The 71,098-nt window shown below is 36.0% G+C and overlaps 6 protein-coding genes across 9 annotated transcripts in view; 3 read left to right on the forward strand and 3 right to left on the reverse strand.

Moving 5' to 3' along the window:
- Positions 1-9,802: 9,802 nt before the first annotated feature.
- LOC108994793 (pathogenesis-related protein STH-2-like) lies at positions 9,803-11,117 on the forward strand. 2 transcript variants are annotated; one of them, XM_035683254.1, is made up of 3 exons: positions 9,803-10,117; positions 10,206-10,509; positions 10,892-11,117. In XM_035683254.1, the coding sequence occupies exons 1-2, from the start codon at positions 9,934-9,936 to the stop codon at positions 10,502-10,504; spliced, it is 483 nt and encodes a 160-aa protein (XP_035539147.1). In that variant the 5' UTR covers positions 9,803-9,933; the 3' UTR covers positions 10,505-10,509; positions 10,892-11,117. The 2 variants fall into 2 exon arrangements, with proteins under 2 accessions (XP_035539147.1, XP_018825697.1); XM_018970152.2 differs by having other exon boundaries at positions 10,206-11,117.
- Positions 11,118-17,393: 6,276 nt separating this feature from the next.
- LOC108994792 (lysine-rich arabinogalactan protein 19-like) lies at positions 17,394-18,758 on the forward strand. Its single transcript, XM_018970151.2, has 3 exons — positions 17,394-17,467; positions 17,576-17,660; positions 17,788-18,758. Exons 1-3 carry the CDS (start codon positions 17,450-17,452, stop codon positions 18,492-18,494), a joined length of 810 nt encoding a protein of 269 aa, XP_018825696.2. The 5' UTR covers positions 17,394-17,449; the 3' UTR covers positions 18,495-18,758.
- Positions 18,759-21,369: 2,611 nt separating this feature from the next.
- Positions 21,370-25,297, reverse strand: LOC108994790 (probable polygalacturonase). 2 transcript variants are annotated; one of them, XM_018970149.2, is made up of 7 exons: positions 25,016-25,297; positions 24,856-24,897; positions 23,761-24,078; positions 23,516-23,636; positions 23,248-23,422; positions 23,070-23,140; positions 21,370-22,498 (listed from the first exon to the last, which is right to left on the reverse strand). In XM_018970149.2, exons 2-7 carry the CDS (start codon positions 24,865-24,867, stop codon positions 21,825-21,827), a joined length of 1,371 nt encoding a protein of 456 aa, XP_018825694.1. In that variant the 5' UTR covers positions 24,868-24,897; positions 25,016-25,297; the 3' UTR covers positions 21,370-21,824. The 2 variants fall into 2 exon arrangements, with proteins under 2 accessions (XP_018825694.1, XP_018825693.1); XM_018970148.2 differs by having other exon boundaries at positions 24,856-25,297.
- Positions 25,298-30,429: 5,132 nt separating this feature from the next.
- Positions 30,430-39,351, reverse strand: LOC108994795 (topless-related protein 2). Its single transcript, XM_018970154.2, has 25 exons — positions 38,952-39,351; positions 38,679-38,858; positions 38,453-38,566; positions 38,143-38,301; positions 37,755-37,935; positions 37,522-37,651; positions 37,121-37,236; positions 36,859-36,994; positions 36,656-36,765; positions 36,421-36,490; positions 36,270-36,343; positions 36,056-36,151; positions 35,872-35,964; positions 35,300-35,427; positions 34,920-35,154; positions 34,060-34,218; positions 33,869-33,964; positions 33,355-33,507; positions 33,136-33,246; positions 32,748-32,924; positions 32,456-32,584; positions 32,273-32,368; positions 31,359-31,541; positions 31,105-31,280; positions 30,430-30,859 (listed from the first exon to the last, which is right to left on the reverse strand). The coding sequence occupies exons 1-25, from the start codon at positions 39,029-39,031 to the stop codon at positions 30,646-30,648; spliced, it is 3,396 nt and encodes a 1,131-aa protein (XP_018825699.1). The 5' UTR covers positions 39,032-39,351; the 3' UTR covers positions 30,430-30,645.
- Positions 39,352-45,683: 6,332 nt separating this feature from the next.
- LOC108994776 (pumilio homolog 24) lies at positions 45,684-53,264 on the forward strand. The gene is made up of 17 exons (XM_018970106.2): positions 45,684-46,028; positions 46,283-46,336; positions 46,688-46,749; positions 46,864-46,945; positions 47,038-47,161; positions 47,323-47,406; positions 47,862-47,976; positions 49,268-49,418; positions 49,541-49,654; positions 49,816-49,887; positions 50,918-50,968; positions 51,061-51,111; positions 51,398-51,505; positions 51,595-51,795; positions 52,031-52,105; positions 52,434-52,678; positions 52,784-53,264. Exons 1-17 carry the CDS (start codon positions 45,783-45,785, stop codon positions 52,914-52,916), a joined length of 1,968 nt encoding a protein of 655 aa, XP_018825651.1. The 5' UTR covers positions 45,684-45,782; the 3' UTR covers positions 52,917-53,264.
- Positions 53,265-53,600: 336 nt separating this feature from the next.
- The window catches only part of LOC108994775 (phospholipase D zeta 1), a 17,598-nt gene continuing 100 nt past the window's right edge, over positions 53,601-71,098 (reverse strand). Inside the window, exons 1-20 of one of the 2 annotated variants that reach the window (XM_018970104.2) lie at positions 70,749-71,098; positions 70,125-70,226; positions 69,879-69,994; positions 69,636-69,777; positions 68,816-68,986; positions 67,659-67,832; positions 66,365-66,607; positions 66,144-66,260; positions 65,874-66,013; positions 65,611-65,760; positions 63,702-63,858; positions 63,081-63,608; positions 62,185-62,295; positions 60,549-60,695; positions 60,270-60,467; positions 60,023-60,124; positions 54,893-55,024; positions 54,713-54,778; positions 54,025-54,086; positions 53,601-53,944 (exon numbers count right to left, since the gene is read on the reverse strand). The exon at positions 70,749-71,098 is cut by the window's right edge and continues 100 nt beyond it. In XM_018970104.2, coding sequence (XP_018825649.1) covers positions 53,695-53,944; positions 54,025-54,086; positions 54,713-54,778; positions 54,893-55,024; positions 60,023-60,124; positions 60,270-60,467; positions 60,549-60,695; positions 62,185-62,295; positions 63,081-63,608; positions 63,702-63,858; positions 65,611-65,760; positions 65,874-66,013; positions 66,144-66,260; positions 66,365-66,607; positions 67,659-67,832; positions 68,816-68,986; positions 69,636-69,777; positions 69,879-69,994; positions 70,125-70,226; positions 70,749-70,979 — 3,339 coding nt within the window. In that variant the 5' untranslated portion in view covers positions 70,980-71,098 and the 3' untranslated portion in view covers positions 53,601-53,694. Of the gene's footprint in view, positions 53,945-54,024; positions 54,087-54,712; positions 54,779-54,892; positions 55,025-60,022; positions 60,125-60,269; positions 60,468-60,548; positions 60,696-62,184; positions 62,296-63,080; positions 63,609-63,701; positions 63,859-65,610; positions 65,761-65,873; positions 66,014-66,143; positions 66,261-66,364; positions 66,608-67,658; positions 67,833-68,815; positions 68,987-69,635; positions 69,778-69,878; positions 69,995-70,124; positions 70,227-70,748 lie in introns of those variants that run through there. The other variant, XM_018970105.2, reaches the window with a different exon arrangement.

The following is a 71,098-nucleotide window of genomic DNA, read 5'->3' on the forward strand; positions in this document are numbered from 1 at the left end:
TTGTAAGAAAATCCGTTGCTTGGTTATCTTCGCGAAATTGATGCCCAACCATGACATTAACACCTTGAAGCTCCTTGACTAAGTCATCCCAAAAGTACCACAAAGAACATCTTCCCCCAGTAAGCCAATCCACCACTAATCTGGAATCACTCTCAATGACCAAATTAAAAATATTAAGCTTTTTACACAATACAAGCCCCTCCCTAATAGTCCTTAACTCTGCCTCATTATTAGTACCATGACCAAAGTGAGCTGAAAAATCCCCTTAGACCCTGCCGAAATTGTCCCTGATGACACCTCCTCCCCCATAACTTCTCGGATTTCCACGGCAACTCCCATCACAATTTAATTTCATCCAACCAGTAGTTGGTCTCTTCCAAGCAACCAGACGGAGACGACGGACGCGTTAGATGATTGAGCTGAATTATTGCATATTTTATATATTTAGAATCAATATATTTTATTTCTTTCATTACATTATTATTGGTTTTAGATGAATAAATAGTTAAGATGAATAAATTCGAGTTGTGATTTAAATTGGTTAATAGCATGATTTATGTTTAATTTTATAACTTGTGATTTAATTGGACAATGTTCATTCATATGCACAACATATTTTTGATATTCTATTATTCTTATTTTATTTTATTTCTAATTTCTATTATTTTATTTCTAATTTCAAATTCAAAGGACTTTCAAGTGGGCAAGACGTTGGAACAACCTAAGAACTTTCAACCAGTGTAGGACTCTTCAAATAAGGATAATGATGGGGTTTGAGAGTAATTTGGATTAGAGTCCAAAATGCATTAGGAGACAAAATGGACATATTTTAGTACTTTAATCATAACTTTCTGTTCAAATATCAGATTGATACGATTCTTGATGTATTGGAAAGCGATCTTAAAGGGCTACAAAGTTATCTCTAATAAGGATTTTCAAATTCAAACTCCTGAAATTATTACGTGGCTGTCAAGTTGAGTCCTAAAATTTAAGTGATTTTGTGTGCGGGAATATGAAGACATTAGGGTTTCTTTCCTACCCTATTTAAGCATATCATTAGCACGAAATTAGAGACTTTTGCAGAGTAAGGCCGCGCATTTGAAGAACTCTTCCAGGGTCCAATTGCCACTCCAGCCGCCTCCTCCATTGCCTACCACTTACATCTCCATTCATTTGACTTGCTCTTTTCATTCCCTACTTTTTATTTAATTTCAGTTTAAAATTTATGGAATATTTTTGAGATATTTGGCTTAGACTTTTGGGCATTTTATTTGTTGTTTATTTACTTCGTGTTATTTATTTTTCTCGCTTCTTTAAGCTTTCATTGAACAATAATTACAATTGCTATGGATTAATTTTGAGAATTTGTGATTTGAATATAAAGATGAACCCTAGAATCTTGATTTTGGGGCTTTTCAATTTCCATTTCGTATTTTATCAATTACTTTCTAATCTAGTTTAATTCTTAGCTTAGTTTTATTAATCTCTTAGTTCCATTGCATATTAGATTGATTAAAGTTTAATTAGGATTTAAATAATTTCAGTTTTATTGTTTAATTTTCAGATTAATTAAGATTGTTCAGTTTAGTTGATTCTTTGATTGTTAATTTCAATGTGTTAGTCTTTTACATTTCAATTCGACACTTAAAAATCCAAAAATATGAATCTAGTCCATGACTAGTGCCCTTTTCATTCTTGTTGCACTTTTTCATCCATTATACATACCATCATTTTTATTTTCTCTTTGTGAATATTTTTACAATTTTAAACGAGTTTGATTTTAAGTAACTTTTCCTGAGGAGACGATCTAGGAATTTATTCCTAATTATTACACGATATCCTCCTGCACTTGGGATAGCCTTTGTGCTATTCATTTTTGAGTGAGTCATTGGACTGGCTGAGGCAAATCAAGACTGCTAAGAAGCTGCATGTCATGCGAAGAGAGAGGCCTAGTTGCCGTGATTTCCCCAGCCAACACTCGAAGCCAATATTTCACCGACGACCATACATTTTCGACTGAGTCTTTCACTCCTTCCATCCTAGCCTTACACCTCCTCATCCACAATTTCCAATTGATCAAAAATGGCAATAAATTGAGCATAAGACCTTTGACAGTTGACCATCTTCCACAGTGAAATCAAGCCGACATTCTTGCCCACCAAGATTGCAAACGCAAATGTGGGATCCCCAGCTCGTTACTAGCTTTTTCCCATACCTGATTAGCAAACTCCCCCACGCACAAGACGTGACCTAAAAATTCTAGAGCTTTTCTTGTGCAACAGTCACTGCATGAAGCCAACGACATGCCCCTACTTTGCACTCTATCATCCACCACTATAGCTCGAAACCTTACTTTCCACACACACACGGACGCCCTTTTAGGAAGCAATCGGTGCCAAATCCATTCCTACCAGCATAATGGTTCCCCTTTAAGCCAGACCACTTCCCAAGCACTTGCCAAGAAAACTTCAATCATTAGATGGCTTCCAGATAAAAACATCTGAACCTTCTCTACCCACTGGAATTTTCGGAACAATCTCAGCTGTGATCTCTTCACCAACCAGATCCACTAGCCTATCATAATCCCAGGAACTAGCAGACCAACAATCTTTTATTTGCAGTGAATTGTTTTGAATGTCATCCGCACGCATGGAAAGAGGTCCTTAAGCAAGTCATCTTTCATGCCAAAAAGACGCATTTCCACCTCGCACTAAAACCGGGATGTTATCAGTGGCCTCAGGTAAAACCAAAACAATGGATTTCCAGAGCCGAGATCCTAATGAGTTCGCAGGGGCGAGAACAACATGCCCAGACTTTAAGAATTTTGCACGAAAAAAAATCAATCCACAAGTTCTTCATCGACATAATCCTCCATGCAAACTTCATGTGCACCAAACGTTGGACTTCTTTAAAGTCTCACAAGCCCAAACCTCCCTCCTTTGTAGGCATACACAGCTTTGACTAAGCTCTCAATTTCATCCGTTGAACACCATTGACATCCCCCCAAAAGAAACTAGCTAAAATAGAATTAATCTACTTGATGGTAACCAAAGGCACACTTGTAACCGAGGAGATGTATAGCCATACTCGAAAGTACATGTCTCAACAAAATCAACCTTCCCCCTTTGTGAAAGACTTTTTAACTTCCACCCTGCCACCTTGTTACAAATTTTAGCCACAAGAGGTTCAAAATTCTAGTCATTAGTCTCCCCACAACCAACGGCACACCCAAATATGTCATAGGAAAATTTCCTTCCTTAAAACCTGTCATTCTCATCAAAGCACACTTACATGAAAGATTAATAAACTTTGAAGGGTAAAAAGCAGATTTTTCTTTACTAATCTTCTAGCCTGACCATCCTTCATAAAGATCTAGCATCTCAATGAGCCTTTAATAGACCTTCTCCCGCCATTAATAAAAACTAAATGATCATCGCATACAATAAATGGGAATCAAAGGAGCTCCTACCGGATGGTAAATCTACCAATCCAACCCTCTTCAAAATTATTCCTTAACAAACGCGACAAAAATTCCTCCATCACAATAAATAGTAAGGAGATAAAGGATCTCCTTGCTATAAGCCCCAAACAGGTTAGAAAAAACCTTTGAAAGTTTCATTCATCATGACTGAGAACCAAACGGACTTAACACACTCCCCAATCAACCTACAAAAATTGTTAGAGAAGCCAAAACCTTTTAGCACCACCAGAAGAAAGCCCTAGTTCACCCGATCATACGCCTTAGCCATGTCAAGTTTCACCATCACATTGCCACCCACGAATTTCTTATTCAAAGAATGCACCATTTCTTGAGCAAGCGTAACATTTTCAAAAATACTACGCCCAGGCACCTTGCTTAGGAGTAACCAACTTATTTAACATCAATGTCATCCTCTTAATAATAATTTTCGAAAAAATCTTGTAGGATACAGAGCAAAGACTAATAGGTCGGAATTTATTAAAACTTTTTGTCTCCTAAACTTTAGGAATAAGAACAATGAAAGATGATGAGTAAAACCTAGGCAATGGCTTACCATGGTAAAATTCACCAGTCGCCTCCACCACATCTTTTTTAACAATATCCCAACAAGCAATACAAAACGCAAACCGAAACTATCTGGCCCTAGGCTACTATATTTAGGAATGGAAAAAAGTGCTTCTTTTACCTCTTCCTCCGACGGATCCATGCAAAGCATATGATTATCTCCTGTCGTGATACTGACTTCCAGTAACGACGACAGATCCGCAGGTTCCACACTTGAAGCTTTCGTGAGAAAGTCTTTAAAATAATTCATTGCACCGATGTGAAATCACGACTAAAGATAAGAGCTTACCCAGGAGATGCATGCAACACTCCTTAGCAAAAGGCTCAAAAATCGCCACTAAAGATACACTTTTCTTGGTAACTAAACTTTTCAACCGCTTTCTAGATTAGCCTAACCCCCTCACATTCCAGAACAATATTGTATCATTCATAAATTAAGTTTTTGGGGACGGGAGTGCACCCTTTGAGATTTCTTTACTGTTGTCTTAGCAAGACCTGTCAACTAATCAGAGAACCTTCGGGAATCAACATCAGAATCATAAGTCTAATTCTTACCCAACCTCAAAATCCGGTGATCCTCCTCCCAATCCGAAGAGTAGTCAGGCACAACAGCACTTTGTGGTGCATTATCCCCATCCAAGACCCCTTCTGAAGATGTTGTTTTATCCAAAGGCTCACAAACCTCCATCATCTCATCTATGGGTACAACCAGCACTATTTCCCCCTGAACATCATTTTCATTAAAAAAATTTCCATGCTCTTCATCACACCAAACTTCCACACACAACATCACTAGCATCGACCTGCACCCCTCCACCACTCAAACATCGCCATGCACCTGTACTTTTTCTGCCCCAACCGTAACCATATCACCCTGATGGTCAATGTCAGGCCCACTAATTAGATAACTCGACAACATCCCCCTGTGATCACTCTGTAAAGAATCATGCCTATCCCTCTCGACACCCACTGCTTTTTCCCCTTCAAAAATTTGCACAGCCTTGTTCTTATTCTCATTCATGTTACCCAACACCCCTTTATCAAATTTCGGTTGCCAAATCTTTTTCGACTTATGTTTTACCTCCTCTTGTCTCCTCTCCCCAGCCCTATAGACCACCGACATGTGCCCTTGAAGGAAACATTTCTGACAATAAAAACCAAGTTTTTCATACTTGGCTTCCTGCCATATTCTTTTCAACGGTGAAAAAATAATTGGGAAAACCTGTACCAGCTCCACAATCAGGTCCACTTCCACACAAATATGTGCCCCCAAAGCCCTAGTTCGATTGAGTGTCGCTTTATCCATCCCTAGGTATCGACCAAATCTTGATGCTAATATCTATAAGCAATCCTGCCTATACAAATGCATCGGCAACCCTAGTAGATAAATCCATTGAGGAGCCAATGGAGATTCCTTATACAAATCAAACTCTTTCGTCCGTTTGAAAAGCCAAAAAGTATAACCCCCCACCGTTCGACCTTCACGTCCTCATCCATGCACAAAATCACGTTCATTTTTCATCAAGATCAAAACATGATATTCATCCATAAAACTTATCGTTGGGATCTCTAGCAACCCCCACGTCTTAACAAATGCAAGTCGAATATCATCAACAGAAGGCCGAGATCGCATGAACTTCATAACTAATGCAAACCGAAAGTCTTCTGCTGCCTTTGCCATTTCTGGTTTCGAACAAATAATCCCTATACGGGACATCGCCTAAGCGTAAGAAACCGCCCCCGATCCACCCTGTTCAACAGGCCCTACCAACGACAAAACCATCGGAGAGGCTACGATCGCTGACATGGGCAAACCGAAGCAAACTAAACCAAAAATTTTCCAAAATTGGAAATCCCAGAAATCCTAGAATCGCCCATTAATTAGGCCTTCACTTTGATTGTATCAAGTACAACCAAATAAATATGCAAAGACACCAATACACACGAAGTAGTGCTAGTGAACGTCACATGTCTGCTTCTTGCTTTCAAAGCTGGATTTGATCATTGTGGAGTCTCAACTCCCTCTTCCCAATTTCATCCTCCATCTTTTGAAGCTCTTCTTCCTTTCTTAACAATTCAGTTTCGCTCTTTACAAGTTCTTTCTCTCTACATTCACTACTATCTGCCCATTTGAAATAGTTGTAGTATATTAATCCCTAATTATACACAAACAAAACAAGTATGCTTGATGTCAAAACTTTGAAAAAAACATTAATACATCAAATCGAAGATTGTGTCTACCTCTATATTATATTTTGTACACCCAAAGAAAGGTCACCCCAAATTTCTTTGAGTATTTGATGTTCTAAGTGGAGCTTTAAAACCGCAAATGCACACTTGTTCCTCAAAGTAAGATTAACCAGAGATGATGAGGAAACTAATGATGACATTCTAAATCTGTCACAAGGAATTACAAAGATTGCATCTAAGGACATTGAGTGAGTATGGTCAGGAAAAAATAATAATGTCACCAGAAAATACAAAATCTATAATTCAAGTATTTCACATACTCACCCTACAAGTATTTCTAGTTTAGTGATCTAATCTTGATATTATCTAGAGTTCAAGTATTTCTAGTTCACAATACAACAATTCACAAAGTCACTAGAGAATTAAAAGGGCAGAGCAGTCCGCACAAGATCCACAAAGTTAGTTTAAGTATATCAGAGTCACCATACACAACCGACACGCCTGGTTTTGATACAAAAGTCCCTTCAACTCATCTCAATTCATCTCACCTAATTATTACAACTTTCTCAAATTTCCACACAAAATAAAATAAACAAATTTTCAAAATTTTCAAATCCAAAAAATAAAATAAAATAATAATATTAAAAAAATATATTCTAATAATATTTTATTCAACTTTCAACTTTTATCTCAACTCATCTCATCTGCGAAAACAAACGAGGCTAATTGCTTGACCATTATGCAAAACAATGGGAAGAACTTTTATGCATCCTAACACACATTACCAATAATTTGTGGTATTAAATAGAGTATGGAAAGGGGAGGAAAAAAGAGTTGCAGTCTCATGTGATTTTCGAAAAGGAGTTTATTGTTATTTTCTTTCATCTCCGTATCAGTTTATTGTTATCATATCTTATAAAGATTTCCTTATTTAATGCTTTTGTGATTGTGAGCATTGTTGGGCATTTGTGCCAAAATTTAGTGCAAGAAGAAAATGCCATATATGCCATCATCATGCTCTTCCTTATCCATCAGTCTTTAAATTTGTTATTTTCGAAAAGGAGTTTATTTAAGGATTGATAGACAATGTCACATTAGTATTAGTATAAAGTGATAGAAGTTGAGAGTGTTGTTAATTGAAGGTGCAAGATCTCGCATTCCATCAACACATTCCTTTAACGGTAAAGGTCTGCGATCTGATTGGGGGGTCGACATTTTGCAGCCTAGCAAGGTTGCACCGGCTCTGGCGACAGGGTGCGGCAACTTGCCACCCACATTGGTTAACCCCTACCATGGCATTACGATGATTATCACAATTTTCTGTCATTTTTTTTTTTATTGGTACCGGGTGTTCGACAATAGTGTCCCGACTAATCTCGGGGGTGCACAGGCTTTTAGCAATGAGTTTTTAGCAAGTGCACTTCAGGTAATTTAAGGAGAAAGTTCGATACCCCCTAAAGATTGAATATATCCAAGGAGATTTGAACGTTAGCCGATCAAGTCTAAGGCTTTTATCACTTGAGCCAACCCTTAGGGGATACATTTTTCTATCATTTTAGAATTGAAATTGTATTGTTCATAAGATAGCATTCCCGAGTCTTTCATTTCTGCTTCAAAACTTACAGGATGGATGGATGTATGCCACCTAAAAGATAAAGGAAGTTAAGTGAAATGCTGAGACAAAAACTCTGGATAATATTTATATGTATATGCATATACATAACAGTACATGACATATTCTCGTATATGCATGATATCCCACGGATTAAGCAGAAACTGCCAACATCTTGATGGGGCATTTACAGTGAAGATGTCAATTGAGAAAGAACAACATGCCTTTTACGGTTTAGCTCAATTAGCAGCGATGCCACTGTCAATTCTCCTTGTTTTTATTCTCATGCTGCCGGCATTTATCCTTTCATCGTACTTACATGCTTCATTGCTTTGGATTATTGTGATCCACATTTTTGTACATTTGCGTACCTGTCCCCAAGCCGAAAGGGTGTCATACATGATATGCCATCGAGATCCATAATTTTGAACTTTTGTGTTCGCATTTTTCTAGGGTAAGGTGGCCAAGGAGGCTAGTTTCGTTTGTTTTTACAACTTCTTTTAACTTATCTCATCTCATTTAATCATTACAACTTTTTCAAATTTCTATATAAAATAAAATAAATAATTCAATTTTTTCAAATCTCAAAATAAAAATAATATTAAAAAAATATATTCTAACAATATTTTATTTAACTTTTAACTTTAATTTTAACTCATCTCATATCATCTCTTCTAATCTGTAAAAACAAATGAGTAAGGATCTTTGAATTTAAAAAATATTCTTTGTCCAAATTTGAAGGTTTTAAATGAGAAAAAAAATAGACATATTAAGTGAATTTTACAATATTTATTGATGTTCATGAATGTTATGAAATTCGCTTCATATATCTTTTAAATTCTGCTTAAGCACAAAAATTTGGATAAACAGTTGAGAAAATCTTGATTAGAGTTAACCTCGAGAATGGCAATACCTTTAAATAGTCTGTAATCGCCATGGATTGGCGTTGTAATAATTCTCAGTCACCAATGATTGTGGGTGTTAATTATTGAAATCATGCACTGTTTCTTCCAATAAAGCAATACTCTCTTGAGAAAGTTAAAGCCTGGTTTGGATGAGAGCTAGACAACATAAACATGGTTCCTGTGGTTGTTTCATTTTGCATTGATTTAAAGTTTCGAATCAACTAATAATATTAATTAACTTCTTTTTTTTCATTCTCTCCACAGAAATTGAAAATAAGATATCGAAGTTGCGTTAAACTGTTCAAATTCACTCGATAAATTAAGAGGCCAGGAACCATTTCATGTGCTGCTTGTACTTGAATGAAATTTTATTTTTTAAAAAATGGGTTTTTTGTTTTTAGTTTTTTTTTTTTTTTTTTTTTGGACTGATCAAATAAAGAGATTAATAAAAGTGGATGTCTAAAAGAGATTCCCAGATTACAAAAAAAAAAAAGAAACCCATTTATCCAAGACCATGTGATGTTTCCTTTACAATTTATTACTCCCAATCCTAGAACATGAGAGAGAAGAACAATACCAGTCTTCCCGCTGGGATTTTTTTTTTTTTTTACTTTATTTTGTGATGAAAGAAGTGTTTTTTAATGATGTTGTGAATTTTTTTTATTTTTTAAAAATATTTAAAAGTATTAAAAAAATGTATGTAAAAAAAGAGCAAAAGAAAAAAAACACATAAATACAATAGCGAGAGCTCCGTGTTACTCGAGAGATATATCTTATTAGTGTTAATATATTTTTCTTCTAATTTGGTCCAAATTCCCCAACAGACTTTTTTTTTTATTTTTCCTGCTGAAACCGGCCTACCTAATCTGAAACCATGGACACTCCGTGTCACTACTCGTGGCCCTGGATATTTTTCTTTCTTAAAGAGAACTTCTTCCATCCCGGGTTGAGGATCTGGTCAACTTCACAAAGGGTTTAGGTTCATATTAGAACACCACAATGGACTTTGAACATAGACCAATATATTAAATCAAGCTAAAGCCACCTACCCTCTCCCCAATTTCTGCATAGCTACAAAAATAAGGTCTTCCCATTCCCCTCTTAATACTATTCCCTCACTGATCCCCTTCATTTCATCTCCTTTTTCGTAACATTGCCCTTGGTTCGTAGTTTCAGCAGTTATGGGTGTCATCAAAATCAGCCATTCTTTTGCAACTCAGATTACTCCGGACAGGATGTTCAAGGCCTTGATCATGGACTCCCACAACATCTGCCCCAAGCTCATGTTCTCATCCATAAAGAGTATTGAATTTGTTGAAGGCCAAGGAGAGGCTGGGAGCATCAAACAGATCAATTTCACTGAAGGTAACTAGCAATATCTGTACTTTGAAAACAAATATGTAGATATGTTAGTTGTAACATAATAAAAATGGTGTTTTGTTACAATGTGCAGCAAGTCCTTTCAAATATGTGAGGCACAGGATTGATGCAATTGATGAGGAGAAGTTCACATGCAAGCACACTTTGATCGAAGGCGATGCATTAATGGACAAGCTTGAATATGTTACCTATGAGGTGAAGTTTGAGGGATATGGCAGAGGTGGATGTATCTGTAAGTTGAGCAGTGAATATAAAGCAAAAGAAGGTGTAGAGATCAAAGAAGAGGATATTGAGCTTGGAAAGGACAGAGCCATAGGGATGTACGAAGTTGTGGAGGCCTACCTCTTGGCGCACCCTCGTGCCTATACTTAAAACAAGTTATGTAATGATTTTCGGCATCTGGTTTTAATGGATGATTGATTCTATCTGAGTGTATGTATGTCTTGCTTTCTTTCAAGAAATTTTCTTTTTTGTTCTTTAAGATTGTGCAAAAGATAATTAATATGTGAATTTCCATCGCCTTATTGTTTGTGATTACAAATTTACAACTCAATCTGTTATAGAGTGATTAAAAGTGTGTTCTAGCAGTCTCAACAACTTCATTAATCAACATGAGCTGCGAGCTCATTGACATTTGTTTCAGTGGCAGTCTGTATACTTGGACAAATGGCAGATCAGGCAAAGTCAACATGAAAGAGTGACTAGAAAGAGTCATTGCCTCAATCCCATCTGACTCAATTTAATTCCTAAATTCTGCAGTATCTCATTTCCTAGCCACCCCTTCAGACTCCCAAATACTGCTGGTGTTGATCACTATCTTCCCCTGGCCAATTTATTTGAGGAATCTTCCTTTAAGGTGATGTCGACAGCTTGGAATCAACCTTTTGGTGGGTCCTCCTGTATATGCCATAACAAAACAAGGATGGGGAATTCAAGCGATGCATAGCCAGCCTGTATTTGCCCCACAATCCAGGTCCAGCTAAACTCAAAGCACCAGCTCATTTTCTTTTATACTCTATTTGAGTATGGTACTTATTTTATAAAGCACACTCGTACCGCCTAAAATGGATTTGCTCCTTCAATATTCTGTAACACGCCCATCGAGCCAAACTCCAGAGATGGCGATGAAGAAGGCGAGAAGGATGGCATCTTCTGGGAGTCTAGAGTCAAGTACGAAGGAAGGGAAGGGAGTTCAGTTGAGTTGGTTCAATTAGTACTTTAGTTGGGTATGGGCCATGTGGTCCATGTTGTTAAGTGGACTGAAGTAGTATTTATTTGGGTTGTAGTAGTGTTATTTTCTCAAATGTGTTTTGTAAGTGTCGGCCTTGAGAATCTCAGGCCTTACGTGGTGTTTCGAGTCTGGGCTGGACCCGTATCTGTATCAAGTAAACTTAGTTGTCTTAATTTCCATCAAGGACCCTAGGTCCATCTGAGAGTCACCTGCTTTGTAATGAACCAGAGGCTCTGTTGTTTGGTTATCTTGAAAGTAATTTGAATCTCTTTCTCTCAGTCTCTCTAAATCTGAAGGTTTTCTCACCCTCGAAGTGGGATCTTTCTTTAATATCCTTGATTCATTACAAAACTGTTACATTTGGTATTAGAGAGACACCCGTTTCTATGAGAAAAATCTGATTTTTATGGCTGAAGGAACCCGCCTGACACAACTGCAAGATGGTCTGGCAACCTTGAAAAAGTCTATCGATGCAAATCTGGCAACCCTAAAAAGACAAATGGAAGCAATGATACAACAAATAACAGCTGAAATGTAAAAAAGAAACAGAAGCAACAGCCCAGGTGGCTCTTCATTAAGGGTGTTGAATTGGGAAAAATGTGGGAAAGTGCAAACTAGATCTATCAGACTGGATTTCCCAATGTTTCATAGGGAAGACACTCAGGTTGGTTATATAAAGTAAACTAGTTTTTCTCTTTTCACAACACTTTACCCCAACACCGAATACGGTTGGCCTCATTTCACATGGAAGGGCAGGCCCTTGTGTGGTTTCAAAACCTTGAAAAATCTGGCCAACTAACTGACTGGGATTCCCTAGTTAGATCCTTACTCCTACGGTTTGGTCATAATGCCTATGACAATCCCATAGAAGCCCTAACTAGGCTAAGGCAAGGAGGATCTGTGGAAGAATATAGTGTGAATCCTTAGCCAATAGATTGAGGGGGTTATCCAACCCCTACAAACTAAGTTGTTTCTTAAGTAGCCTAAATGATGAGATTAGACTTCCGGTGAGAACGTTTAGTTCCTCAACCCTAGCTACAGCTTATAGCCTCGCCAAAATCCAAGAAGATAACCTAAATCTAGCCAAGAAATAGACCAAACCCACTCACTACCCTTCAACAGAACCAAGTTTATTTAAAAACCTCACCCCACAAAAACACAACTAGTTGAACCCACAAAAAAATAACCTGGTAGTTCACAAGATTAACCAAGCTCAAATGAAAGATCAGAGGGATAAGGGGCTGAGTAATTATTATGACACCAAATGGAACCTAGGTCATAAATGCCAAAACCCAAGATTCTATTTACTGGAGAAAGTCTTGACTGAAAATAATGAAGAAGGAACTCTTGAAGAAAACCAAGTTGGAGTGGAATATACAATGATAGTGGGGGAAGTTAATGTTATCCAGGTAAATTCCAAGATATCCTTGCATGCGTTGATAGTCTCCCTCGAAACCAAGACAATGAAAGTAAATGGTACCATAGGAAATACTTGGGTTATCCTCCTTATTGATACAGGGTCAACCCATAACTTCCTAGACCTAGCAATATTAAACAAAGCTACCCTGCCCTAAATAATTCTTGAAAAAGTCAATATAAACATGGCTAATGGTAACTTGCTCCCTACTGAAGGGAAAAGTAAAGGTGTGAGGGTGAAAATACAGAAGGTGGTCTTTACTTTGGATGTTCATGTGTTAGTACTTGCAGAGTGTGACATGGTTTTATGGGTGCAATGGCTCACACAGCTTGGACCCATTTTGTGGAATCTTGGAAAGTTGACCATGCAATTCCATTACCAAGGAAACGCTCCGGCACACTTAATTGAAGAGGGGTCTCTACACCAAGGAAATAAGTTAGAAAAGATGGGAGTGTTTTTGCTTATATAAATTAATGTGTATTATGTAACTAACTGATTAAAAAATATTTTATATGGTCAATAATAATAAATTAGATAAAAGTTACATCATTAACTTATATAATTACTTTATACAAAATAATATATTAAATTATTACAAATATTTTTAAAATATATATAGGAGTTCGGTCTGGTCCTGTCCGGTTCAAAATTTATAGACTCCGGGATCGAACCGAATTTTGTCAATCCATAATTTATGGGATCGAAACCGACCGGTTTGGAGTTCGGTGTGATCCAAACTGAACTGTTCGGTCCAGACTAACCAGCTTACAGCCCTACACCTTCCACTTTTCAAGGGTTGATGAACGAGATATTTAGACCCTACCTTCGTAGATTTGTGTTGGTGTTTTTTAACAACATTTTAGTTTACAGCAGGAGTGAAAATGAGCACGAAACACTTGAAACTGACCCTAAACACGTTGAGACAACACCAACTTTATGCTAAACGCGGTAAAAGCAGGTTTGGTTGTCGAGAAGTAGCATACTTTGGCCACTTGATTTCAGCAAAAGGGGTTAGGGCGGATCCCGAAAAATTGGCAACCATGAAGGATTGGCCACTCTTGAGCTCTTCAAAGGGTCTAAGGGGATTTTTGGGCCTCACCGGTTATTACCGGAGATTTATAAAGGGATATGGGGGGATAGCTTTCCCACTTACCGAAATGCTAAAAAAGAATAATTTTGAATGAACAGAAAAATCTAAGGATGTTTTTATCAACTTAAGGAGGCTGTGGTGAAACAGTCAGTGTTAGTACTGCCTGATTTCTCTTTTCCCTTTTTAATTGAATGTGATGCATCAAGTTCAGCAATGGGGGCTGTTATAATGCAAAAACGAAGACAATTGGATTTCTTTAGCCAAGCTTTGAAGGGAAGAACTAAGGATATGTTGACCTACGAGAAGATATTGTACGCAATTATAGTAGAGGTACAAAAATGGAAGCCCTACTTATTAGAACGGCCCTTTGTGATAAGGACTGACCAACAAAGCTTGAAATACTTGTTGGATCAAAAGGTAGGCACCCCTGTCCAGCAAAAATGGGTCACCAAACTGTTGGGGTATGACTTTTTGTTAGAGTATAAAAAGAGAAAAGAGAATGTGGTGGCTGATGCATTGTCCCGAAAGGAAACTGAAGGAAAATTCTCTCTTTCCGTAATTTCATTCCCTACCATGGGATGGATGGAAGAGTTAAAGATGGCATATGAATAGGATGAAGATCTTCAGCAGTTGGTGAGATAGTGTAAGGAGAATAAACTAGGCCCAGCTTACTCGTTGAGGGGGGAGCTGCTTTTGTATAAAAATAGGCTCTATATTCCGTCTCAATGATCATTTAAGGCTAAATTATTGGAGCTTATGCACAACAATTCATGGAGAGGCCACTCAGGGTATAATAAGACCGTTCACATAGTTAGAAAGAAGTTCTACTGGCCAGGATTGAAAAAAGATGTCAAGCAATTCATAAGAGATTGTGATTTGTGCCAGCAATCTTCATCTCCCACTATCGTGACCTCAAGCTGTCCTTGAGGCACTACGGTCCCTTCCAGGTCCTTCAAAAGGGTGGGATCTGTGGCCTATAAACTAGATCTACCCTCAACTGCAAGGATTCACCTGACATTTCATATATCTTAACTTAAAAAGAAAATCGGGACAAGGATTACAGTGGACTCCATGGGGTTCTGAAGCCAGAGCCTAAAGAAGTCCTTGGGCACCGTTTGACCAGAGTTCGCAACCAGCCACAACCAGAACTCCTCATCCCCTGGTAAGGGCAGAATGCTAAAGAGGCGATATGGGAGACCCATCGATAGCTCAAGGAAGACTACCCCTACCTTATGGGCAAGGTCTTCTAAAGGGAAGGATCTGTAACACGCCCATCAAGCCAAACTCTAGAGATAGAGACAAAGAAGGCGAGAAGGATGGCATCTTTTGTAAGTCTAGAGTCAAGTAAGAAGGAAGGGAATGGAGTTCAGTTGAGTTAGTTCAGTTAGTACTTTAGTTGGGTATGGCCATGTGGGCCATGTTGTTAAGTGGACTGAAGTGGTATTTGGGCTGTAGTAGTCTTATTTTCTTAAGTGTGTTTTGCAAGTGTCGTCCTTGAGAATCTCAATCCTTACGTAGTGTTTCGAGTCTGGGCTGGACCCGTATCTGGATCAAGAAAACTTAGTTTTCTTAATTTCCTTCAAGGACCCTAGGCCCATATGAGGGTCACCTACTTTGTAATGTTTACGCACCACTTTCTCTTTGTAAATCTAGAGGTTTTCTCACCCTCCAAGTGGGATATTTTTTTAATATCCTTAATCTATTATAAAACTATTACATATTGGTATAACTCTCCTTTCACTCCTCTAATTGGGAAAATTGAACATACGATACCATGGCTATGAACTCTTTTTTACTCTTTGAGATTGTCTATATAATATATATATATATATATATAGAGAGAGAGAGAGAGAGAGAGAGAGAGAGAGAGAGAGATGACTATTTGGAAGCCTATATATTGAGACATTAAACACACCATTAATGTCCAAATGTGTCACATTAATTAATTAGCATAAAAAATATTGAACTTTTGAATTTGTATAATTGCTCTTTTCTCACAATAAGTAGCATGTTTACGCACTCATTTATAAGTAGCAGAATTCTACTGTCATATTGATGAGCTATTTGATTTTTCCAGATTTTCATTTTAAGACCTTATTGATGAGTAGACAAAGTTTCATAGACCAAAAAAAAAAAAAAAAGCCTAAACCTTGGGAAAATGATAAAGATATAACCCTTTTTACAATTATTTCTCAACTTTATTTTAAAATGAGGATATTTTTATAAAATAAGTATTAAAATAATTATGCGATTATACGAAAATGCACCTCATTTTTAACAATAACTTCCGGTCTTCCACAGTCCAAATCCCTTTGTATGAAATTTCTAGTATAAAATGTTGCATATGCTCCTGTCTGTCCAGAAATAGCTTTTAATCAATGAGCCCTTGAAAAAGCAACAAATGCCCAGTAAATGGGATGTAGAACAGATTATTTAGTATTCCATTAATGTCGAGGGGGCATTTGGCAGGCAATATATTGGAGTCACCAACCTTTAGGTGCCTGAAAAATCATCTGCATTGAACCTCGCACCATGTTTCAAAATCAAGAAAGACTGGCTAAATTGAAGCCAGTAGGCATCAAGTAAGTAACTATACGAAGGAATCTCCAAGTTTAAGCAGAAGTACTCCCTCTCTAACAAGCAGCAATACTAGGCATAATTAAAAGTGGATTCACCAAGTTGCTATCAAGTAAAATGTAAGCAATGGATCTCAAATAGCTACTTAAAAACTTACAACTACAAAAAAACTGAGCAGTTCTTCATGGATTATGCAGCAAATTCGACCGTTCAACAAGTTCGAAGTCAAAACTGCCAATTCATGGTACCACTTAAAGGTACAGCAACTTATTTAGCATAAGAACAGAATCAGTTGGCTCGAATGAATTATCAAAGAAAAACAAGCATTAGTAGAGTTTGGGTAATGAAGTAAATCTAAAACTAAGCAATCCCCAATGTACTAATAAAACTAACAGCAAAATAATTAATTTCCTGAGTCAATTTCAGTAGGGGAATCTTATTTTCAATCTCTATCAACCTCTACAACAAAAATGAAAGAAGGTTTGTGCCTTCCAACTCCAAAATATCGTTAAAAAGATAAACTACATCTCTATGATTGCATTGACAATTGGATAGCGGTTTCTTGTGACAAAAGAATTCCTTGATAGTGGATATCCTTCAGCCTCTAAAGCTGCTTTTGATTGTTTGACCCAGAAAGCATGCATGCAAGGTTTTTTGTCATCTGCTCTAACTTTAACTATTTTGCATGGACGGTTTTGGATATCCTAATCTGTCTCTCTGACGTCCCCTGATTATAGATGGCCATCCGTCATAAAGTAAATTCCCTTCGAAACCCCTTTCTTGATGACTCCTGGAAGATAATCAAGCTATCAATGCCCTTCTTTCTTTCCATTCCTATAAAGAGATTCCTTGCATGTCCCACACCTTTTGCTTTTAAAGTATTCCAACCCCGTGTACAAATAAATGCCACCTATTGGATTCTTCATTCTCACTTCATCATCTCCAATACGCCATACATACCAAGCAAACATCTCTTTGTTCCTCTATCTTCCTTGTTACCTCATGATTCCCGAGTTAGAGGTAAGCCTCCAAACCCACATAACCTATATCATTTTTATGCAGAATATTTAATTTCCATGTTGTACATTGCAAGGCATTTTCCAACCGAGTAGTCTTTTTCAAATGCAGAAACCTCGAGTCACTGAGATACAGGTCCGAATGGACTGCAATGGGTGTGTACAAAAGATAAAGAAAGCACTACATGGCATTAATGGTAAGCAACTGATATCCAGAAAGTTCCTGAATTATTGTCTTCAGAATTTTCCTTCATGGTAACAGAGAATCCATCTACAAAATTGGGTGTGCCTGCTAATTCTTGAGTTGGTTTTGATTTTCCACAGGTATATATGATTTCTACATCGACTTCTCTCAACAGAAATTAACAATAATAGGGTGGGCAGATCCAGAAAAAATTGTCAAAGCCCTTAAGAAGACAAGGAAAATTGCTAGCATTTGTTCATACATGGTACCAACAGAGCCCCCTGCTCCACCAACAGAACAAGCACCTCAGGAAGGTGGTGATCCAGCCCCTGATGCACCGAACCCTCCCCCACCAGATGCACCGCCAGCCGAAGCAGCCCCACCACCAGCACCAGATCCACCAAAAGACCCCCGAGCACCGCCTGAGAATCCACCAGCAGATACTGCACCACCACCTAGGACTCCAGACAATAACACAAGCCAACCAACAGACAAACCCACTGGACCAAAAGACGTAGGAAAGGTCCATGTAATATACCGCCATCCACCTGACTACGGCTACAGATACAGTTACAGTCACGGTTATAGTGGAGATCAGCATAAGTACCATACAGGCCAAGGATTGCCACAAGAGCCAACTCAACCCATGTATGTTACACACAGCTACAACACATACAGGCCATCACCTTATGTCACCGAATATGAGTATATCCGGTCACCACCACAACGCATACATTACAGTAGGATGGACCACTACAGTGATGACAACCACAATAACAACAGTAGCAATGGAAATATCATATCAATATTTAGTGAAGAAAATCCAAATGCTTGTAGGATAATGTAGAAAAAAAATAAAGGCCTGTAAGGGAGCTCCCATGCCTCCCAAAGAGACTTGGAAGAAAGTTAATGAGGGTTTATCAGCAAAAGAATAGAATATAATGGAACGGTAATATTTTCTCATAAGCATGTGAAAAGATTTAGAAAAGAATTGGATTCCAGGCTTGTGTGTGCTGGAAGCTTTTCTTATTTTTATTTTTATTTTTATTTTCTGGGTTCTGACTTCTGACTTCTGAGGGCCAGCAGGTACTACGTAGTAGAAGACGTGTAATTAAATTAGCATACATTGAGTCATTATGAAATAAATAAAACTTTTAAAAGAGTCTCAATATTAGCATCTTGATCTCTAAAATCTGGTTAAGCATCTTAGTCTTCTCTCCCCTTACTATCCTTATGTTTGTATTTTTCCTTTTTCTTTTTTGGGTAAGTTCAGCTTCATATAAGAAAAATACCCAAGTACAATACCAATGGGGCCTACCTTGGTGCGGTGCATACATGCGCCATAAAATGGCAAAAGGAAATGCCTAAGAACAACCCTAAACCCACAGGACCCGGCTTTGCACCACTTGCATGGCCTTCATGCAAGTTAACAGCACAACCAAGAAAAAGCAGAAAATTCTCAACTTTGTAGCCTAATGCTCAACCCAACAACCAGAATGCAGAAGCCAACAATGGCAAAATAAAGTGCACATAACAGAGAGGAAAATCAACAAGCACAATGCAAAGGGATGGAAGGCAACCAACCAGGCTGCAGCAAGGGATAGAAACTGCATGCCAAAGTACGATCAAAAGTGCACATAGCTCAAACTGCATGTCCAGCCTGCACAAGCGCAACTGCAATTAGGCCACACAATTTTCACAGTTACACGAAAATAATCCACAAAAAAGCATGTTAACTGGCTGCAAAGGATGAGGTACTGGCATGAAGAAAGTTGCTATCATGAAGGCCCCAGCTAGATGCCAGCTTCCAACTGGATTGGGAGCCATGAAATCTAGTCATCAATTTTATCCTCTCTCTAACAAAGTAGAGAATACCAAAGTATAGATGAAGCTGTTTTCTAAATTTAACCCCTTAGAGTCTAGTATTTAGAGTTTGAGTGGAGAGAGAGAGAGAGACCAAGAGCCCTTTTCATGAGCCCTTTTCATGGTGTGTCAAAGTAACTCTAATTCAAGTAACAAAATGCCCATTCCAGCATTGGATCAACACTTGTGCAGATTAACCCAAGTCTAATATTTGGTCTTTAACTCTTTATTAAGTGCCCGTACTGCAATCATAATCTAATTGGCATCCTAAGTATGCATGATACATTTTGAAAAATGGAAGAAGCAGAATAAAGGATCAAAACAGGCAAGCGCATGTTTTTAACAAAATTGCTTGGCCTTTCAGAAATGATACCGAATATATGCTTACAAAACTGTGCCCCGGTAAAAATTACAGGCAAAAATTAATAAAGAACAAAAAGAATAACACTTGACTGGAAATTCTAAACTTAACCCAAATCCCCTCCCCATGAGCAAGGAGGAAAACTAGACCGACAAAATTGTAGGCAATAAGGACAGGGAGAGAGCCTGGCCATTGAAAGGTTGAAGCCGCAGTTAATAAAGGCACCTTCAGTATACCACGTGCAAATTGATGTACATCCTGCAACATGTTAAGCCTCTGTCTTGATTCCTCGTTAAACTGCTAGAAATGCACAACCCATACGACATAATAAAATAGTTTCTCATCCACAAATTTGAGCAGCTCTACCAACATAAGGGTGTATTGAAGAAACCTTAATGTCGAGCTCCAAGTGCCTCAACAAACCTTGACCAAAAAAATGTCAATCAATCATGTTTGCCTACTAAATTTATGAACTTCTAGAACAAGTAATATATAAAGCAAAAGAATATTGTTCTTATAAAAGTATTTTCCTCTTATGATACAATGCACCTAGCTATTGTCATCGCTGCTTTATTCAGATTCCTCATCTTCTTCTCCAAAAAGAAATTTAGTTCACTTTCATTGATTTGGCTATCATACGCCAAAATGTGAGTTTCGTTTTGTGAATCCCTGTCGGTCTGTTAAAAGAGCATGAAGAGTTCATTTAAGCATCAACAAATTCATTAGATAATACTGCATTGATGAAAGGATGTAAAGTTAAAAACTGTGTTATCACAAGTTGCAAAAGACCAGATATTGCAAAAAACTGTGTTTGGATGGCAACCCTTCTGGGTTTGGTAATCTGGATGAAGAACACATGATTTAAGCATGTCACAGATGGTGGAATATTAAGGCAAAAGAAAACCCAAACCCATTTCCATGCCCATGTTTTTGTTGGAGTATTTTACCTATGTTGAAAAAACGAATCCTCCTTTTCAACACACAGCTTACCGTCTTCTGGTTAGAACTGTTCATCAGGGCCAAGCCGGTAACCAAATTGAGATGAGATCAAAAAGTTGAATAAAATATTATTATAATATTATTTTTTAATATTATTATTATTTTAAGATTTGAAAATGTTAAATTATTTATTATATTTTGTGTAAGAATTTAATAAAATTGTAATGATTAGATAAGATTAAATAAATCAAAAGGTTTTTTAATCCAAATCTTCCCAAGAGTCAAGATATGAAGGATGCATTTTTAGACCGACTTGCAAATAGAATTTTTCTTTAAAAAAAAAAAGTTTTCGACTTTTTCACCCTTTTGTAAAGGCGAAATGTCTCCTTGACATAAAAGTCGCCGTTACATGTTCCTTTAAAACGCCTAGATTTTGTAAAGCTTTTTCAGGACTTGCGGTTCTATTTTCCAGTCTGAGTCACAACTGGGAACAATATCACATTGGACATTCTATCGAGGGGGGTGGGGGGAAGACAATGGCCAATAAAACAAAATAATATTAACGGAATACAGAAGTAAAAAGTGAAAAAACTCATACATTCTATCTTAACCATGATAACCCAAAACCCTTTATTCCAATCTCACATGGATCCTCTAGAATTTTCCTTTCATATTTTCCATCTCACTTGATATGTCACTCCACATTAAAATAAACATTTTACAATGAAATTAAACTGCACTACTAACAGCATCGGATTACCTCTGCACCGCTACTATCAAAAATTTCCTTACACATGAATGAAGAAATGAAGCTGTACAAAAAAGATGCACATCGCATCATGCATGAATGCAAATATAGGGGATGAAGAAACAAAATAGTGTAGACATGTGACTTATTGGAAAGAATGTGGCCTAACTTGAAATGGTAAATGGTAGACGAACTTTCAGTTTTTTCCTCATGGTAAGGTAGGGCTGAAAAATATGATTGTAGTATGGACTAATGGAGGGATGGTATCATAAGAAAGCGGCTTTTCCATTTACATGCAGGAGGGAAAGGCAAGCTGAGGAAGGCTTTGGATTTGAGCTCTGAAGGTCAGGGCAAGCTTCGGGGAGCACAGACTCCGAAAACCCACAAACATTGGAACATACCCAGGAAGTAGGAGATCCAGAACTAATCGATAAGGAGACATTGAATAGACAAATGGAAGTAAAAGGAGATTCTTCTATCCCTGTAAAGCTTCCAGCAATTGTGATATTTGTTCCAATCACATCCTTCAAGGTCATCTGATCTAAAACAGGGAGAGCATTAGGATCATAGTTGTTGTCTGGATGGGATCCGCACTGACCAGTGGCAGCAAATCCCAGGTAGATGTTTTCCATTTCAACATCTGATATAATTATTCTCTTGATGTATCCACCTCTGCCCTTGGTGGTTCTAAACACAATGCCGCTAAACGAGTTGTACAGGTGGACCTGCTCAACATGCACGTCAGAAATGCCACCAGACATCTCACTACCAAAAGCAAGGGAAGAGCCTGAATATGATTTTAGGTGGACCTTTCTGATGTGAACATTAGTGGTGGGTCTCCCATAAGCAATGCCATACTCATCCCAACCACTCTTGAGGGCAATGGCATCATAGCCCATGTCAATGATACAATCCTCTATGCACACATTATCAGAAGAATCTGAAAGCACAACAGAATATAAATGTGTCTGAGCAAATATCTTCTCATGTATTCATTCATTTTGAAACAAAAAAGAGGAACCCCAAATGCATGCTAGAGAGAGAGAAAGGGGGATTGTAAATCAACTAAAGGAGCAAACAGATAGTGACTGACATGTAATTTCAGATTATGGACTGTGAGACCTTAATACGACCTTAACATCACAACAAATTTACAATGCTTCTTCAAATGGTTAGATGATATCATCCCAAACAGAGCTCGGAGTTACAAGATACGGTTCAAATAAAGAGGAAACATATTCAAATGTTTCAATCTACTTATATTTTCCCAGTTCTCACCTAAGAATCGGGATAAGATAACATCACAACCGCTCTGGGTTTTCTGGCGCAACAAAATTTTATAAAATTCTGTAAGTTATAGCTTTCTATAATTAACACAGTAGAAAAGGCCAGGTGGACCAGATATAGACTTATGAAGAAAAGGCAGTTGATGTGAGAGTAAGCAGCATTTACATCTGAATTCATTTTTCTCACAAGAAACCAAAAGTGGCGAGTCAAATATCATTACTGACCTGGGACTACGCCAAGAGTGTAGGGGGAACCAGGAGGAGAAGAGATGGAGACATTTAGAACATGCACATTACTGCATTGAATCCAACAAATATAAACTCAAATCCCTCCAATTGTTAGGAAATAAACTTATATTTTAGAGAAAGGACTTGTACGAGTAGCTAGGGCTTTTATAAATACCTGCAATAGACTGGATGGATGTTATATGCAGGGGCATTCAAGAAAGTAAGATTTGAAACTACAACATATTCAGACGCTATAAACTCCACAAGATGAGGACGGCTGTAATTCAAAGAATGACCACTATACCAATCCCACCAAACCGAGCCCTGCCCATTAATGGTTCCATTATCACCTAATGCAGCAAACAAAGGATGTCTAAATGAGGCACAGCTTACATAGAAAACATATTCAAAAATGGCAAAAAGAAACTTTAAGTTAGATATACCTGTAATCACCACGTCGTGTAACATGTATCCATTTATCAAGCTTCGATATCTTCCTCCAGGAAGATCCATCCCTCTTCCATATGATGGTAATGGTTCAACAACTTCCCAATGAGATGGGTCCTTAGCAAAAGAAATTACTAATATTGTTAGAAGTATTTCTTGCACAATATCTTCAAACTGGTGCAGAAACCAATAAGACAGAAATGATAAACATGTGGTGCAAAAGGGACGGGCAGAAAATTACCTGAGATCCAAGAATGACAGCACCTTTTTCCAAGAAGAGTGTAAGGTGGCTGGTAAGATTGAAGCTTCCTGTAAGCCACCTTCCCGGTGGCACATAAAGCTGAGCACCACCCTTATCAGCAAAGGACTTGAGATAGAAAATGGCATTCCGGAAGGCTAGGGTATTCAATGTTTTACCATCTCCCACAGCACCAAACTCCAAGATGGACACGCTATGTGGTCTCGGCTCCAACGTCAGCTTGTGATCACACTGTCCATCACTCTCTTCTCCCTTCGTTTTGACAGCATTGCTAAATGCCAGCAGCAAGAGCAATGCCACCTGCAAGGCAGCAAAATAAAATGGGAAGCAATCGATTCTCAGAAGAATTTCTACAAGCAAGAGATTTTAATTACTAACACGCAATTCAAAACGGAAATGAGAAGATAAGGTGCACAAGCACAAACAAAAATGAAGAATTGGATCAAATGGACACCATTGGAGGATTTCAAACAACCTACAAATCAGTTACATGAAAGAGAATCAATCAATGCTTCGATTATTTATCAAGAAAAAATGAGAAAGAATCAATACAAATTCCAGAGTGAATTAATCAATTCTCATGAAACCCACAGAAATACATTATGCAGGTAGAATCTGCTGCCCATTGAATTGTCACTACGACATACGAATGTAATCTGCGTTTCTCCACCGAAAAGACAGAAATTAACTAACTCTGAACTACTTAATAATTTGAGAAGTTCGTAAACGAGTAAACTGGAAAAAATCTGCATTCCTTAGAAGTGACAAACTTTGATTATATCAAAGATTATCCATCAAAAAGCAATCTTAGAAAAAAAAATGAAAGAGATTTGAGATTGCACACATAGAAAGACTGATAGATTTAACTTAAATCGAACACCTCCTTCAGAGCTATTGACGAAAGCAAGAAGAATCTGCAACAGTCAACACAGATATAGAAAAACTAGAAAAAAAAATGTGTGGGCAATTAATCAAACCAAAACAAAACAAAGGAGTTCTGAAGCACCAGATTTGGCAAAAATGGAAAAAATATGAAGGGAAAAATACAACAAACCCAGAAAAAAGAAACGTACTTACTAGCATCTTCATGGGACAAAAGCCTTGGGAGCAGTCACTGACCTAAGAGACAAAGAACAGACGGTGAAGCCCAAACACCGGAAAAGAACAAAACAGCAGCAGAAGGATGGAGAAAAAAAGGAGCAGGGTAAGGAGGAGACGAAGAGGAGGAAGCACCCACAAAAACAGGGGAGCTCTCTGCAAGTATAGTTTGTATGGGTGCTTATTATCCGCATTGATTATGTAAATGACACTAAAAACCAATGCTTATAAATGGCAGGGAAAACAACAGTAGCATTGTTTTTTTAAGGGAAAAAAATGACAGCTTTCCATGCACAGAAGCGGAAATCAAGCTCAGCAAAGTGCAAAGAGAATACGATATTAATTAGCCACTAAATTGATAATTATTTCTTCCTTCCAATATGATTAATAACGTCTCTCGCCGACAGAATTGTTTGAAACGGCCCCATATCAGAGAGAGAGAGAGAGAGAGAGAGAGAGAACGGCCCAACAGAGCCTTTGATTGTCAGCGAGGGAATAGTGGTTATGCTTGCTTACATTTGTTATGAATTGATGAGTGTAAGGACAAAAAAGAAAATGAGAGAACAATCCCATTAATTCGACTAAATTAAAATCATTTAATAGAAATAATATTAAATATTTATATAAATTTATACTATTTTGACACGTGGAGTGATGTCGAGGGTGGTACGGGGAGAATGCGTGAAACTTGGGGTGATGGGAGAATAAAGGATGGAATAAAAATAAGTGGAGGATGCATAGGGCATTGAGACCGCATGTGGATTGACAGAGCAGACAGGGAGAGAGAGAGGGGGATGTGGGCCACCTCAATCATGTCGAAAGTTGCCAGCCTGGCATCAATCACTTTGTCTTTTGACAGAACATAACACAAGACAACACACCTGATCAGGATCTCTCGTGGGTCCCTAGGTGATGGTCCGAATTCTGCCACGTAATCTATCCTTCTACTAATATTTTTTTTTAAAGACAAACGGATCCTATGGCAACAATCCAATTACCCACGTTTGTTTTGTTGTGTAAGATAAATAAAAAAATAAAATAAAATATTATTAAAATATATTTTTTAAAAATTATTTTTAAAAAATTTAAAAAAAATTAAATTATTTTATTTTATTTTATATTAAAATTTAAAAAAATTATAATGATTAGATGAGATGAGTTGAAAAGTTTTTTAAAAATAAACAAGGTATCATCGAGACTGCGATTGTATGTTAAGTTGAGTTGAAATGAGTTGAGTTCTTTATGAATAATAATGAGTCAAGATAGTATAGTAAGTTTTATGACGCCCATTTAAGATGAATTTAATATGTTTAAATATTAAAATGAGTTTTGATATATTTATAAAAGAAAAATACTTTGGATCCCGAATTCGGAACCCAAAAAATGTCCCGAATGGGACTTTTTTTTTCTTTTTACCGAATGATTAAAAAATATTTTTTAATAATATTATGAATTTTTTATTTTTTATTTTTTAAATATTTATGATGATTAAAAAAATATATGAAAAAAAAAAAGAAAAAAATTTGCTCTTTTCAGGACAATTTTTGAATCTCGAATTCGGGACCCGTAGCAGGACTCTTTATAGAAATTTTAAAAATGAATTGTGAATCTCGCGTGTAAAGAGATATTGAATTGAAAAAAGTTGTTAGTTCTAGGTATAAAGATGTTTTGAATTAATATGAGTTTAATAATTTGAGAATTGAGTATTTATATATTAGACTCGATTTAAAATTAAACTTAACTAAATTGATATCAATAGAGTCCAACAATCAAACGGAACCTAAAAAAAGTACAAAAATGGGATCTTTTATAAATTCAGTTATACAGGAGTGTCAAGTGGAATGCCACGTATCGGCATATATACCACATAGCTTTAGAAACAGCAAAAATAACACAAAAACAAGATTGGATTCCAAAAATGATATGATAAGTCTATTCATCAAACATCATCATAACTTATAAATATGGTTTTATAATTATTCAAAAAATAAAAATAAAAATATTAATATCATGATGAAAGACTTATATTGGCTCGTTTTAATCTAAACGCTATTACATTGAATCCTAACACTTGTATCAACTTTGTATTAAATTTATGAATTCCATTAAAAATTGTCGATATTGAAGTGAACATTAATGTAATGAGAGATACGAGAGATTAAACAAGGAGGAATGGATTTAGGTAGACCCCATGCTCGAAGATGAAGACGGTTAAAGAGTGGAAAAGGGCGGAGTTGAAGGAAATGAAAGAGTTTGGCAGCTTGCTGTGGTTGTTACTTGAATTAAAAAATTTTATTTATTATTTTCACATACCACACATCATATTTTTTTTTCTCTTATCAAATATGTGATATATGGATGATGAGTAGAAAAATTCAATAAGTTTAAGAAGAATAAAACCAAAAAAAAAAATTAAAATAAAATAAAAAATGTGATGTTTAATATGTGGAGATGATGAATAATAAAGATCTGCTTGAATTATTGAGGAGTTTCAATAGTGTCATAATCCATCTTATTCGAAAGTTATTTTCTTATTATATATATATATATATATATTTTTTTTTTGTGCGAGTATTTAAGAATAGTGTCTCAACTAATTCGAGAGAATACAAATTTTTTATAAGGAGTTTCTCGCAAGTGCAATTCATATCATTCAAAAGAAAAATCTCTTAATTCTATAATCTTTAAAGATGGTTTACACTTACAAAAATTTGAACGAGCATACCTCCGGGTTCAAGATTTTTACCACTTGCCAACTCTGGAGATTTGTACATATCTCAATAGGGGCGGAACCATCCTTCAGCTTGGGGCTTCAACCCCCATAATTTCTGAAAATCACAAGAGAAAAAAACAAACAATAACGTGTGCATGAGAAAAAAAAATATTATTTTCAAAACTTTGCCCACAGCTTCAATTTGGTGAGTCCGTCCCACGATCTCAAGACAGAAATGGATAGCAATCTTCGAACAGACGAAGAAATTTAAGGCTAGGGTTGGAGCTTTTATGATGGAAACTGCAGAGAGCAGCACTGACAATAAAGAAGTACGATGGCGAATTACGAGACAAACAGAAGAAAAAAGAGAGGAAAAAAAAAAAAAAGGGAATAGAAGTTGGACATGAAGCCCTTTTACCGAAGAAATAATGTTGTTTGGTGAATGTACGCACAAGAAGCTAGCTAGCTTTTATGTCGCTACCACAAGTCGTTGATTGCAGAAATATCCTACTTTTGACGTTGGAGTGAACATCGATGTCGGGCAGTGTGAACTGTGAACGGCTAAATGCAGCTAAGCAGACACAAAAATCCGGGATCCCACCTTCCCCAATGATCTTTTAAGCGTTGGAATGCAACGAAAAGTCTTGGAGACACAGCCTAGTTTTGGACATCTTGGCTCATCATGTTTGATAATTTTGTAGTACTTGTGGGGCTTGTATGGCTCAATCTTTTGCTGCTTTTTGCTCTTGTATTTCTGTTGGGTCCGTATCCCAACTCCATGCAAGTCTTTTTTCTGTTGATGAAACTTGGGTTTGTTTACTTACTAACAGAAGTGTCCAGAGCCCAGACTTAAATCAAATGTAGGAGTCTGTCCAAGTTCCTGTTTATCATAATTTCTAGTGTAAGTTCTTGACCAAAATCAATATTCAAACCCAAAACATCCGATTAATAACCAAACGTCTTCTAGTGAAGTAACACGTGGCTGGCACTTGTTTTCTTCAATAATCACAAAAAAAAAAAAAAGAGTTTCGGGTGTAGATCGATCTGACTTTGAAGGTTAAAAGGGTCCTCGATTTCAGCCATAAAATTAGATTTGGCATTTTCAAAATCATCATCCAAGTACTGTTCAAGTTTGCAATGTGATTTGACAAAACAGTGATTGAGATTGTTTATGCCAACTCATACAGAAGGCTCATTGTTGCACCAGTCCTGCCTGAAACTGAGAGAGAGAGACTCCTCCAAAATTCCCATACCATATTAGGGACAATGCAATTTGCATTTGCATTCCGTACATTTCCATTTCCAGAGAAACTCAACTACCAGTTTCGTGGAGTATTATGTAGTACATAATAGATTGTCATAGATGTACACAAAATATGTACTAAGAAAGATGCAGTTCATGGCACACACCAAAGGATCGAGTTTTGATGAGTTCGTTGGGCACAACAAATGGGTGGGGATGTCCGTACGTATGATCTGTTTAATAGGGTTTATCTTTGAAACAATCGCTCCGTCTATGCAAGTTTTTTTTTTTTATAATAAAATGCAAGTTTACATGCTAACTTGGTAATGATAATATATCAGTCTTGGATTATCAAAAAGTCTTAACATAAAAATTTAAGTCAAAACAAAACTGACAGGCACATCAACATGTTAAAAGTCACTTTTGTAGGATTCCTCCCAAGTAATTTTCTTATCATCAATCGATTGCACTACATTACCTTAACCATATATTTGTCCTTTCAACTCCTTTTCTTGGGCTCAAAAGAACTATCGTTACTACAGCACGTCTCTTCATTTATTTTCGTAAATCAGATGAGATTGGTTGATATCAAAGTTAAAATCTGAATGAAATATTATTAGTATATATTTTTTTAATATTATTTTTATTTTGAGATTTGAAAAAATTGAATTATTTATTTTATTTTATATAAAAATTTGATAAAATTATAATAATTAGATAAGATGAAACAAACGAGACAGGAGCTTTTACCATAACTTGATTGTGATGCGCATACTAGAAATAAGATAAGAATAAGCAGTTTAAAAAAAAAAAAAAGAGGATAAGAATAAGCAGAGAATAGGTGCAACTTCTAAACCAAACTAGTTCCTGTTGTAACTTAGCTGCCTCTGTTGAGACTGAGCCCTCCTATTTCTATTCCTGAACTCAGCAATTATCCCCACCCTTATCCCCCCGATTGTCCCTAAAGAGATGGTGGGAAGCACAGCACCATTGGTGCACTGGAGTACTTACTTTTCAATTCCAAGTTCCAACCGAAAATGGAAACCTGCAAAATTTACCCGTTGCCTTTCAACCTATGGTCTATAAGATACCCTTACAATCAAAACCTCTTTAATGTTCTACACTAAACTCCCATCTAATCAATGAGTTAGTCTACGTACAATTTTCAAATAGAGACTGCTCATGCAAGTCTATACAATTATATTTAAAAAAAAAATTAAAAATTACAATAATATCTTTTTTAAAATGATATTTTTTCTCCTTTTACTCTATTTATCAATGGAACTACACATGCAGTCCCTCACTCAAGACTGCAAATAAAATTTCTCCTAATCAACACCTGTCTATCAAAATTTGCCCTATACTGAACCGAGTAAGGTGGGCAAAAAGATGGGAATTAAACAAGAAAAAGAAAATGTTAGGATTGAGCATAATAAATACAACAAAAGAGAGAGGAACAAGAAAAATGAACTATTTTCTTTTTTTTTTCTTCAAACTAAAATAAGAAATATAGACTTCTTACTCCTTTTCTGCAATTCCAAATTTTGAGTATTCAATTTGCACAAACACGCACAACCAACAGAAGCAAACTGCTGAATAAGTGAATAGGCAGAAAAGTGATTTAACATTGTAAGAAATAATTAAATATCTATTCTGTCAGACCAAATCCATATAATGTACACAAATTTATGTTCCCTTAACCCATTTTCCTATGCTCACTCATTTGGTGAGGCATATGTGAAATGCCAACCAACTAATGTTATATTATACATGAATAACAAATAAATGAGGACTTTGGAATGCACACGTTTTTTCATCTTTGGAGCTGCTCGGAAGCAGCAGCATTAGTAGTGGAAGATGAAGCTGTCCTGCCATTCTGCATACCATTATCAACAGGCACTGCCGCTACCCACTTCCCCTCGGAATCTGAGGGCTCAATAACTTTAACACATCCATCGGTAAGTCCAACAGCAAATTGATTTGGGTCCTGGGGATGTGCAGCAAGGACTAGGGGGAATAGAGTTTGGCTGTCACAAAGTGATACATAAATGAAATTAAACACAAATATCACAAAATAATATGACATGTTGTTAGTCCAGCAAAGCAACTGTAGGAAAATGCTATTAATCATCACTAAACGGTGCCTTATTTTTCTCTTAAACATGCATTTTGCATGAGTAGAAATATGTAAATGCACGAAACATAGGTCCTACCATATCACCAAATAAATAATACTGCATTGGTAGTTCGGTAGTGCAGTACAAAGGCATACCTGTTTGACGATGCATGTGAGAGGTATGCGGATGCAGCAATTCGACATCTCAATTTCAGGTTATTGGCATCAAAAACTCCAACATTACCATCAGTGAAAGTAGCATAAACTAGTTGGCTATTGCAGGAATATGATGCACACGATATAGGTGCAGATAATACATCTTGTAGCACCCACTGCAGTTTAAGAACATGTCAAATAGTTGTTTCCCACTAACCAATGAACATAGATTGCTTCTAAGCAAAAGAGTTTACCTGTTGAATCCATTCCATCTTCAAAGCATCATACACTGCTAGCTGGGTCTCATGGCATACCAACACGTGGATTTGATCAGAGTGGAACTGCACTCGAGTGTCACCAACAGGCACCTTTCCAGCAGGCAGTTCAATTGTAATTGATTTCCTCTTCTCCCAGGATTCAGTGTTCCAGAAGCAAAGCTATAAAAAGGAATTCATTGAAAAGATAACACTTGATGAATTCCATGAAGAGTAACACTGGGACAAGTACAAGAGGATATAAAAAATATCAAACCATCAAAATCTTACGTCTCAGAGAGTGCATCAATATTCAGGCCAGTCTAAAGCCTGATTTGGTTTCACAAACCTTTCAAACCATCTCATCTCAGCATCCAAACACCATTCAAACAGAAACATTTTTCAAATTCAAATTTTCCACTTTTCAACTTTTTCATCTGATCATTACCTAATCAGTACAACTTTCTCAAACTTCCAAACAAAACACAAAAAATAATTCAACTTTTTCAAATCTTAAAACAAAAAATAATATTAAAAATATATATTCTAACCCTTTTTAACTTTATAATTTTTTTGTTCAACTTTTTCTCTCATTTCCCAAAACCCTATAAAAATCTTAACTCAAACCATTTCACTACTATTCACAAATTATCTCACTACTATTCACAAATTTCTCATCTCATCTCATCTGTGTAACTAAACAAGGCCTAAGGACATATCCATGAACAATTTTTTTTAGAAATAATTCTTTTTGAAAACCAACACGTGTCCCAGCACAAACAGAACTTTATTGATCTAAAAGCTCAGTCCGTTAGTTTTGAAGCACATTAGACAACCACCCCAACTTACATGGAACAAAATCATAAACAAGCAAAAAAAAAAGACAAAGAAGAAGAATCATTGGTGCAAAATACCTGAGCATCAGCCCCTGATGAAACCAGGACATTCAGGCTGGTGGAAAAAGCTAAACCAGTGATGTGCTTCTGGTGACCTTTCAGTTTTGTTTTGACCTAACAGCAAAGGAGTTAACATCTCATGACAATCAACAGAATTCAAATCCACAACATCGGACATAAGAAAATGCTTATACTAATTACCTCGTCCACCCTAACATTGTAAATGTGAATGGTTGAGTCCTCCATTCCAATTGCTATGATGTTATTATCATGAGGATGAAAAGCAAGAAAGGTTGAGGCCGGTGGAGGTGGCATAAAAGTAGTCATCACCTGCAAATAAAGTGATTTTGACCCATATAAATACTTTGTTGGTGGTAACAAAATTAATGAAAACATATAAAGCTCACAAAAAAAGCTTACGGTATTCTAAAATCCAATCCAATACACACATTTGCTACTAATTTACCTTAATTTTTCCTTATCAGTAATTTACCTTAAACGTCATCATATTAAACAGTGAAACTTTCCCCCCACAGGCAGACATTACATATGAATCATTCTTTGAGAGTGCCACACATGGAACTGCTTCTTCAGAATTCTCTGGAACATCATTAGTCATAACAAGACCGCTGCTTGGCAGCCAATGTTGTGGAACAACCCTGGCAGTGGCCTACAAACCCAACAAGGAATCAGAAATATTTCATGGCAATTTAAAACAAGTGTTCTACACAAATTATGCTAAAACATACAGCACTTACATATATATATATATATGTATGTATGTATGTATGTATGCCTCACAGCATAACAGGAACTTAAGCAATCGTGCATCATGTATATGCATAGAAGTTCTGATACTTTAAGAGGTAAAAAGCCATCACCTTTCCACTTGGGTTTTGTTCACAACGGCTCCATTTCCAAAGCTTCTGGACTCCAGTTGAACCAAGTGCCAGGATGCCAATACCAGAATTCGTGTAAAGAAGTCGAGCAACCTTAAAGCAAATGAGACTATTTTTAGATAATAAACTTGGTGGCATGAGATCAATATTATACTCTCAAAAAATTAAAATGCGTATAGAAATAAGAAATTACAACATAACCTTTTTAGCAGGATCTATGCTATCTGGCAAAGTAATGGCTCGACACTGAACAGGTTCAACAATTTCGACCAGTTCCCAAGGCTTGGATTTATCAGATACATCATCTAAACTTCTTTGCCTTTCCATGCTTCTACTGATAGGATCTACTCCATTCTACGGAAAAAAAAAAAAACAATCATTATTAAAGGCAACGGAAAAAAATGAATACCTTGAGAAGACAACTAAACTATAGCATTCAACTACAGGTATCAAATCTATTTGCTAGAAGGCAAGTCTTTGGACCAAATGGCATCTCCTACCCATGAACAATGAGTGGAGATGAGGTCATAGGTCAAGTTCAATTCCCAATTTTACCTATATAAATATAAAAGAAAGAAGATGAAGAAGAAGTTCTAATTAACTATTGCCAGTTTGTTCCAGCCTATCAATAACCATTAACTAATTGTCACTATATTATAATTAAGCTTTCCAAAGAAAACCCCAGTATTTGACTTATGCCATTAAGATGCCATACAAGGATCGGAGTAGGCCTAGCAGGAGAGCTTCTGTCCACACGTTCCACCTTAGCTACAACTGGGTTGATATTTCCAACCATAGAAGAACCAGATACCTGATCCATGAACATTCAACAAACCAAATTCTGAGCACAAATACATCATGCAAAAGAGAAGGGTGTGTGTTGGCATGTGGGTGGAAGATAACAACCTTCATCTCAATAGGTGCCCTGGATGCTTCATAAGAACGACTTTCCATTGTTCTCAAGGTTCTGAGACCATCAGCATTTGCAAGAATCTTGAACCCATTGTGTGCCGTTGTAACAACAAGAAGAGTTCCCTCCTTATTGAATCTCAAGCGAGGAAGAGCCTGTAGTTGTCCCAATAATGATACTTATCAAAAAAAAAAAATTGTCCCAATAATGATAATAAAGAATGAACATAAAAAACTAAGGGCTGTTTGGACACAAAATTCTCAACATTTCTCATAAATTCATTCTCAAACATCACTCAAACACAAAACACTTTTCAATGTCAAATTTTCAATTTTTCAATTTTTCAATTTTTTCATCTAATCATTACCTAATCATTATTCAAACACAAAAAACAATATAACTTTTACAAACTTCAAAACAAAACACAAAAATCAATACAACTTTTACAAACTTCAAAATAGAAATAATATTAAAAAATTATATTTGAACAATTTTTTAACTTTATAATATTTTTATTTAACTTTTTCTATCTCCTTTCCCAAACTCCAATAAAACATCTTCACTCAAACCATTCACTAATATTCATAAAATTCTGAAATACCCCAAGTGTTCAAATATGCCCCAAGAGTAATGCTACATGTAACACCATCAGTGTAACACCCCCGTAACACCACTAATATAACAAACATGCATTAGCTATAAAAAAAAATTGAAATTAAAAAATAAACCATAACCTTGAATACAAGTGTTCCACATTAGTAGTTTTACTTGAGCATCACATTGGTGATGTTATGAGTAGTACTATTCAAAAACTAAATGTATCTTCTAACAAAAAGCTGTATATACAAATACTTACTGGAAGCCCACCGTCAGCATCCGTACTAGTGAGAACATTGGTATTGTCTGTATCCCAAAACTTTATCTGGTAATCTTCACCAGCAGCCAAAATATGATTTCTTGTCGTGTCAAATTGCACAACACCAGCAGATTTCTTTCTAAATCCAGAATATGTCCTCTTTATTGCTCCTTCAGTTTCATTCCATTCAACTAGGAAAGAGTCACCATCTTTACTTGTTCCACAAGAGAATAGTCTGAAATTTGAGAGAGGACAGATGCAACTCATGAATCTTTTTCAGAAAGTAGATATAAGTCCTATATCACTTATGATAAGCACAGAAAATAAAAAATAAAAAAACCAACTTATTGCTACTAAAATGTGGCTCTTTATTGACTTACCTGCTTCCATCAGCACTGTAGAGCATTCTAGTGCACCCCTGTCCAGGTGCATCATAGTCAACCCTGGAGCCCATAAGATCATACAACCAAGCCTTAATTTTCCCATCAACAGCAGTTGAAAATATAAACTGCAGAAACATGAATAGAAAACAAGAGATGAGGGGAATGCATCTTTAATGCAACAACAAGCTTCAAATATGAGCAATGGAACCAGTTTCTTGTCTAAGATATGTTTGTCTGTTTTTGTTGGTTCTAATAATATTATAGATAGGATTCAAGACATGAAACAAAATCAAAATCACAACACCGTTATTCCATTATCTGTCAAGCTGTTGTACCCTGTAGGAATACAAATTAAGTGGATGCAAAAAGTTGGTTATTGTTACTTCTGCCATTCTGTAATATACAGTAATACCATTATACAGCTGATGTTTTCTCAACCAATCACCAGGATTGCAGTAAAATTGTAGAACCAGAACAAAGAAAACATTAAGATCATTCCTCAAAGATGATCTCTTATCTTTGCCAGACATGATAATTTCATCTAAACATTGAGCAAATGATTGTCTTACCTGAATATTTTCTTTTTGGTGAGGACAAATGGAATAAACAGGTGCTTCATGACCTTCAAAGTTAAAAAGTCTTCTTCCAGACAAATCCCAAACCTGCCAAATTTCTTAAAATTCAGAGGAAAGAAAATACTCATCAAGCTAAAAATAAATATATTCACTAGCCGATTTTTATTCTAGTCCTTACCTTTATTAATTTATCATCTCCACAAGTTACAACACACAATTGCTTGTTTGGGTGTGAGAATGCCAAGTCATTCACACCACCAACGTGAGCATCAATCTGTAAGACAGCTTAGTGCAAATTGTCAGTCTGCCATTGCAAATAATGTTCTATTGGATAAATATATAAAAAATAAAATAAAAATAAATAAATGAAAAAAAAAAATGAAAAAACATGCCTCCAAAAGCTGCCGTAGATCATTTGGCCCCTTGTAAGAATGCAAGTGTATCAAATGTTTGCTAAATGCAACCCCTGCAACAACAACAGAAGCACTGTAAAGAAACATGAATGTTCACCAATTGATGATTGAGTTATTTTACTAGACATACCAATCAAATTTCCATCAGGACTCCATGATACACGACTGACAGATATGGATGAATCTTTGACAATAGCAGCCTGTAAGGAACTCTACGTTACTAAACTGTGTGTTTAAAACCAAAGGTAATCTTCAAGGCATATGTAAAACACATGTTTAAACATATTTTACAAGCAAATCAACATTTAAACATGGAAATAAAAAAGGTAAATTAAAGGTTTTCAACTCAATGATGAGATCTAGACCTGGAATGGCACAGAACAAGCAGCCATATCATGCAACTTGAATGGCTTCGATACCAGTTTCTCTCGCAGCCCAACTTCCCACAGAGTAACTTCACCATTGCTGCAACCAACTACTCAAAACACATATATTAACTCAGATAGCCATGATTCCATATCTATACGCCAGTAGTTTGACTTTCTGGGCTGTTGATATCTAATCTTACCAGCAAGTACTGTCTGATGAGAAGGATGGAAATCCATGCTTGTTACAGTCAACCCTTGATTAATGGTACAAACTACGGTTCTTGGTACTTCATCAAGTGACCAGGAAGTTTGTTGGGGAGGAGCAAAATATGAGACCTGAACTTGAGAAATAAGAGCTTTCTTAATTAGAGGCAATGAAATATTCAAATATCATAACCACGAAACCTGGAACAAAGCACTTAGAGCTGCATACAAACATATCTAAGCTGTCGACAACAATACCTCATCAACAGCCTGTGTGGGGCGCAGACGTTTCATTAATTGTTCGTGTTCATTGCTTTGATAATCTATTGTTCCAAGAGCATTTGAAGATGATCTTGGATGCTTCAGACCTGAAACTGTTATGAAGAAGAAATAAAACGGACAAGCTCTACCAATGGAGGACAACAAAGAATGAGGTATGGGTTGTCTTGTCTGATCATCCCTTGAGCACACAAAAAAACAGATGCTCAGGCATTTCAACAATGCCAAACTAGTTCAGTATTTGACACTGTAATCCACAATTGGAAACTTGGTGACATGTATGATTAAAAACTAGATTTAAGAAAGTACCCCTGGCGTCTTAATTATCAGCATATTTGCAAGTGCTACAATAGCCACCACAAAGATAACAAAGACCTAACCTTGATTGGGTGGAACCTGTATTGATGAAGCAGCAGCAACAGCTGATTGTACGGATGAGGAAGGATTGGCATTCACCATCCATCCTGCTAAAGTGTTGGCATTCGCAGGCACTGCAGCTGGTGGAAAAGGCTGAGCAAAAATAACAAAACAAAAGGCATTCCAATGTTAGAACCAGATAATCAGTGTCATTATAATTGATAACTTAGAGTCACGAGGAAACTTATAATCTTACTCCTGCATGTGCTCCAAGAGGAGCATAAGTTAAAGGCTTTGGAACAGCTGCACCTGGTGGAAGAGTGACCGGAGTAGGCGCACGTGCTCCATTTGGAGGAGAACATGTGTGGTCCACGAACAAGGTCTTGATGTCGGGGTTTTGCCTTGGGTTCTTGCAAAGCTGATGCTGCCAATTTAAGCTGCATAAAACATAAGTGAACATTTCAGGACCCAAATATACCTCAACAGACTCGATGCCACAAAACACTACACCAGCCAATGTAGAAAAAAGAACCAATGACATTTGTAGACAACGATTATTGTATCCATCTTGCCTTAGAAATACCGCAATGCATAGATGACATTCAAAATTCATTAATGAGAACATACAAAAACATTAAATTCACCTTTGATTGATAAGAGTTCGCAAGCGGGACGCCTTCAAACTGGGAAAAGAAAGCTTCTCTCGGAAAAGAGGATTTGCTTCTATAAGTTTCTTAAGCTCTACAAGCATTATGCCTCGAGCAGATTTAGTATCACCATACTTCGATAACTGCTCATTTTCCCTGAGTGAACAAAGATTCCAGCATCGGTACGTCTTAAATTCTAGATTTCTTCTTTATTGTTAGAAAACTACGCCATATATCCTTTTTTTTTTTTGGGTAAGTAACATACCCAACTTCATCACAAAATATATGGGAATAAAATTAAAATCACCTGAAGTTTTCAAGAGTCAAAAGCTGAGTAATTTCTTTGTACAGATCTTCATTGAATGTAGAAAAAACTTTCAAATCCTTCGCTAATATCTCGCAAGCCTTCGCTCTATCATTCCTGAGCACATAATTTTATTCTTCAATTTCCAAGGAAATAATCAACATGAAACAAAAACAGCAAACATATATAACACGTAGAGATACAGAGTGTGAGGGGGAAATTGAAGTACCGGTCGAGAGCTTCAAGATACTTCTGCTTTCTGATCTCGAAGAAAATTTTCATGGAGTATCTGTTATCGTCGACTTTGGTAAATCCAGAAAGGTACTTCTCAACCTCATCCCATTCTCCGGCCAAAGCTTTCTCTTCGAAGTACTTCACGTTGAAGAAGAACCCAGACTGTTGCTCCAGCCTAAGAACCAAAACGACACCGTAATCAAAACCAACTATACGGGAAAAAATAACAAAATAAAATAACGATGACAATAAAGGAGGAGAAGCTTACTCGTGCACTGCACTCTTGTATTTCTCTTCATCGAGAAATTGGAGAATCAGAAACACCAATTCTCTGCTCAAAGACGACATTTTACTCCCCGGACGTGTTCAGAATTTGAAATTCAAAAAGGAAATCGACCGGGAGTGAATTTTATCCGATGTGAAAGCTTTACAGATTTCTTGCCAGATAAGGGTTTGAGAGGCGCGAGCTGTCGGTGAAAATTCAGAGCTTGAATTTCGGCAGAGTCGGCGGCGAAAGCGACGACGTTTCTCTGAGTCTGGTGGCTTTATGGTGGAAAAATAATCGTACTAGGACTGGTTTCTAGGGTTTCTGGTTCCGCATACTGTCTTTCGACAAAAACTGTGTAGAAGAAAAGCTGCCAGAGAAAAAAGAAGAGAGAGAGAGAGAAACAGAGACGACTTGTTCTCGCTTTCTTCGATGCGTTTTGCAGGGTTTCAGTTTCACACGGACCTATCAGTGATACGTACGTTGAATTATCAATATAGTGATAAGTTATGCTACTTATCACTTCTATACTTTGTGAGGCCAAGAACTTATAGTTGGGGTTTGATCCCGTGGATATCGGAAACATACAAAACCATCTCCTTAACAAACGAGACAAGTTAGGGAGGGTACTCAATGCAGACGTGGTGAGTTCTCATTGGTAGTTAGAGATGATTACGGAAGATAGGTAGAGTAGATGAGTATGGCTCACAGGAAACGCATGTCCATGAGGGAGTGGGGGAGATGTTTTGGCGGTCGTGTCGCGGAATCGAAGCCGAAACTGAAGTGGATTGAATATACTTCCCTTGACGTCCACTACATCGTGTGACTTTGTCGGGTGCGGTCAGTGACGTGGCCCACGCGTCCGATTCTGCTTTTGGATCCGCCTCTTCCTTCCAGCCTTTCCAGTGTCGTGATGGGTTTTACTATCTTCCTCCAACAAAGGCAACTTTATTAGTCAATGCGTGCTTGCTAAGGTAACTTTTGACTGTTCTTAATTTCTTTTCATAGTTATTTTTATTACATATAATATTATTTTTTTAATATCATAATTAAAAACTTGTTTTTTTTATTATTTTTACGGTTTTTTTTTGGACAAATAATTTTATTAGAAAAAATTTACACAACACACTTTTTTAATTTTTATTATTTTTTTTCTTTTATCAAATATTTAAGATATAAATAATAAATAAAAAAATTAATTTAATTTAAAAAAATAAACTCAAAAAAAATTTAAAAATTTAAAAAAATATGATGTGTGAAAGTTGAGAAAACTAAACGAGAATTATATAATAAGGGATGGAATTTCTCAACAAATTTAACAATAACAAATGATTCAATAATAATTGTTTGATCCAACCCGATTCAAGTGCAAAAGATTTTAGTTTGAAAGTATACTTCTCTCAGGTTTAAAGTTCAAATTCTTTTAGATATAAATAATTTTTAGGAGTCATCAAGCTAAGAGATTTTCTTCTTAAATTATTTAAGATGCACTTATAGAAAACTCCTTATCAACTAATTGTACACTCTCGAAATTAATTGAAACGTTGTTTTTGGACACCTATTATCAATAAAATAATAATAATTATTATTTGATCGATCCAACAGATAAATTGCTTTTATATGTAGAGATGCTTCTAGAAAAAACACTCCATTTTCAAATTGGTCAATTCTCTCATTTTCCTTACCTTTTTTCTTATCTATAATCGAACGCTTAATTGTAGATTTCGTAACCTCAAAAACCTCACGGTACCATAATAAATATATGATTAGTTTAACTGCTTGCCTGATGAATTTAAGGGCCCCAAAAATTTGACAAAACTCCTTTTCAAATGGAATATTAAAACAAAAAAAACAAAGAAACTTTTATCTACAAAGATGTAGAGCTTAGGGGTGCATGAGAATTCAGGCTTTAAGCAACTGTACGTGCTTTTACTTTCTAGTTTATTATTTCATTTACAAATTGATAACGACCTCGTCTTATTTTAAAAAATATTTCATCTCATTTTATCTCATCTCATCTAATCATTATAATTTTCTCAACTTCCAATTCAAAATAAAATAAACAATTCAACTTTTTCAAATCTCAAAACAAAAATAATATTAAAAAATATATTCTAACAATATTTTATTCAACTTTTTAATTTTAATCTCAACTCATCTAATCTCATTTCATCTCTAAAAACAAACAAGCCTTAGTTTTAATGATGTTGAGCAAATCTGTCTCGTTTGTATTCATAACTTATCTAAATTCATATCATCTCATCTTATTTAATTGTTATAACTTTTTTAAATTTTCACAATGAATAAAATGAACAATTCAACTTTTTCAAATTCCAAAACAAAAATCATATTAAATATATATATTCTAACAATATTTTATTTAACTTTTAATTTTAGAATAATTCTACATACAGTCGTGGAGTAGGCAATCGCCATACAGTCACTTTGAAAAAAAGTGAGACCCATTATTAAAAAATTAATTTTTTTAATGTGGATCTCATATTTATTCATTTTTTCAAAGTGATTGCTTAGGACTTGCGCACTCAAGACTGTAACTATCATTTCTCTTAATCTTAATCACAACTCATCTCATTTGATGTGTAAAAACAAACAAAGCTAACTATGAATAGTAGAAAGATGAAAAATTTTATTAACAAGTCGGTCTGTAAAGCATAAAATACTTACATAGCGTATTTGATTTGAAAGATAAATTTTAAAATTTAAATCTTATAATTTAAGTAATGTAGATGGTATGTTCTACATACCGACTTGAGAATATAATAATTCAATTAAGATACCTTTCAAATAAAATGGAGGATAACTTATCAAAAATAGATTATCTCGTAGTTTGCACCTAAAAGGAAATTATTAAAAGATTTAGTATTGATATGATAAATTGATTACTTTTATTCTATTATCGAGTTAAATTAGCACTCATAAAAGGCAATCTTTTTTATATAGATGACTAGAAAGATTCTCACATTAAGCAACTCAAGGAAACATCTGGTCATTGTTATGGATTGATGTTGTATACGTGGAAATAATGGGAATATATATGTTGATCATCAATTACGTGAGATTGTCACGACCATGTGAAATGAATTTTTTTGCTTAGGTGAGACTAGTTTGGGTGAAGCTCAAATGGTGATTGATCTCTTTAGATTTTTGGAGAGGTCTTGGGACAATTCTCAGATTGCACAATATGGGAAATGGTCACAATATGTCTATAGTGGTGTACTTGGAAAAAGAGTTGCAAAAAATACTTCGAAGATCGAGATCGAGAGCGATTAATAGATAAGGTTTTCTTTTTTAATTCTTTACTTCATTAATCGGTTGTAATTATCACTAACTAGCATGCATGGGCGATGTTCTTATATAAATTTTTATTTACCGATTAAATGATATCATATAAATTATATGTGATGTAAAAGCTTTTAAATGGTACTATTCATTTAGAAAGGCAAAGTTTATACACCAAGTTAAATACCTCATTGTCCATACAACTCTTTAAGGGCTCGTTTGTTTTCGGAGATGAGATGAGATTAAAGTTAAAAAGTTGAATAAAATATTATTTTTGTTTTGAAATTTGAAAAAGTTGAATTGTTTATTTTATTTTGTATTGAAAGTTGAAAAAGTTGTAATGATTAGATGAGATGAGATAAGATGTTTTCTCAAAACAAACGAGGCCTTAAGTGTTTCCTCACTTTCAACACTTTAGATAGAACTTCTCTCAATGATGCTTTAACTTTCCAAGTCACACTTGAAAAAGCCCCCAATCAAATCCTCCATCGTAGCGTTACATGATCTACATCAACATTGGAATAAAAGCCAAGGATAAGGCCTAACAGATCAGAGTTACTTTTGGCTTTCTGAAACCAGACCTATTCTTTGAAACTGAGTCAGCTGCATCACAAATCTCACATCCATCCCTGTTGAAAAATATTCTCACACTCTACATTTGCACATTGATTCCAAAGGAATATGAAGCCTTTGGATGTCCACATCAAAAGGAATGCTATTGTAAAGCCTCTCCAAAGAAAGGATTCGGATCTTTATGGCCAAATTTTTATAATAAAGCCATCACTTCCCCTTTATCTTGAGTTAGAGTATGATCTCAAGTTGACTTGAAGGAAAAGTTGCATTTCCTATTTGCTATCCAAATTAAGAAAATATTATTTGGTACTCTTAGAGTACAGATGACGTGGTACTTCTATCGTATCATTAAATGCCAGATAATCAAATTTGTCTATGCAAAAATCAATTTTAACTGACATAGTATCATATAATAAGATGAGAGTACAATGTATTTATATTCTGATAATACATAATAATTATTTCAAATCGAGATATCCGAGACCCTTCCGAATGTAACTAACATAACTTGAGTACTAGCCATACCCACACCTAAAAACCTCTGAAAATAATCCATATTCTACCCACCAGCATATACTATATCAATAACCTCTTAACAGACTAGTTATCATATGAAAAGTTGATGTTGTCTTTCTTTAATTAGCCAAGTAGTACATTCAACTATTTATTTAATGGAAGATAAAATTTACTTGTACATCTTGAAATCAAAGTTTTGAATTCAGTTCCGGTGGCCGTTTCAATTGAAGTACTGGAACAGAATATTTTGATACCAGTATATTTCGATGTACCGTTTTGGAATAGTTGATATATATATAGAAAAATTATATTCTAAAATAATATCAATACAAGTCTTAAAAATATACATATTTGAAGAACTCAATAATATTTCTAAGTTGTAATTAGTTCTCAATCGCACTGATAAAAAATCAATGTAAAAGAAAATTGCTAAAAAAATATCAAATATCTTCATAAAAACATACAGTGCATATACGCTATCATAGGCTCCTTCTTAAAATTCGTTGTTTTTTATTACCTTGAAAAGATCATTAGGTCTAATTGTATCTCTCACCCATTTACTTTACTTCAATTCATGTATTAACATTTCTCGAGTATTTATTTATTTTCTATTGGGTTTTAAGGGCTTTATTAACTTGCTTGTACGGGAAATGGTGCATATATCTATGATGAAAAGGGTTGATGCTTTTACAAGTTTGCCATTTTCTTTTCAAAATATTTTTCAAATTGCCATTTAGCCCAATTCTGGACCGGAATATGTGTTCCGGTAGAAACACTAGAATTCAGCCAAAATGGACCGAAATAGGTCAGAACGATCGAAATTTGAGCTGAAATGGAACAACCCATCACCCCTTGCCGGTTCCTGTTACAGCATGAAAAATTCTGGTCATTCCGATTAGAACTGAACGATTTTTGAAACCTTGCTTGGAATCTCTCCATGAAGCATAAATGACAGAATGATTATCTACTTTCATGTACTTCTCATGAAAAAGACTTAGGAGTATTTTGATAGTAAAATGAAATGAGATGATTTTAAATAAAAGTTGAATAAAATATTATTATTGTTTTGAAATTTGAAAAAGTTGATTTATTTATTATATTTTGTATAAAAATTTAAAAAAAATTATAATGATGATATAAAATAAATTGATAGTACTTATCAATCCAAATGACTCCTAACCTAAAGAGAAGGATCATGGTTCCAAACCTCCATGTGGGCTTCGTATGCTTTGGGAAGTCACATTCCATTTCATCCTTCCAAATTATCACTTTGACCATTAAACTATTAAAATTAGCACTTAATCCCTAGATTGAAACATTAATTATACTTTCCTATCTCTTTAAGATCTAATTGTTATCTACCAAAAATAGGTGGCGTGATATGATCACAATGGTTAGATCTTAGACGAGACAAATTGTAAAATAAAGTATAGTCTAAAAATAAAGTGATGAGATGGTTTAATAAATTTTTTGTAAAAATATTGATAAGCTAAGAGCTTAGATTTAAAATCTTATCACGATATACTTGAAAAAAAAAAAGAAAAAAAAATCACAATATAAAAAGGAGTATGCTAGATATAATTTTAAGATGTACAAATCCTGTGTACTCTGATTAAAATACGTAGAATTTGCACACTCTAAAACTCTACAGATCATTTCTTTATATAAAAAAAGAGATATCACATTGTATTTGTTGCGAGCTTTCCAATATAGTATTGATAATACTTATAAATTTTGTTACATAGATATCTATATAAGAAAAGTTTTGAAACTACAAACAAAAGATAGACTACAACTTGTGAAATCAATAATGATATAGACACAATTATTTTGAAATCTATTTCACAATCCGTTTATGTGATGGTATCATTTTTCCTAAGAATATTAATTTTTTTAATTTAAAGTTTCCATCGAATAATTTTACATAATTATTTTCATTTATACATGGTTGTAAAAACAACAGTAAAAAAATGTTGGGCATGTATTATTCTTTTAACTAAAAAAATTTATTTTCTAAATTAAATCATGTTACGCAGATAGTTTGTGGTGTAAAGATTTTAAAATATAATTGTTTTTCTTTTAATTTTTCTTTTAAGATGTACTTATCAAAAACAAAAAATTTAAGATGTAATGGGGGTTCCGAAGATCGTCTTTACAACTGAAGCAACCGCCGCATTAGCTACTTCGGATTGTAATAAGTTGCCACTTTAGAGGGCCAATGGTCGCTTTAATAACATCCGTCTTGGGTAACGCATGCTGAAGACACTAGACAGAGAACTTCATTTAAAAAGGCGCACATGTCGCTGTAATTGTATATATGGAGCCAGGGCAAAAACGACCCGTTTTCCCAACCTACCCGAAAAGAACATCAATTCCGCAAAGAGAAGAAGGGTTTTTGAAGTGCTAAAACCCCCCGAGACCTCTCAGAGGTGATCTGCGAGTCCAATGGCGGCTAAGTCCCACCAGCATAGCGACAAGACCAAAAAGAGGAAGCAAGTTCCTGGTGCTAATGCCGAAGCACCGGACCGCTCCACCTATTCCAAGAAGCCTAAGATCGTCTCCCAGAGACTGTCAGGTCCCAAGGGCTCCAACAAACCGTTCAAACCACTGAAATCGAAGTTCATGAAAACGGAAATCGGGGAGGAGAAGAAGGCTCCGATGTCGAAGCGAGAGCGTCGCCTCCACGCCAAGGTCTTTTACTGTCACATTTTCATTCAGTCTTTTTGCGTGTGTCTAATGTTATGCTTTTAGCATCCCAATTTGGAGGTAAATTGGACAGGTTTGTTAACTGGATTTATGTGCTGATTCAGAAACGAATAAGTCTTTTAGTAGTCAAATTAGCAAATTTGATTGAAGTTGGCGGAGGGAAACCAAAGCTGGTGGACTGCGATTAAAGGGTTACATATATAATTATTTTAAATTTCTTGAGCTATTATGTATCGCAGGAGCTGGCAGAGGCTAGGAAGAAGAAGAGGAAACGATATTACGCTCTTGAGAATGTGAGTATTATTTACTCATTTTTTTCAGGTGTTTTCTCTTGTATACTTTCTTGTGTACTTGGGCTATGCCTATATACTTGATTCAATAAAACTTCTTATTACTTATAAAAAAAAAACGTTGTTGTAGCATATACTAATATTAAATATATATATATAATATTTTTTTAAAAAAATTTGGTTAAAAAGCTACTAATATTATGTATGCATTTAACTCTACCAATAAAAGCATTGTAGCATGGCTTTCTTTTTCCACGTGAAAACAGAATTTTTCTAAGGCCTGTTTGTGAACCCACTTGCTGAGCTCATTGTGGCTTTTGGCTCATTTATTTATTTATCTCTAATCTTCTGTAGGAGCTTGCATCTCTGTGGGAAAAGATGAGGTGCCACGATATTGCGAAAGAAGACAGATCCAAGTATGCATGTTGTTACATCTAACAAGTGATTAAAATTTGGACTTTGTGGCATATTCTTTTATCCATCTTTTCTTCGTTCATTTTTACTTTGGTTATGACTTTTATTATCTGAAGGTTTGTGACTGAAGCTCTACAAAAGATGAAGGGCAAGATTCCTGAAATCGCTGGGTCCCATATTTCTTCTCGTGTTCTGCAGGTATCTTTCAGTGTTTACTTTGCAATGGCATTGATTTCAAGTTCCATTTTTGGTTCGGAGTAGCCTCTAACATTCTGTTTATTGTACCATAGACTTCTGTTAAGTACTGTTCACAATCTGAAAGGGATGCGGTGTTTGAAGAGCTTCAACCACATTTTCTTAATCTTGCGTGCAACACCTATGCGGTTCATCTGGTGAAGAAAATGTTAGACAATGGTATGGGTTAGCCTATAAAATTAACTGAGAAACTAGAGGGCTTTTCTTGCAATAATTGTTTATGTCCTATCTTTATCAATACAATTGCTTCTTACTTATATAAAAAAAATAATTGTTTATGTCCACGTTTGAGGTCAAGTTACTCTATTTTCTATTTGCAGCCTCCAAAAAACAGCTTTCAGGGTTTATCTCCTCCCTCCATGGGCGTGTGGCTTCTCTTCTTCGCCACATGGTTGGATCAGTTGGTATGTTTTAACGATTTCCAGTGCAGTTTTTCTCTGTTCTTGAGTTTCCTTCCAAATAATTGGATTAGCAGGAGTGACATGACCCAGGCTATAGCTAGAAATATGGGCATTTTTTATTTTACTTCCTCTCTTTTGTAATCGCCTAAGTTATGATTGATTTAAATTATTCATGTCCATGTCTTGCAATGTCTCAATCACTTAATAAAAAATATAAGGTCTTTCTCCTGCAACTTAGAATGATTACATTTGATGGGAGTTTGAGAGCCATAAAAGGAGAATAACGATATCATTTACTTGCGGCATTGACACTACCCATTAAAATTTTAACGTGCAACTGATGTAATTCCTAAAGGTGATGCTAATGGATGTATTTCCAGTAGATAGTCATCTACATTTTTCTCAAACCTCAGAGTTTAAATATTCTTTTAACTATTGGTTGTATTCTTATTTGGCAGTTGTTCAACATGCATACGAGTTAGCAAATGCAGCACAAAAGCAGGAATTACTGATTGAATTATATTCTACGGAGCTTCAATTGTTTAAGGACCTGGTCTCAATGAAAGAGCGCAGGTAAAGCTTTATCCCGCCCTTTCTTTCTCTCTCAAACTTTACCAATTGGGTGGGTGTTGGTTTACTTTCTCTAATTACTTTTCTTTTTAATACTTCATTATAATTTTCTGTTGATAAGTAGCCCCGTGTACTTGGGCTATATGCCTATCTATTTCACCAAGAAAACTCTTGTTGACTGTTCAAAAAAGTTATCTGGATAGGTATTGCTTCATTATTTTTTTTGGTAAGTAATAAGAAAATATTATTGAAAAATACAAAAGGCAAAGCTCAAGTACATAAAATGTGTTCAAGAGAAACACCTAATTGGAAATAGAAGAAGATATGAGGAAATTATGAAAATTGAATCCATTAAAATCTTTAGCAGCTGCCCAAACGAAAAATTTAAGCTCATCCATTACCCCTCGAAGTCTTCAAAACTTCTGTCATTCTTTTCCCTCCCTATACACCACAATAAAAATATGGGAGCCATGTTTTAACACTGCTTGGATGCCATGACTCTCTCCAGCTTGTGAAAGGTCTACTTATCCTTCTAGGCATAACCCAAGCCAATCCAACTGTAACAAAGTAGTCATATTCCACAAGGCTATGGCTGCCTTTTAATGGATTTCAAGGTGGTCAACATAGATTTCCCACTCTTTCTGCACATACAACACCAATCAGCCACAATGATATGGAGTTTCCTTAGATTATTAGTGTGGATCTATTCTAAGGAGGCTGTCCAGGAGGGGAAAAAATGCTCTTAGAGGAGCTTGCTAAAGTACTCCTCCAAGGAAAAGGTTAGTATTATTAAGTATAAAGTCTTGATAGAAAGAATGAACAATTAACTTCCTTTTATGTCCAAAGGGTCTTATCTACAAATCCACACACAATCTAATAGAGTACGAAGGATTAAAAAAACCTATGAAGGATCAACTTCCCAGTCATGAGCCATTTTGAAAAAATTGACATTCCACTAAGGGTAGCTGGTGGATAATTCCAATTAGGGCTGGGCGGCAGGGCACCACTCCCCGCCACCCCACCGTCGACCGCCCTGTCCAGCCTGAGCAGCGCGGGCAACCCACTTGTTTTTATGACAGAGTAGGAGACAAAAATGAAAAATCCATTTTTTAATGAAGATTTATGACTTTGGATAATTGGTCAAATGATTGGTATCTTCACTCATGAAAGCTGGCAACATGTTCTGAGATTTGCTCACCTTTTTTTGCCTTGCTTTAGATAACCAATACTTAAATGATTCTGGTTGTCATGCTACTGTAGTTTTTTTTTATTTAAATGTTATGTTGCCATTCAGGTTAGTGGATGTAATCTCAAAGCTGGGCCTACAGAAATCTTCAGTCTTACGACACATGACTTCAGTGATTCAACCAATTCTAGAGAAGGGAATAGTTGACCACTCTATCATACACAGGATGTTAATTGAGTACTTCAGCATAGCTGATCAGGTGATTTTGAGATTTCAAAATGCACCATAAATTTTTTTGAACTTCAGAATAATTTCTTTCTCGCCTTTGTGGCTTCTGCTTGTTGTCTTTCTTTTGTTTTCTAAATCAAGTTTGTTGGAAAGTCCTCTGCCGCAGATATAATCCAACAGTTGTCGGGTGCACTCCTTGTTCGAATGATTCATACCAAGGATGGATCCAGGATTGGGATGCTGTGTGTCAAGCATGGAAGTGCAAAGGTTTGTCACAATGGGTCGTAGAATTCTACTCTTAATAAAAAAGATTTAAAAAAGGGCAAAACAATCCTCTCATTGCTTTGTGTTACCATTCTCTTGTGGAGTGCTGAATCTCTGATCATTGTTGACTTCTGATTTATTCTTTTTTCCTATTTCTACTTTAGGAAAGAAAGAAAATTATCAAAGGAATGAAAGACCACATAAGCAAGGTTGCTCATGATCAGTGTGGGAGTTTGGTAAGGACTTCAAATTTCAGGGTCCTGTCAGCTTAAGCGTTACTCTTCTGGCAAACATTGCACCTCTAGCTTCCATACTTCGTCTTCTGGCATCTATCTCCTAGATGTTATTTAAAAGACATCAGTTGTTATTGATTTTAGTAGTATCTAACTTCTTAGTAATCATTTACGAAAATCAATATTGAGGGTATAAATGTTGCCATATTCTGAAATTACATTGACGGTCATATAGCTAACATTTAGTATCTCACACAATTCAAATATTTTTAAGACGCATTTAGAATGAATTGATGTATTTTAGCCATGTCTCTTAAGTGTCCATTTGTTGATATGGAAAAGGGAAGTATGTTGCTAAAGAGCTTGTTCTTACATGACGTAAAATTGGGTTTGCTACAAAATTGAACTAGTTGCATTACATGAGATGCATGATGCATGCTAGCCAGCTCACTACCTGGAAAACAGCATTCTGGGATGGCAAAGAGAAGCCCATATCTTCAATAACTAATCATCAAGTTTATTGTGCTTCAGTTCAGACACACTGGGATGGGAGTTTGGTGGAAGATCAATCATTTTGTTGATCTTCTCTATAGCTCCAAGTGCAGAATTCCTGATGAGGAAAAACTAGTTGGCTAAATGCTTTAACCTACCAAATTTTCCTTCCCCTCCATATTAATCTCTTATCTGATGCATGTTCTTAATTTAAGAATGTGACTGAAATATTTATATCTTTAAGTTTCAGTGAGAATGAATCATCCAAGTATGCTCATGAAGTTCATCATCTTTTTTCATTTTGGTGATAATTTCCTTACATTATATTATTGCAATTGATGGGCTAAATGTCCATGAATTTCTTATTTCGGTTGTAAATCTTAGTTAAGTATTACTAATGTATATGTCATGTGCACTTGGCTATGCCTATTATCTTATGAATAAAACTTCTTGATTACCTATCAAAAGAATTATATGATTGCAATTGAATATGTGCTAGATTTTTAGGGGAAGCTTCACTTTTCCACAATTGACTTTTCAGGTGCTTGTCTGCATTTTATCAATAGTTGATGATACAAAGCTAATAACAAAGGTTGGATATTGTTTTTTCATTATTAGTTGTTGTGACATCTACTGCAATATCACTTTCAAATGGAGGCTCTAACGTAACTCTCTTGATTACAGGTTGTGATTCGTGAGCTTCAAAAGATTTTAAAGGAGCTTGTTTTTGATAAGGTTATCACTCTTCTGATGTACTTACATATGGTGCTAAATTATTTCAAAATATAGTTAACATCATATAATTAACAAATATGGATGTTCTCCAGGAGCATTTGTTTAATGTGGCCCACACCCCTTTCTGATAAATAATAATGACCATTTATCACTCAGGACTTATTTATTTATTGTGTGTAGTGTAGCTTGTTTGTCTATCATTTGCTTTTTACAATACTTGTAGAGTATCACTTAGAGATGGATCTGAATTACTAAGTGCTTCTTTTTTATCATTTGTAAATTTTAGAATGGAAGGCGTCTGTTACTGCAGCTACTTCATCCAGACTGTTCACGCTATTTCAGCCCTGATGATCTTAATTCTCTCAACTTATCAATTCCTTCTCTCAGTGCCAAGGTGATTTTGAAGCTCTTTATCCTTTTGAAGAACCATATGCGAATGGTGAAGCTATATTGGATATAACTCTGTTTTGTTGCCACTGGCAGAGTGAGTCAGGAGCAAATTCTGAAGCAAAATCCTCAATGGTTGTAGAATCTAGTGACGAGGAGGCCAAGCATGAGACCAAAGTGACTGTTGCCGAGGACAATACAAGTGCTTCTGGTGATGATCTTCACCTTGTTGAGGGAGGAAAAAAAGATCCTTTCTTAAGAAGGCAAGAACTGTTGGTCAATAGTGGTCTTGCCGAGGTTTGTTGCTTTCTTTCTAGATTCTTTAATAAAATTTCATTTTAATTTTACTTTTTGATGCATCATTCTATTAACTTCTTTCAATCAATAGAGATATTGTATAATGCTTCGTATATTATCATATTGTCAATAATGATGATATTTTGAACATCTAACAATATACTGAAAGTTTGCTAAAAATACTTGTTAAATGACTAACCTTGAGTGGAAAACTTGGATGCTGGAATGCTTGCAGGGTCTAATTGATCTATGTATCGAGAGTGCAGGAGAACTACTTAGATCAAATTTTGGCAAAGAAGTCTTATATGAGGTAATAAATATGTTTACTAGAGTTATTTTGTTAATATAGTTCGACGGTTGTCTAATTCTCCCCAATGTACATTAATAAATCCCCATTTTATCAAGATAAAAATTTCCCCAATCTTAATCAGTTGTTATTGTGTTTGTTAACTTGTACAATTCCTATCAGACACTGTTTACTACCTGATCCCTACATCTTTCTGAAAATTAGACATGATGAAATTTTTATGTTGGTAATATGATTCTTCAAAATCCCAAGTTGGTTCTTGAAATAAGCTGCCCTTTCTAAATTCTTAGCCTTTCATATTGCCTCGAGTGATTGTTGGTCATACATGCAGGTTGCAACTGGAGGTTCCGGTGGCATTCTCCACCCAACTTTGGACGACAAGTTGAATGCCCTTCATGAAGCAATAGCATCTCTTGCAGCAAAGGCACCAGGAGAATCAGAAGAGGAGCACGTTCTAAACAATTTCCATTCCTCGCGGACAATTAGAAAACTCATCTTGGACTGCCCCACATTTGCTCGTACTTTATGGAAGAAAGCTCTGAAAGGGAAGAGTGAGTTGTGGGCCCAAGGTCACAGGTTAGGCTACACAGTCTTTCAAATCTAATTCATTGAACGAGCAAAAAACAAGATGTGATTTCTGATATATTTGGGGCCTATTCCTTTTTTATTTTTTAATGGCAGTTGTAAGGTAATTTGTGCATTCTTGGAATCCTCTGATTCTAAAGTACGTGAATTGGCAAAAAAAGAGCTGCAGCCTTTGATAGATGGTGGCATTATCAAAATCCCTGAGACCAAGCAGGCAGTCAGCAAATGAGGCTTAATACCAGTCATGGTGGACGAACAGTGTTTAATCGAGGGAGTTGAAATGAGATCCGGCGCATTGCTGCCCGATTCGCATTCGTATGCAAGTCGAGTCATCTAGGGGTTTAATGTAATTTAAAGAGTACCTAGAAGAACTCTTTGGACTGACAGAGTCTCAAAAAATTAAATTTTGTATGGAGTGTGTCTCCTGTCATATAATCAGGATGGAAAGATTTTCAAGTATAAAAAACAGCAAAATTCCTCTACATCAGTATCAGAAGAGCTACTGATGGTTTTAAGTTTTTTCTTACAATGCTTTACCTGTATCATTTTGATGTTGAAGAGATGTTTGATCCTGATATTTATGGCTCTCTGTTAATTCGAAACAGAATACTAAGCGATCTCCTATAGACAGTAAGCTTCATTGTCAGTGTAACGCATGAAATGCTATATATCAATCACTATTCATTCTCACACTCTACACCTATAGTTTATTCATAGGATGTGGAGGGTTGAATATTGACCGAAGAATTTTCAAAAAAAATTGACGCAAGAGACTTCTTTTTATTCGAAGCAGATGTGCATTTATGATATTGTGGCGTATTGATTTCTATACAACAATAATTAGATATTAATACATTTGGTAAAAGATTTACCCACACTCGCTCTCTGATTTGTCATATAAAAGAGTTGAAAATGAATATAAATAATTAGATTAGTATACAACATTGCGATCCTCCCTTCCAAGGGGGGAAAAATGGCAGGGATCTTCACTAATCTGCAAGTTATACCTAATGAAAAACTTGAGAAGACGCATAATACTCACTCTCGTTGAACACAGGTCTTAAATCTTCTTTGCACATGAAATCGAGGGGGAACGAAACGAGGTGCCCCCTCACAGCCGCTAATCTCTCCATGGGATCGGTTTTCTCGACATCTCCATTATGATACGATTCTAACTTCTCTGGGGCTATTCCTAAATCAATAGTAGAATGGCCGAGTCTCTCCTTCGAAAGGGCCATGGTTTGTCTAAGTGCAGCTCTGCAAAAGATTGAAATATAGTTTGTTAAGCAAAGAGAGGAAGGAAAGGGGATAGAGAAAGAATAAGAATTGCATTATACCTTGTATGTATAAGATCGTTAGGTATGCAAGAGAAGACATCTTGATAAATTGCAGTATTTGTCTGTCAAACAAATCACCGATTAATGGTTATTACTTTAAAAAACAAAAGGCATCAGAGAAATCATAAAAACCCCTCAGCCAAACTCTAATGCCGAGGATATGTGTGCGCGCGCGTGCGTGCGCCCCAATTGACCAAATATAATCTGCATGTAAGAGTTTATTACCTTTTTTTTTTCATACTTTATTGCTTTTCTGGTTATTCATATAAACTTGGCACTTCAAATACATTCTAAAACTTTAAAGAACAAATTCTACCTCAGATTAGGATTTCCAACAATTCTTCGACTCAAGTAATTTATAATTTAGAGAGATATATAGGCACAAGATGTAAACCCCATTGAATTTAATGCTGAGTTCCACGTTGCCCACAAACAGTATTTGGTACTATGGGATCCATAGACTGTGTACTCTCTCCCAAATGTAGAAAGTGTTTGGGTAAAAAATTGTAAAGGATCTTAATCCACCTCAACCAGACTCTACTTCGACTCGCATGAGAAGCCCATTAAAGGCCCAGACCATTTCTTCCTACACTCTAGTCAGTGGAAGTATTAACATCCCAAGTTAATATTAGATTTTAGTCCAAGTTTTCTTTAACGTTTTGTATATTATTTCTTGTAGCTTTCTCACCTTTGCAGTTGCCATCCAAATATCCTTGTAAGTTGAATCAGCTACGGGGTCAGTTATTTGATCAATCTAGCAAAATAAATATAGAGGATCGAGATCAGCTAACTTAATATTTTCAAAGAGAGAATGTATTCATTGACTATTGCACTGGAAAAAAAAATGAAAGCAATTAGATTCACCAACCTCTCCTGAGCGAAGGCCAAGATGTTCAGACCACAGTGACAAACGAAGCGTAAGAGAGAATTTTCCAGCCTTCCATGGTTTTCCTCCCATGAATGAATTGACTGCCTCTTTGTCCTCAATAAGAACACCAATCTGAAACAAATATTTGCAACAATCAAGGGGAAGCTAGTTTAGAAGTGATGCACCTAAAGATAAAAAAAAAGTGATACAACAAAAAATACTGATACCAATAGGTAAACATGAGAGAAATTTTCTTAGAGAAATTTTCTTCGAAAATAAGTGAAGGATGGCAGTTTTTTAATCTATTTTGGACACAAGGAAAGCAGTTGGGTACAAGTGTACTTATTAATTTGTTTTATTGATCAAATTACGCAATTGCTTAGCAAGCTATACATACAGGCTTCACAAAATAAATATCTACCTGTTTGGTTAGTGAGGTGAGATCACCTCAGACTACCTCATTACTATTCACTACTTAAGTAAGAGGTAAATTTTATTGATACGAATGAAATATGCATAGCCCGTGTACACAGAATGTATACAAAAGAATATCTAAATACATTTTAGAATCGATAGATTAAGGACAGGAAGTCATGAACATTGTTTCCATTAAGCACAATGGCCGAAAACCAAAGCAATAACGTGTGTACAAAAAAATTCTGAAGCTCCGCCATTGTGCGCTCCCTATCTCCAAAGCACCGCCCATTCCTTTCCAATCAAGTACACCACATACTGCACAATGGAATCATCTTCCACACTACTGCCACTTGAGGAAAATCTTGAATCTCCTTCCAACAAGCCAGTAAATCAACCACCCTCAATTGCATTACCCAAGCGACATCGACTCTTCTTTAGATCTCATCCCACAGCACCATTGTCACCTCACAATGCAATAATAAGTGATCCACTGATTCTCCATGCTTTTTACACAAATAGCACCAATCCATCACAATGAGCCCCCTCTTCCTCAAGTTGTCCGTGGTCAAAATCTTCCCAAGAGCAGCAGTCCATACGAAAAAACCTACTTTGGAAGGCATAACGAGACCTCCAAATATTCTTCCACAGGAAAGGAACATTACCTTGTGATGAATATTTTGTAATACGCCTTGAATGTACACTTCTTGCTGCCCTTGGACCCATCCCCTCCTAATAAATTTCCATAAGCCCATGCCATACCCCCCCCCCCCCCAAACTTCATTGGAGCTCCAGCCCCCCCACTATTCACTACTTTTTTACTACTATTCATTACTTTTTCACTACTATTCACAGATCATCTGAGATTACCTCAACATCCAAACGTAATCTTAATCTAACGGTATGACATGAGTACATTAGTTATAATAACGTTCAAAACATAGAGTAAATACATAAATCCTCGGTCTCTATAGATCTTATTGGTTAACTTTTTTTTTTTTCTCTGTTTTAGCTCCTTTCTCCCGTACAAAGAAGCTCCAAATCTCTGAGCTGCCAAAATCCAGTGACAATCCCCCGTATCTAAAGAAAAATGAAAATTCAGAGGTGGAATACTTTAAAAAAGAAATTCAAAATATTTTTCTTTATAGTTTCTGAAAGAGCAAGGATCTGTGAATGGAAAACTTCATACACCCAGCAACAAAATAAAATGAGTTTTCTCATCCAACTAATTTTCAAGTAGCATATGCTGAAGTTGTTCTCCTACATCTGAGACTTGAAGAATGAGGAGGCTCAGATTTATAGCTTTTTCAGAGAGAGAAAAACTTGCTCCAAACTTAGGCTGGAAGCAAGAAACAAGAAACTATAATCTATATCTATCTTCTACATGCTTTTGGCATGTTGGACAAGCCTGGGTTGTATTTCACAAATCACCGTTGTGTGTAAGATCATTCATATTTGTATTTTTTGGTGCCTATGGCAAGAACAAAATGATCGGACATTTGAAGACAAGGAGCGTTCATTGGAGGAGATTAGATTACTTTTTGTTAGAACTTTTTTCTATGGGCCAAAGCTGTAGATTTCAATGGTCCCGATTTTCATGATTTTCTTGTTTCCATTTTGTCTTCCTAAATAGGTGTTACCTCTTGTATACCCCCTTGTGTACTTGGGCTATGCCTATTCTTATTAATATCTGTATTCTACATAAAAGCTGAAGCATCATCTTTGTAAAACATTGTGCCACCTCAGCATCTTTTTTTATTATTTTTACTTATTTACACCACATTCTCCAATAAAAATTCATTTAAAGTAAAACGAAATAATTAACTAGAATTTGAAAGGTCTTCTCCTATTGAGCCTCATCATGTTTTGAGTTGTTTAAGATTATATTAAAATAATTGAAAGAGTACTGGAATTTGAATGGTCAAAAATAACACTTCATCTTCTTATACAAAGTTACTTACTATTCAAGTCCTCTACTCTTCCTAGTTTAATTAACTTTTACAGTTTCTCTTTTCCTCCTTTCTACAAGATTACTCTCATGTAATTTGCTCATACCAGCCAAACGTGATTTTCTCAGTCATGCCTATGTTTGGTCATTTATGATTAAATTTTTTTTAAGGGAAATCAATATAAAATTCAAAAGGTCCAAAATAGATCACTTCATTCTGCTTGAAGGATCAAATCCTGTTCCACAAGATCTTCTTATCCTACAGTATAAACTATTTGACCCCTCCAGTCCTTCATTCCTATTAAAAAAGATAGAAACACTCTCCCTTTTGGCAAACCAAAACTTGATTCTTTAACAGATCATCTCTCCCGGTTCCAGGGTGTTGGGTTCAACATAGGACATCAGGCCATGTCTTTGGTGCAGAGATCCATCATTCTGCTCATGGTGATGGCTATGGTTCACGCTCCCAATGCATGTGTACAAGGTTTAGGACTCAATTGGCAGGTTGGACCACCGTTGGCAATGCGGACTGAAGTCATGGGCTGCTACTAAGACCTTTTAAGTTGGTGACGTGATCTGTATGCTTTATTCACAATCTAATTGTTTCTAATTTTTAAGACAGTTTTGGATAATTAGTAGTTTTACTTTTGCTTCTAGGATTGTTTAATTCACCATTTACGTGGATATTCATTAATAGATCTAATAATGTCCGAGTTTCACTGCATAATCTGTGGCTCTACTCTTTCTATTCCAGCGTGAGAGAAGAATTTTGTTTTGGGATGGGAAGAAAATACCAAGTATGAAAATTTCGTTATGGTTCCATTCTTTGCAAATGTTCTCAATAAATCTCCAATCTTACTAAGGCCGTGTTTGGATACTTAAGGCTGTGTTTAGATGTTGAGCTGAGTTGAGATGAGTAGAGTTATTTATAAATAGTAGTGAGTTGAAATGATGGAGTAAGTTTTGGGAAGCCCACTTAAAATGAGTTTAAGGTTGTGTTTGGATGTTGAAGTGAGTTGAGTTGAATTGAGTTGAGATGATAAAATATTGTTATAATATTATTTTTTAATATTATTATTATTTTAGGATTTGAAAAAGTTGAATTGTTTATTATATTTTATGTTGGAATTTGAAAAAGTTGTAATAATGAGTTGAGAGATGTTTGTCATCCAAACGAAGCCTAAATGTATTTGGATGTTAAAATGAGTTTAGATATATTTATGATAATTTGAAAAAGGTTGTGGGTCCTACGTGTAAAAAGGTGTTGAGTTGAAAAAGAATGTGAGTCCCACATGTAAAGAAGTTTTGAATTGAGATGAGCCTAGTGGTTTGAGAGTTGAGTATTTGGATATTAGACTCATCTTAAAATTAGACTGAACTGAGTTGATCTCAGTGCAGTCCAACAACCAAACGGGGCCTTAATTCCCGTTTGGATACAGAAACAGTTCATCTCATTTCATCATTACAACTTTCACAAATTACCACACAAAATATAATAAACAATTCAATTTTTTCAAGTCCCAAAATAATAATAATATTAAAAAATAATATTATAACAATATTTTATTCAACTCTCAATTTTTATCTAAAATCATCTCATCTCATCTCACTATCTAAACGGGGACTAACCATCTCATCTCATCTCACTATCCAAACGGGGACTTAGAACATCTCGGTATATTTGTGAATAGTGTAAAATAGTTTGAGTTAAGGTGTTTTATTGGATTTTGAGAAATGAGAAAGAAAAAATTGAATAAAATATAATAAAATAATAATTATTTTTGTTTTAAAATTTGAAAAAGTTGTATTTTTTGTGTTTTGTTTGGGAGTTTGGGAAAGTTATAATGATTAGAAAAAAAAGTTAATTTTAAATTGAAAAGTATTTTGTATTTGAGTGATATTTGGGAAGGAAATATCCTTTTTTTTTTTTTATGAGAAATTTGGGAAGGAAATATCTTTGAGTACTTGAGAATAGTTCACTTGCCAAACGGACGAGGGATGCTTGGGGAATGAGATGAGATGAGAATTTTGTGAATAGTAGTAAGATGGTTTGTGAATAGTAGTGAAATAATTTGAGTTTAAGTATTTTTTAGATTTTGAGAAATGAGAGAAAAAGTTGAATAAAAATATAATAAAATTAAAATATTGTTAAAATATAATTTTTTTTAATATAATTTTTATTTTGAAAAAGTTGTAATGATTAGTTTGAAAATGTTTATGTTTGAGAAGGAAATGAGATAGGATGGGATGAGAATTATTTCCAAACATCCCCCAAGTGTTTTTGGCTGATAGATTCATAACTCTATTTATTACGGATACTGTTATTGCTGGAGGTTGTTCATTTCATGCTCTTGCAGATGATGGTAATGTCTAATTAATTCACTAATAAGTCAAAACATCCTAATTAATTACATATATTATTTTTATTAAATCATTTTAATTTTTTCCATGCATAGCACGGGTCAACGACAAGTTAAATGTAGACTAGAAGTAATATTCAAGATTGCTCTATATCATTGGAATGCTTGATTCTTTAAGGTTCACAGATAGAGCAGCTTCCAGGTTCCTACATATTATAGTTAGTTATGCATTCCCCCAATACCACGAGGAGTTTCTTTTTTTTTTTTTTTTGGGGGGGGGGGGGGGGGGTGGTGCAGAAAGCATGATAGAATTGGGTTGACATGTTCCAGCTTTAGGTTTTTAGGTTTCAGAATTTCTAGGAGAAAAAATGAACAAAACTATGAAGAGACATCAAGCAGGAGTGGTACCTCTGAATCTCTTGAACCAAGCAAACTCCTATCATTAATATTAGCTGATCCAATCAGTGCTATGCAATCATCAGCAATCATAACTTTACTATGCACATACACCTGAAAGGACAAAAGTATGATGGGAATCATGATACATGGCAGGAAAGAGATGCATATAAGCAGGCATTTGCAAATGACTGAGAAGATCTAATAGTATCAACAAAAAGAGCTGAGGTGCAATGTGAGAATTGTTGCAAGAAAATACCTGACTGGAGGCCACAGGACCACCCGCAGAAAGTTTTCCATAAGCTCTAAGGCCATAGAAAGAAATGTAATCATGTGTTTTAGGACCAAGAAGTTCATAGAGATTATGCAATATCGAATTATGTCCTCTGCAAATAGTTCGATATTGCCAATGCATTATGGCTCTCACAGATGCTGCACCTCCATCATCCACACCCCCCTGTTAAAATATCATCCAATTTAGAAATATAACAGATTAACCAATTTCAGATTTGAAGGACATTGAGAAGGGAATTAGAACCTGGAAACCTGGTAGTAGTGGTATAACAATTATAACCCTAAAAAGCTTCTTATCGTTGTATGCTCGCATAATTCGCCGAAATAATGCTTCTAACACACGATTGCGTATTGTCTCATCTCCAGAGAGGCCTGATATAAAAAATTGGTTCTGGGAACAAGTAAAGAATTAATCCAAAAGGCCAAGAAAAAACAATAAAATAAAATTAACGCTCAAAAAATGCCCAAGCATACAGCATCCATAAACTCTGACGGGTAAGAACATTGTCAAGGTCTTTTATCAACATTTACTGAGCCCGTCCAACCATTTGGCTCATGAGCAATAATACCATTCTGCAATTTAACCCCTGATAACAACCTGAATTCTGAGTAAGTTTCCAATGTCTACCTCCAAATCCTATGTGGCTTTCCACTGCTTAGTTTACAGCATCCAACCATCATTAAAACATTGCTCTGGTTTATTGGGAAACAGCCTCACTTGGTTTCCATTTCTTTAAAATGCAAGAAGTTCTACACAGGCTTGTGAATGTGTTTCAGTTTCAGTTTCTTTTTTTACTTATAAAAAAAAAAAAAAAAAAAGTTTCAGTTTCTTTCTGAGTCCCTATCCATTTCAATACTTCCTTCATTTTGAAGGAAGTATTTTAAACTACCCTCGCTTATAAGTACACATGTATTGGACAGGATGGGTAATCATGACCAAAAATGAACAGATATAAGTGGGAATACATCAAGACTGTTTAAAAAGAGAAGGAACGAGATGGTAAAATAATGTCTCGTATTCTAACCCGAAGTACGGCCTAAAAGCGAAAATAGCAACCAGCCCCAGCCCACACAAGAAAACAGAAACAATGAAAACAAGAGAAGATTAATGAGTCATGTGGCTACCACCAAATGGTTAATGATAGTTATTTCAACAGCAGAATTATTTTTAAATCTATTTGTGACCAACTTGGAATAGATACAAACAGGTATGGCTAAATTCACCCTGAGCCGAGCCAAGATGCTTTAAACACATTGGACCAATCATGCATGTAACCCTTAAAAAATAACACAATAGAGGTCCGTTCAAGGGCCTCGTAGGTTACCCCATGAAATTGAATGGTTCAAATTCATACTTTATGCATCATCAATAATAGCTTACAAGTTACATCTTAAATGGGTCATCTTCAAAAAGTCAACCATCCCACCAAATTGGATATGAATACTAACAGGAACTCCTGAAATGTCCTTTTTTCAAGTACTTCTAATATGAGGGTTTTATTCTTAAATTGAGCAATTCAAAGTGTTTTACCTGTGCATCGTTTTTTACGCAATTTTTTTATAAGATCTTTATTAAAAAGCACAAAGGTACTACCAAGTACACAGGTTTTCTCTATGCAAACATAGCTGTTAAGCTTCTTATCAAGAAAAAGCCCCCACATATCTTCTATTCAGGCACAAACTTGCAGTCAATTTCCTTCATAGGAAGAAATATATATATATATTTTTTATAAGTAAATAGGAAGAAATATTTTACAAGCTACAAGTGTTAAATTCTATACAAGTTTTATTTTTACTTTAAAAAAATCAAATTCTATACAATTTAGTATCAAAAAAATTGATTCAGAATGGTAGGGGAACTACATATAGACAAAAATCACCTCAATGTAGATAAAGTGTTCTGCTTTCTCAATTAGAGAGCGATAAGCACCATGAATGCTCTCTTCAGTTTGGCTTGTTCCAGCAGACCACTGGCTGACACTTCTAATGACCTGAAAATAAAGGTAGTAAAAAACATCACTATTCAAACAAGCATTAGTGAGAAAGGAAAAGGATAAAGTTTAAAAATACTCTCATCATTAAAAAAGAAAACACTGATAAAGCTAAAAGAACCCCCCTGAATGAATCAATAAAACCCCCTCCCTCCCTCGGTTGATATTCAGAATATATTTCTCCACAGTGACTGCTCCACTTTGAAAGCTTCCAAATATCCTTATTTCCCAGCTTCAATTATTGACAACCCAAATAGATAAAATGGTTCATTCAAAAAATTATTACTCTTACAAGGGGGAGAAATAAATCAGCATATAAAAACATAGAAAAAGGTACCGCCTCCTTCCCAAGGTGACCATCATAATTGAAAATCACAACATATCAAGAATACTTCAAGCAATGTGCACTGGTCCTTTAAATATCACTTATTTTTGTTTAATTTTTCTTGTAACGATATTCAGGACAAATTAATTTTTTTACTATAGCCAGATGTCTGTATTGTTCAAACTAATACACCAAACAACAACAGACAAATTAGGGAAGTGAAACAAGTAACATTGACCTTTTTCAATAATGACACTCATTATGGGACAGACTATAACAGAAAGGAAGTGACTTTGGGATGGAGAGAGTAAATAATGCACCAGAAATTTAAAAAAAAAAAAAAAAAAAAGAGAGAGAGAATCGGTAAGTCAGTGATACCACTAAAGACATCAGGGCAGGTTGTTGATATTTTTGCAGATGATAATATGACAATTCTGGAAGTTTCAGAGTTAAAGCCCACCTGACAGCGGCATGAAACACGAGGACCAACTTGACCGGATTCATCAGCAAATCCACCCTGATCACCCCGTTCTTGAGTTTCCCACCAATCTAGATCTGAACTTTTCATGCCGGGCTGTGCCACCCTATCTGAAAGCAGTTTCCCATGATGATCCAAGGACTCAAAGTTATCTACAAAGCCCTTCAATGGTGTATCCGGACCTATTGCTTCAGTTTTGGACTTCCGGAAAGAGAAAGAAAGACCACTGCTAACTTTGCTTGGCTGATCGAGATTAGTGAGGTCCAACCTATTTAATTTTGGTTCTCCACTAGGAGCATCAAGCCCATCAGCTTCTTGAGGCAAGAGAAGTGGGATATCTTGTAGTGACGATCTCGCAGAAAAGGAATCCTGTCTTCTAAGGTTGCTATGATTTTGAACATTTTTACTTTCAACCTCCATCACTCTGCTTTTTCCCATGTAATGTGGAATAACCATGTGTTGTTGAGGCATTAGTAGTGGGATTGCTTGCTCATTTGGAGCTTTATTTCTCTGAAGAAATGCATACTCAAGTTAACATTGTAATGTTATAACAATCTTGACAATACAACCTATATCATAAGACTACTGTAATGAAAGAGTGACCTTTGCATAGTTCCAGCGCTGAACAAAGTGCCTAGCAATGTCACGACATGATGGTCCCCAAAGAGCGCAATGAACATCATGCCAAGGCATACGAGGATATTTTCCACGATCCACCTCATCTTTCATAGTGTCTTCCCATGAATTTGGTTCAGATTCCCTTATTAAATGAAAAAAAGCATCATTAAAAATATCAATAAAAGGAAGAGTACTGCTCCAACCAACTAGCAATTAGTTAAAGAACGGTTCTCACTGCACACTAAATATAAACCTCCTAGCCAGTGATTTTTAAAGCAGAACCAGCCAACTACTACCACAAGAAAATATATTAAATGAAAAGTTGACCTAAGAGCGATGTAGGAGATGTTGAACCTCCACAAACAATTGTTCCATTGCAGGGACTCTCTGAATGGGAGGATGGGATTAGTTTCTAGGAGGAAATGGGGACGCCAATGGGCTTGCAGTGGGCTACTAGAGACGGGGAGCCTGTACCACTTAACTGTCTATTACCTACCCAGTCTAGTGTTTCTGATTGGGTTCTACACAAGGTAAAGAAAATTCAATGTTGCGTGGGAATGGAGTGAGGGATTTGAAGAACAATTCATGGCATTGCTCACTGCCATTGAAGTGGGCCATAACCAGCTTAAAAAATCTGGGTCCAAAAAAAAGAGGGAGCTAAAAAGATTAACATGGTCTCTTAACTATGAGGGCAGCTCTAGTCGCAAAAGATCCAAATATGATATGGGATCGGAAGCCCTATAGAAGTTGGTGATTGATTGCAAATATGGAGGGGGGGGGTGTGTGTGTGTTGGGGGGGGGGACTAGAGAGGTAAGTGGAGCTTATGGGGTGGGAGTGAGGAAACACATTAGACGAGGGTGGGAGATTTTTACTTATCACACTAGACTTGTGTTGGGAGATGGCTCTAGAATAAAATTATAGAGCGACCTTGGTGTGGGAATAATGCCTTAAAGGAATCCTTCCCTTCAGTTTTCCATGTTGCAAGTGAGAAATAAGCTTCAGTGGCTAATCTAATGGTGATATCTAGGGACTATGTCCAATGGAACATTAACTTTAACAGGGCGGCCCAAGACTGGGAAGTTGGTAGCTTTAAGGAATTTTTTAATTTCTTGTATTCCGTGTTGCAACTGAGCACTCCAGGTGTTGACTCACTATGGTGGGTACCCGCAGGTAAAGGCACATTCTCGATTCGGTCTTTGTCTCTCACACAGTCGCAGAACAATCAATTTCCATGGAAAAAGATTTGGCGAAACAAGGCACCTCCTAAAGTGGCACTTTTGCTTGGACATCTTTTGGTAAGATTTTGACGACGAATAACTTGCGGAAGCGCGTGGTGATCATAATAAATTGGTGTTGCATGTGTAAGAAAACTGGTGAGACCGTGGATCATCTCTTACTGCACTGTGAGCTTGCTAGAGCGCTATGGGATAAAATTTTTCACAGAATTGAGGAACTTAGATCTCTTTTTATTAGAACTCTATTTCTATGGGCCTTAGCTGTAGATTTTAATGGCCGTGATGTTCATGACTTTCTTGTATACTCTATTTCTTCCTAGATAGGTGCTATCTCTTGTATACCATCTTGTGTACTTGGGTTATGCCGATTATTATTAATACAATCGTTTACTTATAAAAAATAAAAAAAAGTATCCAGTTCACCATGGTTTAATTAAGAAACATATCAACTGTCCCTACAAAAGAGCAATATATGAACATTAAAGAGTCCCTTCAGTATACCATGAATGCTACAATCTATCAACAAAATGATTACCAAACTTCGACGAAGGTATCTCAATCACTAAAGACATAATAGGAAATCAATTCATTACTAGCGTCTAACAACTTCCCATTCAACAATCCAACATAGGATCTGGTGAATGAACAGGAGACTTACCTTGGGTTATAGTAGTCCTTTCCAGGCCATATCAAAGGAGGGCAATCGCCCACTTTGTGTTCATATGTGTCATAACGACCAAAGCATAAATCCAGTCCTCCGATGAAGCATATTTGATAATCTATAATGACAAGCTTTTCATGGTGGGACCTATATATATCGGGAAACTAAAATCAGAAAATGCAAAACGTTCACTATAGTTGGGTACTATAAATACGCAGTAGAATCTACAAAACCCATGAAAAGTTGCAATTATTGCATACCATAAGTAAACACCAGAAGAGAAGTGGTCAGGATAACGTAGTACCCTCACATTCTCATGGATGCTAAGAAGCTTTCTCTTGCTATAGTCGCTATTGATTTTCAAAGCAAGGGCAACCTCTTTGTAGAGAAGAATATAAATCTGCATTTGTAAGATACATTAAAGTCAACACTAACTGAAGAAACTGAGGATAAGAGAAAGCATAACATTACAGAATCCGATATGATCAGTTGAAGAAAAGCTATACAATAGTTAATGATTTTATGGTTACCTGAACCCCTTGCTTAGCTTTTGCTTCCAGCAAATCATCGAGCCTGGATGAGACATGAGCATCAAAAGGACGTCGTAGATACAGTTCTGGGCACAACCACCAGCCACAAATAAATATCTGCATGAAACTTCCAATCAACCAACAGAAACTTAACACCAAACATTAAGATAATCAATTAAACTACAACTGAATATTGTGTGTTAAAACTGAAAGGAACAGACCTCGGATTTTGCATCCTCAATAGAAGAAGCAATAGCTTCAAATGCAGCTCGACCATCTACAAACCATTGAGCCTGACTACCATCTTCAGTCAAACCCCTTGGAGGAGCAAAAGAGCCAAAGCGGTGAGGGTGACACCAGCCTTCAGGAGGCCTTAGTCCAGCATCATTGACTGCAGCAACCCAATCTTTAACTTTAGCACTACTCTTAGCTCTTATCCTAATGCTCCTATTTCCACAAGTCACCTGCCCAAATATTTGTTAAAAAATATATGCTCTAGATATTTTCACCAGACAGATAAAATCATCCACCAAGCGATCATCAAAACCAAAGAAGTAAATTAAAAGGCAAGCCCTTGCAGGAACAACAAAAATCTACCCAACTGCCATTACCATGTGTCACATTCTTTGCTGGAGCAGTGCAGTCCAATGTCAAGATTCAATATAAAGAGTGGTGAATTTTAGCAGTGTACAAAGAAAAATTATCAACCATGCGCACTTCAAATCTAAGTAAAATCTCAACCCCTCATAAAAAAAGGTTCCTAAGGCTTTGAAATAAATAAAATATAAGAATCAAAGTATTTACATGCTAGGAGTCAAATTGTTGCCTCTCACAACTTCTAAGCTCAAACTACAGCCTAACTTTATAGAACTCACTTTTCTTTTTTAACCTTTCTCCTCCAAGGCAGAGTAAACCCCTGCAGAGTAAACTCTGGTCCCGTGCAACGCACCCTCGAAAGTTTTCCTACACAAAACTGGTTAAATCGCTGGCTTTTCACCAGGGAGTGTGGCCTCAAAAGGATTGTTTGCACCCATGAGATGTTGAACCTTGGACCTTGAAGGGAGTGATACCCCAAGACCAAGGCCTCCACCACTTGAGCCAACCCCTTGGGGTTCTTTCTCCTCTTTATTTTTCCTCCAGAGATTTTGAAAACCCAAATCGTCATTAGTTGACTCCCCCCCACCCACAGATATTGGGCAATTATAGGAATAGATCCCAGGGGGTGGGCACAAAAATAATCATGAATAGGATTCAAACTTTAAAAAAAAAAAAAAATGCTTCGTGCAGCACCTGAATACTGACCTAGAAGAGCCTAAGTGCTTGGTATTAACTGTATGGTGGATAGATACACATATTTTCACGACATAAAACCATTATGCCTAGCCTCCATATAAAGCAATATATTAGTAAGTCCTAAAGTTCTAATTATTTAGAAAAACCAAAGTCCAAAGTCAACTTTTAAGACTTTTAGCCAGGAACAAGGGTAAATCATCACTAAGACCTGTTGGTGCTTACCTTAAAAGCATGGCGTAAGGGATTCTGTTCCTTTATTTCTTTTGCTAGCGATACTTGACCCTCTCCATTCCCATCTGAGGCAGGTAGTACATCAAAGACAATTATATCTAGGGGTTGGGTATCAAAAGGATCCTCCAGCAATGCCAAGAATCCAGGTTTTAGCACAGCCCAAACCTACACATAATTAAATAGAGAATAAAAAAGAAACACGGGGTGAGCTAGAGAAAATTGTCTTAGAGATTTTCAAAAACAATGACAAAGTACAGTACATCTTATGCCATATGCCGTGAAATATTTCATATATTTCTAAATTGAGAGTCAAGTAAAAGATTGAAAAGCCAAAAATATTAAACAACATTTAAAAAAGAAAATTTCTATTCATCATCATCACACCACACCACATATAATTTTTTATTTTTTATTTTTTCTCTTCCCAAATATGTGGTGTATAGATGATGAGTAGAAGAATTCAATTAGTTTAAGAAGAATAAAACAAATAAATAAATAAATAAATAAAAATAAGTGTGGTGTGTGGTGATAATGTGTAACAAAGCTCTTTAAAAAATATGAGGACCAATTGTATTTTAAGGCAAATAGTACATTGAGCACCAAATGAAGTATGACCTGGAGGAAAGAGAAAAAAGAGAGACTAGAAGTTTCAATAATGATCCTACTGTTATAACGATTAGAAAGTTTGAGTACAGGGTAGTGGGATGCATCCAGGACTAGACAAATATGATACAAACCCTAGATCCATACACACGGTTTCATTATAACTTTTTCACTGCATGCTTTTTATCATGCAGTGAGCTGTAATCGAGTTTATTTATTATGACCGGAACTTTTCCAAAACTGGTAGATGCCAGATCATATTGTCATAACTAAGAGTTAAGTACTGTATTTCATTTCCTTGGGATGCCTGCCAAGTGGCACCCATGATATGTGAGCTACATGCTACTACATATGAGATGTTTGCTTCTACCAAATCAATTCATTTTATGGTCTTATTTGGTAGAACACAAATGCAAGGTGCAAGGAAAAGGAATGTTAACATTCTTTGTTCCTTGTAGAACACAAATCCACACATGTATGTTCCATCAAAACAGAGCACAACCAAGCAAAATCCAGTCCAACTTTCAGAAACAGGATACCATTACCTTTTGCCAATTGTCATTGCAACAATTGAACCAATGACAAGGACAACATTTCCTCTCATCGTCGCCCTTTAAAATTTTTGGTAGATGCTTCACCATCACATAATCTTCCTTCAGCTTAGGACCATATTCTGGAGAGAATGATAACTTTGAAACCTCCAGAAACCTGCAAACCTGCAGTACATCATAAACCATTGTCAAAGACTAGGAAATAATTAACATTGTACTGGTAAAAGATGTACAAGAATTAAATTCATAACAATGTACCAGCTGAGAATTGTTGACGAGTGTAACCAACTAAGAGCCAACACATTCTTACTCAGAAAAGTAAACCATGCGATTGCTTGGCTTAATCAAAAATGTTATAAGATTCGCAGAGAATCAAAATGTCATGCAACTTAGCCAAAAATTCATGCACCAAAATCCACTTCACAATCATGAAAACCATTCCAAAAAAATATCAACTATAAGCAATTATCACCCACAAAGATAGGTCAAGACCAGATTAGTTCCAAGGTATGACTGGGCCTTCCATCAACTATTGCTAATATGATAAAAGTGCCCCCATTGATCAACTGCACTAAACGATTTGCTTCTCATGATTAATCATGTAGAATACCCAGAATATTCCCTTGAATCTTTTCACAATAACCTAACTCCCAAATTCATACACGCTGCCTTTAGCATTGGATTGATAATTAATCAAATCACATGGAAGCAAGGAAAAAAAAGACTTGCATAATACTGCTATGCTTGATTGTATTAAGAGGCTTGATAGCATGAGCAAGGCTTGGAATTAAAGTAACGCATGCACCAAGCATACCTCTCGGGAGTTGACGATATCAAGGTTCCCAAGAAAGTGATTTAAATACCCCTGCATTGCAACCTTTCCTCTATCTGATATGGACTGTTGCCTTCCCAGGGCTGGTGTAATAATCGGCAGAGCAGCACTAGATGGAACATCTCTGGACAAGAAAAAACACACCTGTAAGAGCTATTACAATTATGAGCCCAACCAAAAAATAACTGCTTCAATTGAAATGCATGTTGGGGGTTTACTGGTCACCTGTTTTTGGAACTTTCATCATGATTTAGGGGAATGGCCTCATCATCATGTTCATCATCATCTTGCACCATGGCTGCTTGATCTACTATTCCTAGATTTTGAAGCCATTCTTTAACCTTTAATATAGTGTTCCAATAAAAACTACATCAAAACCCCAGACCTTCCCAAACAATAATTCATAAAAAAAAAAATCAAAAGAACATCAAAAACGAGTTGCCACAGGTTTGCAATTCATGTTACACGCACCTGCTCCTGCTTCTCATGAATTTCCTCGATGAAGACACGTTTCTTCAAATTGAAGTGCAAATAGAAAACATGTGAAGCCTTCTTTACTAGGCGCCACTTGAACTAGTAAATAATAGCACGGAATTAGCGCACCGAAAAACTAAACCGTAAAAATAGATGCTCAACAAAGAAAATTTCTGCCAGATTTGCAAGTATTCTGATAGAATGTATTCAAGAGGTGCAAGTACTTTTTTAATTTATATAAGTGAAAAGAACTCTATCGGTAACAGGGATAAGTACAATCAGCTTAGATCCGCAAGATCAAAACACATAACCAATAGAAGGCACATAAAAGAGCAAAAATGATTTGCCCGAGCCAGATTTGGAATTCAATACTAAGCGTAGCAGGCAAGAAAAACAAAAGGATGGCCTAAGCCCATGCATAGACTATTAAAATGAGATCCATAAAATATCATCTTTCCTTTTCTTCGGTTATCTCTAAATCCAAACACATGCAAAATGTAATCGAATTTATTTATTACGACCGAAAATTTTCAAAAAAGAATACAAAGTACGATCTGAGCTAATAGGTTAAGAAAATTGAAGCATTTGAGTGAGAATAGAAGAAATAGAGAAAGCAGGCACCTGTTTGTATTGGAACTCGATGGTATAAGTGAGGAGCACGGGGCTGATATCGCCGGCGTCGGGGCGAGAGACGGAGACGATGGTGGCCTCTGGCAAATCGTCGAAAATCCGAGTGAAATCGGCGGAGCTTTGACGGAATGAGTAGAAGGACGGCGTTAAAGACGGCGACGGGTCTGATTGCATTTGTACGTACCGGGTCCCGGAACCGGTCATTAACTGTTCCGAAGCCATTTTTTATTTATTCAATCGCGAAGAAAAAGGCTCTCTGATTTCAACCACTTTTTGATCCGAAAGAAAATGGAAAGTGGTATTGAATTATGGAAGAATAAACAAAAAGAACAAATCTTATG

The sequence above is a fragment of the Juglans regia genome, chromosome 12 (assembly GCF_001411555.2).
Source record: "Juglans regia cultivar Chandler chromosome 12, Walnut 2.0, whole genome shotgun sequence".
Lineage (NCBI taxonomy): Eukaryota > Viridiplantae > Streptophyta > Magnoliopsida > Fagales > Juglandaceae > Juglans > Juglans regia.

Bases quoted from the DNA above. Each gene is read 5' to 3' on its own strand.
- LOC108994793 (XM_018970152.2), top strand. From the start codon at position 9,934: ATGGGTGTCATCAAAATCAGCCATTCTTTTGCAACTCAGATTACTCCG. The intron at 10,118-10,205 runs GTAACTAGCAAT...TACAATGTGCAG, and splicing joins ACAGATCAATTTCACTGAAG to CAAGTCCTTTCAAATATGTG.
- LOC108994792 (XM_018970151.2), top strand. The intron at 17,661-17,787 runs GTAAGCAACTGA...GATTTTCCACAG, and splicing joins AGCACTACATGGCATTAATG to GTATATATGATTTCTACATC.
- LOC108994790 (XM_018970149.2), bottom strand. The intron at 23,423-23,515 runs GTATATCTAACT...TTGCTGCATTAG, and splicing joins ACACGACGTGGTGATTACAG to GTGATAATGGAACCATTAAT. The intron at 22,499-23,069 runs GTCAGTAATGAT...TTGTGCTTTCAG, and splicing joins CACTCTTGGCGTAGTCCCAG to ATTCTTCTGATAATGTGTGC.
- LOC108994795 (XM_018970154.2), bottom strand. From the start codon at position 39,031: ATGTCGTCTTTGAGCAGAGAATTGGTGTTTCTGATTCTCCAATTTCTC. The intron at 36,152-36,269 runs GCATGTTTTTTC...GCTGTCTTACAG, and splicing joins ATCTACGGCAGCTTTTGGAG to ATTGATGCTCACGTTGGTGG. The intron at 32,585-32,747 runs GTAAATTACTGA...CTTTATTTGCAG, and splicing joins TTAATATGATGACGTTTAAG to GTGATGACTACTTTTATGCC.
- LOC108994776 (XM_018970106.2), top strand. From the start codon at position 45,783: ATGGCGGCTAAGTCCCACCAGCATAGCGACAAGACCAAAAAGAGGAAG. The intron at 46,337-46,687 runs GTGAGTATTATT...AATCTTCTGTAG, and splicing joins GATATTACGCTCTTGAGAAT to GAGCTTGCATCTCTGTGGGA. The intron at 49,419-49,540 runs GTGATTTTGAGA...TTTGTTGGAAAG, and splicing joins ACTTCAGCATAGCTGATCAG to TCCTCTGCCGCAGATATAAT.